Genomic DNA, 72,089 nt, shown 5'->3' with positions numbered 1-72,089 from the left:
AAAGTGACATCATTGAGTTAATTTCTTGTTGTTGTTCGAAATATTAACTAATAATTGTCTTTGCTACTCTTATTCTATTTATCTCATCCGAAATTATTATTTGATTTGATTAATTTCATCCCCATTATAACATGCAAAATGAGAACGTTTTCATGGATTTAGTAAAAAAAAAGTAACCAACAAATGTTTTTGGTTGGTTAACTCTTGTAAATATTACGATAGTATTTACCTTACGTTTTACATGTCGTCACCTCAGAGCAACAGTAAGACATCCAAACCCAGAATTAGCAATAAAATATCTTACTGTTGCTTTGAGGCGACGATGTGAGTTCTTAAAGCATTCAAGTTGTCTTTCAATGTTTAATTTTACAATAGAAGGTCGAGTTTAAATAATTGTTTTATTTATGTAACACTCATTGACCTGTGAAAGTAGTTGTTTATATCATTTTGTAGTTATTTTTATTTACCAAATAGCATAAGCAAGATCATTTAGTTAATTTCTTGTTTTTTGTTGTAAATCTTAATGCATCATTTTTCTGATGCTATTTGTTCCATTCATCCAGAAAAGGATTATTGATCAGTGTAAATAAATATTGCGTGATAATCATGTGATTATTATTACATTTAGTTGATTCTTTTAGTGTTTGTTATAAAATCATGAAAGGTAAACATTCATTGGCTTAACGCAGCACTTTTATAAAACAATAATAATAATAATTTAAAAATAAATAAACATGAATGGGAAAAAAATTTAAAAAAAAGAGGGTGCCGGGGGATTTTGCGCCATTGAGCTTGGGGGGGATGGCACCCCTGTATATTCCCAGTAGGGCTGCGCAACGTAGGAATTTTTACATTGTGATGCATCGCCAACCTTACATTGCGAGCAGTTCCAGCAGTTTAAATTATTCTTCCCACTACAGGCAGCACCCCCCCCCCCCCCATTAGGCGTTCTTTTTCTTGCAAAAAATCCAAGCTCTTGTCAGATATTTCCCAAATTTGGCACGAAAACTAACCTATGGGAATTCAAACATCAAAGGATAAATGTACTAAATTTGTAATAGATCCGACAAATACAGGACTATGCAGGGGGATTCCCCTTGCATAGCGGGGCTAAACCGGGGAAATTCTCGAGCATCAAAGGAATTCTGTGGCGAATTTGGAAAAGATCTTATAAAAACTGGTTTTTGAAAAAAAAAAACTCAGACCCTTAATAGCTGGACGAAAACTACCCAATGAGAATTAAAGAGCATCAAAGAACGAAACTCTGTGCCAAATTTGGAAAAGATCCGACAAAAACTAGATTTTTTACAGGAAAACCCCTCTTATGGGGGTTTAGTTAGATACCATGGGGAGTTTATGAGGCCGGATTAACGTGCGCGGATATTCGTTCTTTTTTTTTTTGCTTTGATAACAAAAAAAGTTTGGATGTAAGCAAACTGGTGGAGCACACTGATCTATCGGTTTACAGGTTTTTATTCTAAACCGGTGTAATGATGTAACGTGTACTGTACATCGGTGTTTTTTGCGACGTATCGATGCATCGCCCAGCCTTAATTCCCAGAGATCATTTCACATTGTTTTTTAACTTGAATCAGCAATAATTAGTTTTACATTTTAAAGAAATTGTCTGCCTGTATTTTTACGTTAATGAAAATTTGTTTAACATCTTTTATGTGCCTCTTTTTTCAACAAAAACTTGCCTTCTTCTTTTTTTTGGTTGGGGGGGGGGGTGCATGCCCGTTATTTCGATTTTTTTTCCTATTGTGGAAGAAGGTGTGTACTCTTCAAAAATTTTATAGAAAACCAACTAAAACCACGGCCTTTCGTACGTAAAGACATAAATATTCAAAAATCAAGGAGGTCAACCCCCATGAATGCCCCTCGTAAATGACAGGCCTGTGAGCGTGACTATACGCATCAAAGTGGGAAATTATGGTGGTAAGATTCTGAAGTAAAGATTTGACTAAATCTTATAAAATACAGTCGAACCTCATTAAAACCAACTGACACAGATCATTAAAATTGATTATTTTTAACAGAATTCGTCTTATCCGAAAAACAATAAACAAAGGGACAGGGATTACAAAAAAGTCTGTTTTAGAAGTAATTCTTTTTAAGCGTGTTCAAATTAACGACGTTCATCTGTATTCTCAAAAAAAAAAAAAAAAAAAGAAAGAAAACTAATTAGCTCAAAAAAGAAAAAAGAGAGAGGAAATAAACTCAAAAAATTACTAAATTAACATGCTCAAATATGATGAAAATAATTTGACGGAACTAATACTTTCGAAACTACAAAAATGATTGTCGATTTGACGAAATGTTCGCTCGGAGCATATCCCTGGAAGCGATTTCGTAAGAAACGAAGAAAATTTCGTCAAATTTGAAAGTCCATTTCTGAGAGTATACTGAAGCGCTAAAAGAGATGATCCCGCAGGTTGCTCCTGGCAAAGAAAACTTTTTTCTACTCAACAGTTCTATTGATATAGCAGGGATCTGGTCAGAAGATATTTGGGTCCATTTACAGACCCTTCACAAAAATCTGATCAATCAAAACGGTCCATTCACAAAAATCTGATTAACTGGAACGGACCTTTCAAACTGTTTATTGAAAGAGCAAATCTGAAAACAAAATAATGCATATTTCCCGTGACAATTTTTGGAACCTTTTTAAAAGCCAAATTAAAAGGATCAGCTTATTCAAAATGTGCAAATTTTGCAAAGAAAAAAAATCGGTTGTGATGTTCCTGCAAGCGATAAGTAATTGCTACTGCCAAATAAATAGAATGCTTGTTGTTTGTATCTTGGAAAGAATTTAACAGCTGAAAATAGGTTTGGTTTTAAATAATTTTGTTTGTTTGTTTTATGACAGCTAATGAGCAGCGGTGTTGTTGTAAACGTTTCTGAAAAGGCGTTGGTAAGCACTTTTCTCCACCCCCCCCCCCGCTCATGATTTAATAAAACAATAATATTAATATATATCAGCAAACTGAACTTAGAACTGCCAAGAGATAGTAAGGTGGGGGAAAAATATGATCGGATTTCCAACTTCAAAATTATCGCCACTTAGCGTCTGGCGCTTAACCTTTACAATGACTTGATTAGAAAATATTCTCACCATTTAACCAGCTTGCAATATCTGCTTTAACTGTTATTTTGGTAGAAAATTATATGGGTTTGATTTTTCGATGCCAACAAGGATGATTAACTTTAAATAAACTCTTTTACTTATCTTTTTTTTTTCTTTAGACGTCTTTGAGAAATGCAATCTTTTAACATCCGATATAAGAATCAAATTCTGTTCTTTTTTCAAGCTAACTTTGCTTTATTAGAATGCAAATAAATGAAAAGTCTCATTATTTTTAATAGAACGCTCATTTCAAGTTTTTAAATCAAAATTTCATTTTCTTTTATGAGTCAAAAATTAAAATGCTAAATCGATATTTTTTTGTTTTTTTTTGCTTCAACTGTGTCCACAGATATTAATTATATGTTTATCACAGGACTCTAAAATGCAATTCGAAAATAATTTTATCAAAAATATTTCCTTTATAAGCCGTTTTTATACTTTTTGTGCCTTCACTTTGAGAATTGTGATCTCTTTTCATCCGCTATGGGAATCCGATTTTTCGAATTTTTGATGTTTAGTACACTTTGTTAAGAGGTAAACAAATAAAATCATGGAATTTATAAGTTTTAAATGAAATTTAAATGAAAGTGTCTTGGGTCAAAAAGTTAAATGCTGAACTCTTGTCAGAATTTTATTTATTTATTTATTTTTTGTTACAATTATTTTAAATATGGTCGTACAGAAATATTTTTATTATAATTTTTCATAATGTAGAATAGTAGATAAATATTGATACTTGAGAGAGTGATGCCACCCCCCCCCCCTCGCCAAATACTAGAAAAACATCCCAGAATGATATTCTTAACATAGAAGAGGGAAACACTCAACTTTAAGTTTAAATGATGCCGTTTGTGCCATCTCTAAATTCTAAAATTTCGTTTAACATTTTTTTTTTCTTTTTTGCAAAATTATTTGATTTTTCACAAAATTAATTTTTTACAAAAAATGGACCTTGTGAAAAATTCTGGACCGAACCCTGCATAGTATTTCAAGGGCTCTAACTGCGGAGGGGGGGGGGGGGGGGGGCTTCCCCAACGTACTAGATTAGACTACGAAAAAGCATTCTGAATTCAATTAACTGTTACTGTGAACAGAATTAGGGATGCACCGGATAGTGTTTTTGCCGGATACCGGATATCCTGCACCTCCTCATTAGCCGGATTCGGATATTACAGTTGCTTTTAGAATCATTGCTTGTTCACTTTTTTTTACATGCTGCTTCAAAAGAATAAATCAAACTTCTTTCACACATCATTTCTTTAAAAACATATGATTATTGAACAGTTTTATTATTCAGATTTATCTGAACAATAAGTCATAATTGTATTTAGACTTGCAGGATGCAGGAAAAAAAACTTTGTAATAAAATTAAATACAGTGAAGCACCGTTCATACGTTTTTGAAGGAACTGTATGAAAAAAGCGTACAAACGAAAAAATGTATAATAGGTATTGGTTAATGTGTATTAGACTTTGCAGGGACCAATTTTAAAAACGAAAAATTGATAAAAACGCATAAAAGAGAAACGTATAAACGGTGCTCCACTGTACATTTTCTTGTTTCCGGGTCATTTCACGGTATTTTTGACATTTATGTAGAGTCCGTAAAGTGAACTTTTTTTGCCATAACTTTTTAATTTACTGTTTGATTTGCAAATTATTTTAATTTGAGTTGGTGTGGTGGTAGGAAAAGCCCAAAATAAAATAATATGCCAATCAAACAGTAAATTAAAAAGTTATGGTAAAAAAAGGTCACGTTACGGAATCTACATAAATGTCTAAATTACCGTGAATGACCCTTCGGGGGGGGGGATGACCCCCCCCCCCCCAGTTTTGTAAAAACATCAAACAAAATTTTGCTTTGAAATTCTTTTCACGAAGAACAATACACATGTAAAAATTTTCTAACACACAAGTAGAAAAAGAAAGTATTAAAACAGGCTATGTTCACTTTTTTTAAAAACAAATCAATGAACTTAAAACTTAAAATTTTATTTTAATCCTAAAAAAAAAAAAGTTTTTTAAAGTTTCAAACTAACATCTTAAATTTATTATTTAGATTTATGCTAAGCCCGATCGTATTCTTAAAAGAAGATTGATGAATTTATGCTTCAATTCTTTTTTCTGGGTTAGAGAAAACGGGAAAACCCTGGTTAGGCTCACCCCAGTCAGTAAATTTTTAAGATGAAGAAAATGCCCACACTTGTATGATTAAGTGGCATGTAAAAGATCCCTTATCTGGCTTGGATGCTCTCGCAAGGGTCGGAGTGCGGCATTAAAAAATTAGGACACAATTTTGAAAAAAATGTTGAACATTTGTAGGAAAAGAAATATTATACTTCAACAAAACCTAACTGAGCATACAGTCAACTCTCGTTTATCGCGGTTACTTCGTTCCAGACTTGACCGCGATATCTGAATTTATTCTGTATATATTTTTCTAATTAGAGCGCATAAAACTTACTTACGGCGATCTAAATAGGTTTTTAATCATAGTTCGAGACCCCTAGACATGAAACAGCACCCTTAGCCACCATTACATCTCTATTACTCAATATATTGCACAAAATATGAGAAAATGAGATATTTTAGAAATAATAGATATTACATTGTTAGTTATTGGGATATAAACTACACACACACAGTTCTTATACACTACTACTAATCTATGAAAAAGCCTCAACTTGTTCGATGATGAATCAATTGCCCGTTAGTGACCGTAGGTGCCCCCATCTTCCTCTACATTTACGTGTACAACTTAAAAAGCAAGTACATTGTTGAACATAATTTACAGATGTATTTAGCTCCTTGTAATAATACAGTGATTTATACTTTCCAGTGAGTGCTTAACGGTTTAAAATGGGATTCCCTACACTTTCTTCAGCGATTTTATACCTCCACATAGTACAACTAGCCCCTCAGACCTTACTTAAAAGACATATACTATGTTATTGCTTTGTAGAAAATGTTTACACGAGCGCATAAAAAAGGCTATTTACTATATTTGAAAAAAAAATAGGAAAAACCGCGATGTAGTGAAGTTGCGAAAGTTGAAGCGCGAAGTAGCGAGGGACGACTGTATTCGTTTTTTTTTCGGGGGGGGGGGGGGGGTCATTAGATTGCCCTTCCCTTTCTGAAAAAAAAAGAGAAAAAAATGTGCACAAGGTCTTTTTCTTTCTTAAATGAAAATCAGCAGCAATTCCCATAATCGCTCTATCATAAAATATTTGTATACTGTGCATTGCTTCTTTTTTTCTTCTTATCAAAAGACCAGAAGAAATGTGTCACACAGAAAAATAAAATTCTTGATTTGCGAAACAGAAATTCTTGGCCATAAATTAAGACTAATTACTAAGCGTTTATAACTAACACTCTTCAATTCAACGTTGATGAAATATTTTTCTTGAGCTGGAATACATTCCGTAATTTTTTAATTGAGGGGGGGGGGGCAAGAGGGGTTTTGGGGAAAAATCTGTTTCTGAATCTCAGAAATTTTCCTTTTTTGCCCTTAGAAAGGGCTAAAATTAACCACCTCCTCCTCTGATTTTTTTCATTGGTCCTGCAACTCTTCATAGTAAAATTTATGAATGGAAAGAAATGGATTTCCTTACCTTTATATATTGTGATGAATGAAATGAACTCGTACATTCCTCAAGAAAGTTAAGATGAAGTAGCTCCGGCAAATGAAGCAGCAGCTCGTAGCTTTATATTGCAGCTAATTCTAAGTTGAACAAACATCCGTGAAAAGAAAAGGAAAGCACAAATAATTTCTCGTTGGAAACTTTGAATAAATTTAAAGGACAAGTAAGTTTAAAAGATTAAATATTTGAATAAACAGTCTAAACGGAACTGATGTGATATACCCCACCCTTGGTGACTTTTTCCTCTTGGCGCCAAAGAAGTGTCGCCAAGAGAACGATGTATGACAATATATGTCCTACATGGTTTTTGGCGCTGCTTTTTTGGCACCAACAGCTAATAATTTACGATCAACAAATACTTTAAGAAGACAATCATTAAAACAACATAAAACAACAATAAACATCGCGAATATATGTAAGAAAGATATCAAAAACTAACTATCTAACAACACAATACTTAAAAATAAGTTCATTTACCTTTTTTAGATTCTTTTCCCTCTATCCCCCGCATCAGGCTGTGCACGTATGTCCCGCTCTTATGAAAATTATCCTCTTTTTTATTATTATTATTAGGGTAAAATTATTAAACTGTGTTAGTTTTGACAAAAACCCCTTAAAAACTTAGAATTACTTCAAATTAAAATCCTTCTAAGAGCAGAATATATGTGCAGCTACCTCCACGGACACACATGCAAAAAGAATTAGTTCACATTTCTGCTTCCCAGGTGTGTTCTGCAGGGTTACTAGGGGGCTACCGGAAAATGTTTTATTGCCAGCGCTGGCGATTTTCGAAATGAACTAAAAATTCAATCCTCGCCGGGGGGGGGGGGGGGGGGGGGGGGTATATCACATCTGTACCGTCTAAATTTTTAGTTAAACAATACTTATTATCATTATGTTTATAAGCTGAAAAGATAGTAATATACATATACCATACCATAATATACCATAATATACCATACCATAACAATATACCATAAGTTTAAGTTACTTTAAAGTTGTGAGTTTCTAAACTCCGAGTTCTTTATGGACTTACCTCCTTATTGATAAAATATTGAACATATGAATCTTATTTTACACAAAATAAACAAAACACTGAAAATTTAATAATACTGTCCGACCGTCACGAGAAAAGCCCCTGCCGAAATGTCTCGGCCTGTGTGTTGCTATAATAACGAGGCGTGTCTCATTTTCCCAAGGGGAGCTTTATGTTGGGAAAATCTGTACGGCTACACAAAGGCGAGAGAACGAGTGGAGAAATGGCTCCAAAAATCCTTGCAGAAAATAAAAGAAGTCTGTTTCTATGGCAGTAGACGGGCTCAGACTTAACGGCGGGAACTTTTCTCGTGATTGAAAGAGAGTATCAATTGCGTTTTTAAAATTTTACAAAACACGAATTTGGAGGAGGCGCCTGTAAAAGGATCAGGGTTTCCGCTACGGTCGCATTTTTTGCAGAATGCGAAAACACCATCTCAATTGCGAAAACAAAGCAACGCATTTTTGATGAAATAAAAAATTCATTCAAAAAAAAAAAAAAGAAAAAATGTATGATCCTAGAGAGAGGAAGCATGCATGGCCATGATCAACTTAATCTTTGTAAACCTTGGCTCAGATGATTAAACAGCTATTAAGTTCAATGAGACGTCGTCTTATCCGGCATTATGTCCCCCAGTAACTGCTTTATTAGGAGGAGAGACTGCAACGTTCTAAAGACCAATCATGTTGTTTTCTTTTTTTATTTTGCATTTAAAAAATAGCTGCTGTACTTATTTCTTCAAAGTTGTCACAGATAAAATATGAGTTTTATTTTCAACTGAAGACGAAACACACTGAGTCATATGTAAATATATGAGAATGTGTAACATTTTAGCATTCTGATAAAAATTTCCCCTCAATTTTAGCTTTTATGCTAATGAACTTTTGAACCCAGCATTAACCCTGAAAATGATTAGGCATGAGCAGTGCAGAACTTAAAAATAAATCTAACTAATACGTATAGCAGAAAATAAATTATTGTTTCATAAAATTTTTGCACTTGATACGGATTAAACATACTGCAGCTAAATTTTGAAAGACGAAACAATTTTGAAAGGAGAAACTGCAAATGATCAAAAGGTAATTTTTCTGCTGCAGTAGAAATAGTAATTTCACTGTGATTGGCTTAAAATTATGTGGGGCAACGTGAATTAGAGGGGCTAAGTAAAATGGTGAAATATTTACTCTGCTTGAAGTTCAACTTATTGAAGTATGTATATGTTTTATGTATGTATAATGTATTCAGAAATTTATAATATTTACATTCTGATGTTTTTACTTTCTTCTATATTTAATATGTAGAAGGAAGCATTAGATTCGTGCAAATTTTCGACGGATTCGAATGTTTTGAGGCGTGCTGAGTTTCGATCATTTTTGGAAAGGGTCTGTCTGTGTGTGTGTCATGTCTGTGTGTGACCAGTTTTTTGTGGCCACTCTACAGAAAAAACTACCGCATGAAATCGAACGAAATTTGGTACACATATGTACCGTTATGTGAACTTGTGCCCAGTGGTTTTTGGCACGAATTCCTCCAAGGGGGTGGAGCAATGGGACGTTTTTTGAGTTATAAGTGTCTGCTATTCCCCAGGAAGTAACTGGCGGAATCAAACAAAATTTGATCCATATGTTGTCCCTAACAGACACAGATGCTGATTCAATTTTGGTGTCAATAGCTCAAACGGGGGTTGAGCTATAGAAAATTTTTTGTTGTCAATTGTGACTGATGCATCTCAAGAAATAATGAATGGAATCAAATAAAAATTTAAAAATTATTAACCCCTAGAGGGTGTAAGAGCTGATTCTACTTTGGTGTCAATAGCTGAAAAAGGGGTGGTGCAATTGAACGTTCTTTTTTTCATTATGAGTGCCATATCTCAAAAAATAATGCTACGTTCTGGATGAAATTTGGAATAAATGTGAATCCATTTGTAAACAGGCCTTGGTTCTATTTTGGCACCAATCACTCCATGGGGGCTGATTTTTTTTTTTTTTTTTTGTGTGAATAAAAATAGTTTTGTAACTGCAACAATAAGAAAGATAAATCGTAATAGATTGTCGTCTGCGTTTTTCGCATGATTTTAACTGTTTTAAAATAAACAGAAAATCGCGTTGATTAAAAAAAATTTAACTGTTGCCATCTTGTGTTTCTTAACAAATAAATGTTTGTAATTATTTTAAGCAAGGCATTTAAAATAATTTTCAATTTTCATTGTTTGCTTTGCTTTTGAGATAAATTGGGAATTGGGATGGTCGTCAAGTTTTGGCATGTGTAATTTTGTTTTTGTAGGGAATAATGCTTTCTCGTCAAGCATGGGGAGGGATCAGAATTATAAAAAAGATATAGCAGAAAGTTTCGTGATGGCCACAACATACTAGTTTGTTTTTGTTTTAAAAATAACTTTTTTAAGCTCAGTATCCAATAAAAAAACATTAACTTTGAAAATAAAGCTGTAAGATGATATAAATTCCTTGTGCACATCATAGTCTATGCTTCTGTTCTCTCGTAGAACTGTAAAAGTACCCACAGGACACAATTATACGAAGAACATCAATTAGTAAAAGTACTTTGATTTAGCAATTTATAAAGACCACTCTCCTCAAAATTAACTGCCAAATGATGACTGGATTAATTTCAATAATTTTCATTTTGGGTGTTTTGAAAACTAAGACTACAAATTCTTTGGTGTGCCCTGTCACCCACAACTGCAGCGCTACCTACAGGGTTGGCAAAAACCCGGGTTTTTAAAAAAAGCCCATGGACCCAGGGTTTTTTTAAATAAAACCTAAAAAAAAAAAAAACTAAAGCTGGTTTTTTTAAAAAGAAATCTGGGTTTTTTTTTGTCTTTTTTTAGGGAAAATGCGGGGTGCTTGTAGCATATTGCAGCATAAGTATACGGACAAAGCACAAATATTGTCTTGGGGTAAAAAAAGCTTGAAAATTCAGCATTTTCTGAAAAAAAGTAAAAAAGACGACAAAACCCAAAAATGGTGAAGTTTCAGATTTCTTAGTTCTCATGATTACCAACAGTTAGGTCAAAGTTTGATAAAATCTATTGTTCATTTGTTTGTTTTTAATTATATTTTTTTTTTTTTTTTTTTTTGCATTTTTGCATTTTACTTTATTGCATTTCATTTTGTTATGCAAAACTACTTTAGAACCTCAAGTAGCTTAAATCCCCTTTTTACTGAATTCCAGCTTAATCAAGACATTTCTTTGAATTTTATGTTGCCTGTTTCCCTATTTCTGTGTTTAGAGTGAGAAATATTAAATTTTTTTGTCGTAAGATAATGAAAATTCTGTACATCCTATTCTGTTTTCTGTCCGACCATTTGTAAAACCTGTTAATTTCTAAAAAATATACCTTGTTTATTTGAGATTTGTGACTTGTTGGTTTGCAGAAAATAATTCACATGAAAGCCTTTTAGCTAGAGTAGTTTCCTCTGTACAATCTACAAATATTGAGAAAATCAGATGTGACAAGACTTAGTCAAGACAATTTGGGCTATTTATTGACCAGTTTAAAAAAAAGTTAAATATATTTATTTAAAATCATTGAAATATTTTTTTAATGCCGTTTAGAGTTAAGAAATACTATTATAGTTCAAAATTAATTTTTATGTCCATTGTCTGTGGCAATTTTTATGTCCAACAAATAAAAAAGGAGTTTAAATTGTGAAAGTGTTTGAATTAATTAGCTTTTAAAAACTTCTCAGAAAATTTAAAAAAAAAACAAAAGTGAGATCCCCCCCCCCCCCCCTTGGTGAATGAAACGTTTTCTCTCTGCTAACACAATGTTACGTTTACTTCAGCAAAACTTGGTTGATGAGCATGGAAATTTAATCCAAAACGATAGGGATATTGCAAATGTTCTAAATAACTTTTTTTCCAGTGTGTTTAACGATAACTGTATCTCAACAGTTGACACTAACAAGACACAAGCTATTATACAGCTTGAGGATTTTGTATTTTCCAGGGAGGAGGTTTTATTTCATTTGAAAAAGATTAAAGCAACTAAAGCTCCGGGACCAGATAATATTTATCCAAAAATTTTAGTAGAATGTGCAGAGGAATTAGTGGATGTTATTTTGATTATTTTCAATGCTTCTTATAACTCGGGGATGGTGCCAGAGGACTGGAAGCTGGCTAACATAACGCCACTCTTCAAGAAGGGGTCTAAAGGTATTGCTGGGAATTATAGACCTGTAAGTTTGACTTCGGTGATTTGTAAGATTTTCGAAACTTTGATCAAAATTAAGATCATGATGTTCTTAGAGACTAATAGTCTGTTGACTAGTTTGCAGTATGGTTTCAGGAAAGGTAAATCCTGTACTACTAATCTATTGCATTTCTACGACAAGGTTACCTCAGCTTTAGATAACAAAAAATGTGTGGATGTTGTTTATATTGATTTTCAAAAAGCTTTTGACAAGGTACCGCATATTGCTCTTCTCAGCAAGTTAGCTGACATTGGAATAGGAGGAAAAACTTTACTTTGGGTAAGAAATTGGCTTACTGGTAGGAAGCAAAGAGTACTAGTTGTGAGAGGAAATCACTCTAATTGGAGTGATGTTTTAAGTGGGGTTCCTCAGGGATCAGTTTTAGGGCCTCTTTTGTTTATTATATTTATGAATGACATCAATGAAAATATTTCTGGAAGCATGAATTGTTTTGCTGACGATGTAAAAGTTATGGGGATTGTCGAAAATGAAGAACAGGTAAAACAGCTGCAAGAGGATTTAGATCATATTACTAAGTGGGCAGATAAATGGGGTATGGCAGTTAATGTAGGGAAATGTCAAGTGCTACACTTAGGTCATGGAAATAAGCATATGAGATATCGTTTACAGGGTTCAGTCATAAATCAGGCAGAAAATGTTATGGATCTGGGTGTCTTTATAAATCAGGACTTCAAGTTTAGTCAACAGTGCAGTATTGCTAGTAACAAAGCCAACAAAATGCTTGGGTTCATCAATAGATCTATTTCAAACAAATCTAAGAAAGTTCTTCTGCCTTTATATAGGAGTTTAGTAAGACCTCATTTGGAGTATGCTGTTCAGTTTTGGTCGCCTTATCTGAAGAAAGATATTTTTGTATTGGAAAGGGTTCAAAGAAGGGTAACTAAATTAGTAAGGGGACTCTCAGATTTAGATTATGATACCAGACTTAATAGGCTTAACATGTATAGCCTGGAGCAAAGGAGAGTCAGAGGGGACATGATTCAGTTATTTAAATTTATCAAAATGAAAGATGTAAATGGATTAAATTTTTGCGGGGAAAGCAGGACAAGGGGTCATTGTTTTAAGCTATTTAAATCTCAGGCTAACTTGGAAATCAGGAAAAACTACTACTTTAGCAGGGTCGTGGGCACTTGGAATAGCTTACCGGAAGAGGCGGTAATGAGCAAGGGAGTGGATAGCTTTAAGAGGGCCATTGATCTTCATTGGGGACTAATTAATTGACTAGGACCAGCCTAGCTGGGCCCAGAGCCTGTTGCTGGTCGTCACATTTGTATTTGCATATTTGTATTTGTATCATAACGCACGAGTTGTGCACTCATGTGGGATCCAACAATAATGAAATTTGTATATAAAATTATCAACAGAGTAAACGTGATCATAAAGTTTTAAAGAACCAAAAGAATTCTTTCATTTTTGGCAAAGTAGCTTTCATACCTATTGAACCAAAATAATCGTTTCTTCGCTTAGAGTAGGAGATTGCTTGGTGTGATGATAGATGCTGTACATTTCAAAGCTCTGACAACAGTTGCTTTAAAAATAGTAAAAAAGCGTTGTAAAAGAGGGGCCTCTCAAATCTATAAAGAGGAAAACGAAAAAAGAAAAACAACACGCAAAACACAAAGGATTCCGCGCCAGAGGCAACCGCGCAAACAACTGTTCACAGTTGCAGTTAACTTCCCTAGAACTACTTTCTATTCTATTCAAGAGTCACAACTGACTTCAACTGTATTTATGTCGAGGACTGCATACTAAGTGCCTTGCCTCCATTATTTTTTTTATATACCGATAGATGGCAGCACCATCACCGGATCGAACAGTTAATGAGAATTTAGAACTAGTCAAGCTAATAGCTACCTGGTACTAGCACCCCCAGAGGTATCGTTTCACTTGGAGGACATTGAGACCACGAGCATATTTAACGTCGCCCAGTCCCCTTTAATGACGACGGTGGGTCTTCGACCAGCGAGGATCGAACCCGAGTCCCTCCGGCCCCGAGTCCAATGCCTTACCGATCAGGCTACCACGGCCCCCTAGAACTACTTGCAGACTGCTTGATTACGGTCGTGTTCGAACTGAATTACTAACACTCCCCTACTTATCTGATGTCGCGGCGGATATCCATTATTTAATAAATTTCTTAGTCCTCTACTTCGAATTGGAGCAGGCAGCCATGTTGGAATTGCCCGTGCACTCAGATACTTTCCTCAGATTTGGTCGGAAGACCAATTCCCCTATGGGCCTATGTTTACCTCAACAGACAGGTGGAACGTTATGTTTTTCTTTTTTCTGTAATTTTGCAAATCACCGCAAGGTAGCGTAGTCGAACGCTAGAGTTTCGAATTGTGATAACTAGCGAAAATATTGTTTAAATAAAGCGTTATCCATCATCTTTCGGCCAACGTTGAATCCTTGGATGTCTGCCAACGCTCGAAATTCGAAGTCATGTCCCTCCAGTGACGTCACGAACACTTGCATTGTATGATGCCGATTGAAGAGGAGAAACAGTTGGACAGCATGTCGTCGGAGCAAATAAAACTGAAGTAAAATAATACGTAACTGTGACCGATTCTCTCTTTGGAGATTGTTGACTTGACGCGCCTTTTTTGTCGTGAGCGTTTTTGTCCTGTTTTTAATTTCATCAAAGCTTCCTATTTAGCTACATTGCTAACTCTTTAAGTCGCTATCATTCGTGTTTAGTGTTCTAAGTTCCGGCTTTTATCCTTCGAATGTTGGCAGAAGATAATGGATCAGTAATCTACCGAACATTTCTCAACAGCATCGGCATTTTGATACCAATGAGGAAGTCATCGTGAGTATCTAATTAATCTTCTCGGGAAATAAAAGTACCAAATTTTTATGTGCATACCTTCTAAAGTGTTTGAGATGACACTTTTTTAAAACGTATTTGAACTCTTTTTTTCTTTACCGAACCGTGCCCTTCTGCCATGGGATGGGAAAAGGCCGTATCTGCAGAAATGAGTTTTTTAGGTGTTTAAAGAAACTTGTTTTGGATCTCCTACCAAGGAAAGTGTTGAAATTCGGGGGAGATTCCGATAATTGGGAATCTGGCGATCTTTCTTCAATGGCGTCAATTTTTGGCTCCAGGGCCTGCGCGAGAGGTATTTTTCTTTGCAAATAAAAAAAAGAGATCGGAAACATCGGGTTACTATAAATCAGCAGGGTTGCCAAAAATAAAATTATTTACGCCAAAACATGAGACGACCGCGCCAGATTCCCAATTATCGAAATATCCCCGAAATTTGACTTTTTTTGCACTCTTAACATAAACTGCAACAGATGACCAAAATGCAAAAGAATTAAAAAAAAAAAAAAACGAAATATGCAGCATAGACTGTATTTTATTTCCCCCACCGCAGTTCGCTTCACCCTTCCCTCTCCTTGTCACATGAGGCTATTTGGTTATAAAAAAATTAATTTGAATTTTTGGCATTTTGAATTCAAATTATGTTTTTCGCAATCACGAGCGTGTGTGTGTATGTATGCGCGTGTGTGTTTGTGTAGGCGCATGTGTGTGGGTGCATGCGTGTGTATGTAAGCATGTGTGTGCATGTTGTGTATGCAGTGCTGTGTGTGTAGGCGTTCGTGTGTATAGTATGTGTATGTGCACATACGTGTGTGTGTGTATGTGTGTGAGTTTGTATGCGTGTTTGTGTGTGTAGGGTATAGATGCAACCTGGAGACGGTTTTCGCTATAGGAGCAGCATCGTGAGGAGCCGGTCGACGGGGATGCTGCAGAGGGTGCTGGCGGGAAAATAAAAAGATAGCACGCCAAAACAGTCAAATGAGAACAATAAGCAATCGTGATTGCTCAAAAAAAAAAAAAAAACATATATCTATTTCAACCAAATGTAGGATCAATCTTCTTGTTTTCGCCTCCTTCGCTTTTGTCCAGAGTTCGATTTTTGAGTTTCAAAACCTGTTTTAGACATGACATGTCTAAAACCTGACAAAAAAAAACTCAAATGCCTGTGATAACTCAAAAAGTGATTTTCCTCAAGTGCAGTGACTAAATTGATCATTTTTAAGATAGCATTTTGTTTCTTAACCGCATCAATAAAAATAATTAGCTATTAAATTAATTAATTCGATAAAAAAATATATGGAGTAAAATAAATTTTAATTGATGCAAAAAGGTCTAAATAGTGTGTTCAACTAAGTTTGGTGAAAATTGGTTTAAAAATAAATTTTCTAAAAATCATTATCTAAAAAGTATTCCAAGGTGCCCCACCTTCTCTATATTTTGTTTTGATTTTCCTTTTAATTCATATCTTATGCCATAAACAGGGCCAAGGAGAGGTTTTGTCAGTCCAGTCAGAAGCAACCAAATTTACTAGGGGCAGGCCTTGACTCTCGTCCCGTTTCCCTTTACAATCTGTTATACTTCTTTGTCAAAACATTTATTCAAACTTTTATTGTTTGTTTTGAAGCAATTGATTTTTATTCCACTTTTTAAGGAAATTGTTAAAAGCACGGTTGGGTTTTGAAATGTCCAAAACTGGTTTAGGACAGGACAGATGGTTTTTACCTTCCAAAACTCTTAAACTGTCTAAAAGTATGCTAAAGCTTAAGGGGTGTAATCTAATCAATTCTTATTTACTGCAAAATTCGTAATGCATAAATATAGATATTAATAAGATTTAATTAATGAGTATTTCATATTATTCTTCTAAAATTTTTATTTAAAAAATATTTTACTTAAAAAAAATTGCCAATGTAACTCTGTTACATAAAAGCATCCTTATGTAACAGTTGCAGAGCCGTATACAAAGAAGGGGCTCTTAGGGTTCAACCCCCCCCCCCCCTGAAAAGTTCGGTTTGACATTTAATGTTCGTTTATCTTTATGTTTAAAAATTTCTAAAAAATATTGTCCCAATGCTCAAATTTCTTTAATATGCATATTAATTTCATAAATCGCTTTCATAAAAGACAAGACTTGAGCATTGGCACAACTTTCTTTATATTTCGTAAGCTCCGCATGAAAGTTTACAAACCCTCCCCAAAATTATTTTCTGGTTATATATATATATATATATATATATATATATATATATATATATATTATATATATATATATATATATATATATATATATATATATATATATATATATATATATATATATATATATATATATATATATATATATATATATATATATATACGGCCCTGAACAGTTGGTAGAGTTATGAAAGGAAATTCGAGACAGCTAATTTCAGTTCCATTTGTTATTAAATGCACAATATTTAGGTCCAAAAAAAAAAAAAAAACCTTAATTTTTTTAATGGTTTTTGCAAATAAGTTTTACATGATGTTTTAACAAAAAATATTTTTAAAATCATAGTTTGAAGACTAAGGAATTGATGATTTAATACTAATGTTATAAAACTTTAGGGTTCGTACACCCTTGAAAAACCTTGAAAAGTGCTTGAAAAAAAAAGTTTGTTTTCAAGTGCTTAAAAACCTTGAAAAAGCTTAAATTCTTTCAAAAATCATCAGATTGTGCTTAATTTTTTTTAAGTATTTGACCAATGCAATTTTCAGAACATGTATTCGATTTGCAACATCGTGAAAAATTGCTTTCGTGTTTGGGATTTCAATCCTTTTGCATCTTGTTGATATTTTGAAGTTTTTTGAGATTGGAAGTTATTTTGACATGTGGTGCCTCACATTAGTTTATTTTTTGTTCAATTTCAATATTTAACAAAGGGTTTATTTCGGACAACATTAAACTTGCTCGGATTTCGCCGAAAATTGCTCATGTGTTTGAAATTTCAATCTTTTTGCATCCTGCAAATATTTAAAAATTTTGGGTATTCGATTGTTATTTTCGCATATGCTACCTCAGATTAGCATATTTTATGTTTAATTTTAGTAAAAAATAAATGAGTTTATTTTATGGGAAACTTGCCGCATTTGAACTTAATTTGTGAAAGTTTGCTTCCCTTTATTGAGGTTTCAACCCTTTGCATCTTTTAAATATTTTTATATTTTTGGCAATTAGAAATTATTTTGTCACATGCTACATCAGATTACCGTTTTATATTATTTTAAATAACTAAAAAGTAATTACTTTTGTTTTGTTTAAATACAATTAATTAAAGTCAAAATTACAAAATTAAATAGCATTATCTGACTTTCAGTTATTACAGATTTTTTGAATAAAATTTAAATCCAAACAATCGAGCACCTAAACCCTGTAACTTAAAGTTTGTATTTTATGTAAAAAGCTGAATTATATAATTTTATAAAGTTAAATTTATAATTACATCACATTTTCTTTGTCTACCAAACAGGGCTAGAAAAATCTTTCAAATTTTACATACCCTGCCGGGCATGTTTGTCTAAAAGTTACATGCCCAGGTTTCCTTATTGTATATCAATAAAAGCATTTGAATTTGTCGTACTGCATTGATCAAATGAATTATTTTTATATCAATCATTAAAAAAAAATAGTTTGAAGAAATAGTACATAATAAGCCGTCATTGAATTAAAAAAAAATTAAATTATATAACGGGAAGGATGGCTTCCACGCAAACCGGAAACAGCAAACAATCTTAGCAGAAGGGCTTGAAATAAATTCGAGCTGCAAGTAAGGATATGGTAATTTTTCGATAAAATACGAAATAATTATATTTTAAGAAAAAATATTTGATTAAAAAATTACATGCCCGGCCGGGCATGTCAGGGTAAAAGATTCATGCCCTATAGAAATTTTTACATGCCTCGGGCAGGTTGAGCAGAATAATTTTCGAGCCCTGCTACCAAAATAATTAAGGTATGTAACAGGGGTGATTGTGTTTTGTTTATTCACTGGAAATCCAGTAGTGTGTTCACTTTCATCTCCCTACCTCCGATTTCCCTCCTTTACTTCAAATTTTCAACTTTTGTTGGGTTGTATTCTCTTGGTGTTTTAATTATTTTTCCTAAGTCATTTTTACTTTCTTTTATATCTGATACGCTTAAAAGGATCTTTGGTGCGATAAAATTCTCGAGTTCTGATTTTCGATGTGTGATGAATAGCTGAATTCATTTTTGAGGATTTCTGGAAAAAAAAACGGTCACAAGGTATCTGTGTGTGATCCATCTTTTTTGGCTATGAAACTTCCAGGTGTGCGCTCCCACTGTAATGCTCGAATAACACCCTCTTTATCATCAAGAGTCACCTAAAAGTGCAGTTCCAGAACTGCAATTTTGAAAAAAATGTAGGAGAGAGCCCCTGATTCCCCCTTCTCTCCTTAAAACAATCAGAGACAATCCTAAAATTGCGTTTTTGGAGTGTCAATTTCGTAAAACTGCCGGGGGAATGACACCAAAATTTACCTTCCACTAACATTATCAAGATCTATCAAAACTGTGTTTTTAAAGCTACAAGTTTGAAAAATTAAGTGAAGCACCCTTCTCCCTTCCCCCACTCTCGTCAACAGTATTAACGTCTTAAATTTGATTTTCAGGGCTTCAATTACAAGAAAATGCCGGGAGAGCTTCGGAAAACTTTTTCTTAACGTCACAAAGGTCGACTACAATTGCAATTTCAGAGGATCAGTTTCTGAAACCTGCCTGTCCCCCAACCATAGATAGCCTAAAACAGCGTTTTTAAGACTTTAATTGCGAAAATTTTCCGGGGGCGAGCTGCCGAATCTTCTTTTCCCCTAACATTACCATAGATAGTCTAAAACTGCGTTTTTAGAACTACAATTTTGAAAACCTATCGGAGGAGAGCCCCCGATCCCTCCCCTCTTCCTAACACAACAGTAGACTATCTACAATTGTGTTTTTGAAGTTTCAATATTGAAAAATTACCGGGAAGGGGCCACCAAACCTTTTATCCCCCTAACATCACCAGAGATTGTCTAAAACTGGTTTTAAAACTACAATTTTGAAAATTTTATGGGGGAAAAAACCCCGGACCCCCTAGCTAAGTGGCTATTACATTTCTGTTTCAAGGTTAATATTGTATACATCTAGTAATAAACTCCATCCCAATCCCCAGAAAGTTGAACCCATTCTCCCTGTAATTACTCATATGTTTGAAAAAAAATAATAATAAATAAGGTGTAGCAAAACTCAGGGTCTCCAAAACTTGTTTACTCAAAGTCCATGTCGTAAATTTTGGGAAAACAAGGCGAATCAAATACTCACACATTAATTAAACTTCATTAATATGTATATTTATGCATTACGAATATTTCAGTAAATATGAATTGATTGGGTTGCGCCCCTTTAGCTTTAGCATACTTTTGGACAGTTTGAGACGGTTTTGGACGGTAAAAACCAACTGTCCTGTGCTAAACCAGTTTTGGACAGTCCAAAACAAAACACTGCTCAGTTTCCAAATCGATTAACTCCACTTTTTAAAAAAATCCTTATTTCTGCTTCAATTGTGCTTAATCAATGCTTAAAATGTGAATTTATGTGAAACTTTTGGTTCATTTCTGATCCTGAAATGGCAGAAAATGTAACACGAGGGCCCATTCACTCTTATGGATAATAGTATCTTCTTCATCACTTTTCTCGACTTATTGCTTTATGGAGTTCATCGATTTGGCAAGTGAAGCATCCATATATCAGTTCATATATTTATCATGATATGTATCACAATATGTATTCAATGTTTATTCTGAAAATACCTTGATATTTTTTATCTTTATTATCTGAGCTACTATTCAACACGGTTCGTACGCTCCTTCAAAACTCCTCCAATACTCCTTCATTTGGGAAATTTTTTCGAAGAGCCCTTCAAACTCCTTCATTTTGGTTTGCACTCCTACAAAACTACTTCTTTTTTAGTTGAAGACTACTACATAGTCTTCCTCTATGATAGTAACTTAAAATACATACTTTGATCGACAACTTAACTTTGTCACAAGGGCGAAGGTATAAGGGTGATGAAGGGGTGAAAAAATTATTAGATGACTAAGACATTTCATAATTGAAGTAAACCATGCTTAAATGGGGGCTTGACTATTTTTCAAGTTTTATGATTATTGCATTTCCTTCCACCACACTCTCAGCTGCAAAAGTCGGTTTCTCTAATCATTACTTAAAGATACATAAGCAGATGTACTATGGTATATTCAGTGGTGTATTTCATGCAGATGTACTATATTCAGTGATTGTGATAAAAACATAATTGTTTAGCAAATGGCAGTTATAATATTGTAAAATGGGTCATCCACAAGTGATGTCATGCCTTGAGGAGGAGGGAGACTGGTTCACGAAATTGTGACGAGGGAAGAGATAGGGTGACAAGAAGTGACAACACACAGTTATTATAACAATATGTTTATATAAAAATGACATGTGACAAGAGGAGGAGTAGGATGAAGTGTGACACTTTGTGAAAAGGGGGTAGGGGGTCAGAGATGTTGAAAAAAAAATGCGACTACATTTAAGGACAGCACATTAGTATGTTTTCCTTCAAATCCTCATTTTACTCCTCCAAAACTCCATCATTTAATTTCTGGAATTGAGTACGAACCCTGCCAAGCAACATAAAAAAACATTTGGGTTAACCAAATTAATGTTATTTATTTCTTTTTAAAAATAACAGAAAAGGTAATATACTAAATTTATGTTTTGTATTGATATTTTATTATCATAGTAATAGTATTATATGCCCCATTACTCAACAAATAAATAGTAATTATGATTATATGTAACATTTTTATTAAAAAATTTTTTTTTTTGATTGTGTTTACAATTTAATTCTTTAAGATGCTTTCTTTTTTGTGTGTAGGTGCTTCTTCGTGCCAAGTTCGGCTCTTTAAACCGGACATCGCATCATAGACATCGGGAGATTCTGCTCCGATACAAGTGATTTTCAAACATTGAAGAGTTTTCGGTATAGCTATGCTGTCTGAGCATTCTTTTGAAAGAGGACATTCATCGTTACACTTCTTTGCACTGTGAAATGATATTTTATTATTTTATACCAGAATTTTTTAAAATTTTGAATTTAAGAATACAAGTTGAACATGGCCTGTGTATAAACACCTCTCACATAAGGCCCCTTAAATTGAAGAACACAAAAGTCTATTTTATTTGTTTTTATGGAAATTTACAAATTAGGAAATGAATTTTGAGTCATCAAGAAAGAGGTGGCTTTTGACAATAGATTGTTGATAAATATCCATAACCTTGATAATATTCTCTAATGTGCAGCAAAAGATATCTATTCCATTTTTTTTTTACTAGTAACATTTACTGTACGCAAGTAAAATTTAGAGGTTTTTTAGATGAACTAAACCAAAATTAGAAGCACATAGCATTTATGTAATGAAATTAAACATACCTTAGGATGGCTTTTAGGCTGCTGCTTTATGTAAATCTTTATCTTCAAATTAACTGAGAAAAATAAGAAGATGCATTTAGTGTTTGTGTAATGAAGCAGCATATTATTGAACTTGCCTTAAAATCTGCCTTTGAGCTACTGCTTCATGTGAAAGATAATCTTCAAATTATGTGGACATGTCTGTTCCTATAAAAACAAACTCAAATATGCATGAAACATTGTGCACTGAAAGGAAACCATATGCTTGTGATTATTGTAAAAAATCATTTTTGCAAAATTCAGAATTAATAACTCACTTGAGAATACACACGAATGAGAAACCATATGCTTGTGAGTATTGTAAAATGACATTTTCTCAGGGTTCCAGTTTAAAAACACATTTAAGGGTACACACTAATGAAAAACCGTATTCTTGTGTGCACTGTAAAAAGACATTTTCTCAGGGTTCTAGTTTGAAAATACATTTGAGGGTGCACACTAAAGAAAAACCATATTCTTGTGAGTATTGTAAAATGACATTTTCTCAGGGTTCCAGTTTAAAAACACATTTAAGGGTACACACTAATGAAAAACCGTATTCTTGTGGTCAGTGTAATAAGACTTTCTCTCAGAGTTCACATTTAAAAGCTCATTTGAGGATACACACTAATGAAAAACCATATTCTTGTGAGTATTGTAAAATGACATTTTCTCAGGGTTCCAGTTTAAAAACACATTTAAGGGTACACACTAATGAAAAACCATATTCTTGTGTGCACTGTAAAAAGACATTTTCTCAGGGTTCTAGTTTGAAAATGCATTTGAGGGTGCACACTAAAGAAAAACCATATTCTTGTAAGCATTGCAGAAAGACATTTTCTGTTAGTTCAAGTTTAAAAACACATTTGAGGACACACACTAACGAAAAACCATATTCTTGTGACTGTTGTAAAAAGGCATTTTCTCAGTTTGTTTATTTAAAATCACATTTGAGGATACACACTAACGAAAAACCATATTCTTGCGAGCATTGCAAAAAGACATTTTCTCAGGGTTCTAGTTTGAAAATACATTTGAGGGTGCACACTAAAGAAAAACCATATTCTTGTAAGTATTGTGAAACAAAGTTTTCTAATAATTCTAGCTTGAATCTACATTTGAGAATACACACTAATGAAAAACCATATTCTTGTGCGCATTGTAAAAAGACATTTTCTCAGAGTTCCAGTTTGAAATCACATTTGAGGACACACACTAACGAAAAACCATATTCTTGTGAGTATTGTAAAACAACATTTGCTCATAGTTCAAGTTTAAAAAATCATTTGAGGATACACACTAATGAAAAACCTTATTCTTGTGAGTATTGTAAAAAGGCATTTTCTCAGATCGGAAATTTGAAAACACATTTGAGGAGACACACTAATGAAAAACCATATTCTTGCGAGCATTGTAAAAAGCCATTTACTGATAGTTATGCTTTGAAAACACATTTGAGGACTCACACAAAGGAACAACCCTATTCTTGTGAGCATTGTAGTAAGAAATTTTCTGTTAATTCAAGTTTAAAAATACATTTGAGGACACACAATAATGAAAAACCATATTCTTGTGATTATTGTAAAAAGAAATTTTCTCAGATTGGTCATTTGAAAACGCATTTGAGGGTACACACTAGGGAAAAACCATATTCTTGTGACCATTGCAAAAAGGCATTTTCTGTTAATTCAAGCTTGAAATTACATTTGAGGACACACACTAACGAAAAACCATATTCTTGTGAGTATTGTCAGATGACATTTTCTTTTAGTGCAAATTTAAAAACACATTTAAGGACGCACACAAACGAGAAACCATATTCTTGTGAGCATTGTAAGAAGGCATTTTCTAATACTTCAAGTTTGAAATCACACTTGAGGATACACACTAATGAAAAACCATATTCCTGTGAGTATTGTAAAAAGACATTTTCTCATAGTTTTTCTTTCAAAAAGCATTTAAGGATGCACACTAATGAAAAACCATATTCTTGTAATCATTGTAAAAAGGCATTTTCTGTTAGTTCAGTTTTGAAAACACATTTGAGGATACACACTCATGAAAAACCGTATTCCTGTGAATGTTGTAAAAAGACTTTTTCTTCTAATTCAGGTTTGAAATCTCATATGAAGACACACACTAATGAAAAACCATATTCTTGTGATCAGTGTAATAAGACATTCTCTCAGAGTTCAAGTTTAAAATCACATTTGAGGACGCACACTAATGAAAAACCATACTCCTGTGAGTTTTGTAAAAAGGCATTTTCTTTTAATTCAAATTTTAAAACACATTTGAGAACACACACTAATGAAAAACCATATTCTTGTCAGTATTGTAAAAAGGCATTTTCTGATCATTCTACTTTGAAAAGACATTTGAGGACTCACACAAAGGAAAAACCATATTCCTGTGAGTATTGTAAAAAGACTTTTTCTCGGATGTCAGATATGAAAATACATTTGAGGATACACACTAATGAGAAACCATATTCTTGTGCTCAGTGTAACAAGACATTCTCTCAGAGTTCACATTTGAAAATTCATTTGAGGACTCACACAAAGGAAAAACCATATTCTTGTGAGTATTGTAAAATGATATTTGCTCATAGTTCAAGTTTGAAAAAACATTTGAGGATACACGCTGAAGAAAAACCATATTCTTCTCATTAGTGCTGGGCGATGTTGCAGATTTGAACATTGCGATACATTGGCAGTGAAATATCGCGATATTCCAATGCATTGCAATGTTTTGGTATATTTTCTCTTCCTTTAATTAGGTGTGTCCTTGGCAGGTGAGGGAAAGGTCATGGTTCATGCTGCTCTATTGAACTTTTTTAGAGGTTTTTTTAAATTATTTGGTTTCAGTTGGGGGGGGGGGGGTTACCCTCCTGAATAAATATAAATTGAAGACATTGTCGCTGAAAATCATTCCTCTAGCACCAGTAATAATTTATTTCATATGTTTTTTTGTAGAAGTTGCCCCCCCCCCCCCATCTTCCCTCCGTTATTATGAAATAATTGGTGTACGAGATGATTATGGACTGAACATCATATTTTTGGTTGTATGATTTAAGTTTGAATGTAACTGCAAAAAAAAATGAAAATACAATTTTTTTAAACAATAAAATGGTTGGGATTGTTAATTTACATTAGCCTGATGAAATCATGACTTCAATAAAGTGGTTAAAAATGATTAAAGTCTGTTGATTGTTTTGTTTTATTATTTTGCAGTTTTAGGGAATGTGATTCTAACTATTAAATACATTGTACATTCAGCATCATCTTCAATTAGAAAAGGTACAATTTTTGTTGTGTGATAACAGATTTCACTACTCCAGAACTTATCTTTTTTTTGTGTGTGAATCTTACAATATTACCCTGATAGCGAGACGAAAACGTGAATTTCAGAGCAAAAAAGGACATCTGTGCCCTGCCAGCGAATTTGTGTGAGGACCCCCCCCCCCCCCCCCCCTTCAGGCTGCCGCTAGGCATCTGAGCGCACTTGTACATACAAGGGTAGGAGTTGTCCTAAACTGTAAAATTTCAAATTTTGTCCTAAATTTTCGAGCTTTGTCCTAAAATTCCTTAACTTTTCATCTATACCATACTTAGACAAATAAAGAATACTTATCCAAACAAAACACAATGTTAAAAAATTAAATGTACTTAAACATTTAGTATTTGAGACACTTGTTCAATTAAACAAGTTATTAAGCAACATAAACTCACATCAGGTGTTCGACATGCCATTCGGTGAGAATTCACATGTTGTGAACCTTAAAGTATATTAAAATGAAAATTAATATTAAAAAATTGTTGGCAAGTTTAAATAGATATATTTTTGTTGAAATTTAAAAGCATTGTTAAAGGAATCGTTCCTTAAAGTTTTTACTGTAAAAGGCGTATGACAAAAAAGTTACTTTTTTAAGATTGACCCATATGCAAATGTCTCAGACATCTTTAGTATCTTTGAAGCTTAGTTTCTTTACCATTTGAATGCAACGGTGAGCTATTGCACTTCTTTTGCGGTTTGCCGAAAGTGTGATTGCGCTGCTACTACAATTAATTTCGAGCTTTGTTGTGTTAAAAGAATGGCTAGCAAGTCAAAAATACCACAGGAAATATGGTAAAATAAATGACTACGGAAAATTTTCATTTGGTGAAGCTTGACAGTGTGAGGTATACGCAGTAAAAAGAAATAACAGAATGCGACCACTTAATTTAATTTGCACTGGGTTTTGTGTTAGGTTTTAACCTGCAAAAAGTCTATTTTCACAACCGCTAGTCCTAGATGCATACTTTCAATTGCAAGAGTGGTCAAAATCACATGCAGAGCTTATATATAGAACGTTTAAACGCAAAAGTAAAAATAAGCCAAAAAAAATACAAATTTTATATTTTAAAACTGGTCCTAGGTCCGCTAACTTATATTTTGGGAAATAATCTCCATTGGAAAATATTACTAGAACTAAAAACTTGGTATTTGTGGGACCGAAACTGATGGAGATATTAGAGTTCAAAGTTTTAAGGGACCATACAGAAGATGAAATTAGAACTTATCGCCCTTTCAGAGAAATGACAGGTTGTGGAAGTAAAAAAACTTAAGTATTTATATTTTTCATTGCTGTTCCAAACTAAATGCAAATGTTATGCCATGATATGCAAAAACAAACTGCAAAACCTCAAATAATTTGGAAAACCACTCTTTACTCACATATAACTTTAAATTCTTGTTAGTCGCTATATTTTCCCCAAAAAGGTGTTATTGGTGGCGAATATAAAGTGGTGTAAGTCACAAAACGCTGTGTTTCATACTCTGTGAATATTAGTCGTGCTAATGCAAACTTTTTGTGTTGGAATTATTTTTCAATTGAGATAATTTTCCTAAATATAAGTTGGGGGTCCTGGGGCCAGTATAAAAAGTTATACTTTGTATTTGATTCATTTTTATTTTTGCTTCAAACTTTCCACATCTTAACTCTGCATCTGATTATAACAATTTTGCAATTGGAAGTATGGATCTAGGACTAACAATTGCGAAAGTAGAGGTCGTGCAGGGTAAAACGGAACACCCTGTATGTAAAGATGTAAGAAATTCATTACATTTGTTCAAATTTCCTGTTGTAGTAAGTGAGCTTTAAATATTTGTTAAAGTAAAAACTATTGTGTAATAATTAGAATTAATTTTAAGTGTTTCTATCATTCCTCAATATACGAATTTTATTCCTCACTTATAGCATAGGAAAAGAAAATTCTTCAGCAATCAAACAATTAATGTTGGCGGTATTCTCATACATATATATCAGCAAATTCACCGATTGAGTAATGCTGCCGACATCATCAACAATGAAATATATATAATGAAAAATATATGAAAAGCAAAACTTAAATGGGCTGTCACCAGATGTGAAGTAATATTTATTTTTATAGTAGGGGTACATGAACTCGCTTGATGGAATAGCCATTTTGCCACGAAAAAATATTTTACCAAGCGGGATATTCCATTAACCGGGATCAAAATAACACATTACATTGGATTGGTACATTGAAAATGTATTATATTAAGCGGTTGAAATGTATCGCCGTTTTATCGGTTAAACTGGTTTTTAACCGATATTCTTATAAGCTGGATTGACTGGATGTAGTATCATATGTTGTCTATTCCAGTCAGGTAAAAATTACTACCAAAAATTAAAGCATTTGGTGATATAGGCAATTTTTTTAAAATGATACTCGTATCGTAATATTTTGTTGTAAGTCAAATTATTTTTGTTACTATAAAATGATTAAGTTATTGTTATTAACATTTTAAATATTAATTGAGACCTCCTAATATTCAATGCAGTAATAATTTCATTAATATTTAAGCTTATTTTATTTTAAATTAATTGTACAATTAGTCAAATATATATGGGGCAAAGTTAAATAGTTTGTTTCATTTACTCACTCAACCATTTAATATAAATCACGTACGCTTTCATTTATTAGTTAATTCATTCATTCCTTCATTTAGTAATTCACTTATTTATTGATTTGTTCACTTATTTTCTTATTTGTTCATTCTTTTACTCGCTCATTTATTTTTCTTCATATATTATTTGATTTATTCATTATATTAGTCATTTATTCATTCAAAATTTTATTTACTAATTCTTTTGATCAAAAATATGTTTCATAATCGAATAGAAAATATTCCATTAGAAAAATATTTTATTTTTCACTTTGCCCCATGAAAAAGAAAAAGTGAAAATTTTCCACTTTTAGTTTTAAGATTCAAATTTACTGCCAAAAATGAAAAGTACTGTTTCGATATACAATAGAACGTTCTTTCTTTATGTGCTGTAATTTTCAAAACGAACTTCCGATTTGTTCTCTTTGAAAAAGATCAGTTGTTTTAACCATTTCACTTTGCCCCCAAAGCAGAATTATCTTTCTTTTTTTTTTTTTTGTACTGCCAGCAGGAGATAATCGAGTTTGGATTTTTGTTGTATTTATGGAAGGTTGTATTAAATGTATTCGGGAGTTTTTGGTTTGGCGGTTTTTTTTTCTCTTTCTGTAGGAATGGTTATTTTTTGAGGGGAAATTTTACAGTGTTTTTTTTTTTTTTTCCCTCTAATTGAAGCCTGAGTTGAAGGTCGACCGTGCAAAACCGGGCAATGCAGCTAGTACACAGTAAAAGTAAGATAAAAGCAATCAATAGCAAAAGAATTTCTGAAATTCCTGCATTCGGGAATAAATAAATAGCAAGATGTAAAAAATAAGAGTTACAAGATTTGATGGCAATTAATATGTTACAGAAACATGAGAACTATGATTTTTTACATTTTTGATACAGGGTGTAGCAAGGAGCTGAATTTGATATATTTTTACATTCCTCCTCCTACCATTTCTATTTGAAATGTAGCTACAATTTTTCAAGGTTTTCAAGCACTTGAAAATAAAATTTACTTTTTCAAGTTCTTTTCTTTCTTTCTTTCTTTCTTTTTTTTTTCTTTTTTTTTTAAGGAGCTAAGTGGGGCCCCATGCTACAGCTTTCTTATTTTACACGAAAGTCTGGCCCTGCATGGGGCTATTCATTTTTTCACATAAGACTTTCTTGTAAGCAACATGTTGCTTCAGTGTCTAAAATGAAATCTCTCAAGAAAAAAAGTTAAAGTCGTATTTTCGATTTAATTTTTCTCTGGGGAGGGAGCTTGAGTGTAAGATCGTAAATGTAACTAACAATTCGAGATTCACTGTTGAATGTTTTATTTGCATGAAATGTAATAAAATTGTTTCTCTTTCGTAAAATTTTAAATAGTTTTTTTTTTTTTTTTTGAAATAATAAAAACTTAAATACGAGCTTCTTCAACTCGAATTTTTTAAACTTTAAGCTAGAATTGCTACCCCCCCCCCCCCCCCCCGCAAATGCGATGGCACTCTCAATTTTATTGCGCCACCCGCTTTCTGTTGAAGAGACTAAACTCCTTTTAAAATAACTTCTCTGATTATTTCAATGGTATACTGAGCGTCATGACCCGCACCCCCCCCCCCTCCCTCAAATGGGTACGCTTGCTTAAGCTATAGTTATTCGAATAAATCGATAGAATATTTTACTTGTCAAATATGTCCGATGGCGTTCCTCTGTTGCAGATCTTGATATACAGATGTAACTAGAGGTACCCATTCCCCACAACTGCTTCTCACCCCTCCTTTTAACTCAAGAATTGCGGCCCACTAAAGAAAAGAAAAGACTGAAATTCTTTTAAGTAACTTCTCCAAAGGTTTAATGGTATAATCTGCCTCATGATACACTCCCCCCCCCCCCCCCCCCGTATGCGCACATGCGCATCCTTGCTGTAGCTATTATTATTAGAATAAATTGCTGAAATATTTATTCAGCGAGATGGCCGATGGCTTTTCTCTATTGCAGATGCTTACTTATATATGATAGACATTGCATGTATATTCTTTGCTACACCCCTCCCCATAAAATATGGAATTTAACCACGTAAATCTATCGATGTAGGATGTAGTGTCGTTTGGAACAGCTTACAGGAGGAGGCGGTGATAGCTTTAGGAGGACCATTGATCATCTTTGGTTTTTATTTGTATTTGATATATCGAAAACATCGATATTCGACTGGCGATGTGCCGCCGAATTAAAATTCTGATATCGCCCAGCCCTACAACAGACATTAATCGTAATGAGTTTACACCTATACGGCTCTGAAACATTGACATTGAACAGTCAAGAAACTAGTAGAATTCAAGCAGCAGAGATGAAGTATTTGCGATCACTGAAGAACTGCACTATCCTAGACAAAATAAGGAATAAATCTATTCGTAGGGAATGACAGACATTCAGCCTCAATGAAAAAATCACGGAATATCGTAACGATTGGAAAAACCATGTTCGACGCATGGCACGAGGGAGACTTCCAAGAGCTGCCTTTTATTACAGACCAAAGGGCAAACGAGACCGTGGTAGGCCCTAGGAAGCGGTGGGGCGATCAAGAAGCCGGAACAGGCTATATGCCTAATCCTTGAGGAAGAAGAAGAAGAGTTTACACCTCCCGTTATAATGGGTAGCACTATTCGAGCATGACCATTATGATGAGGGTTGAAGAGGAGGAGCTGTTGCTTGTCCTACTTGTCGAGCATGGAGGCGGGAGCCAGATATGGAAATGAGTTAAAACTTAACTGTGACCGATTGCTATTGTTGACGCGCCGTCCCAGAGTTACCGTCGGCATTGTAGTTGTGTTTTTAATTTCACTAAAGCTTCCTATTTAGCTATATTGATAATCCTTTGTGTCGCTTCTATTCGTTTTTATTATTCGTCCAAGTGCCGGACCATCTTTTGTATTGAATGCAAATCTCCGGTTCGCTAGTGGGTTGAAGTTTATCCTTCGATTTTCGCAGAAGATAAAGGAACAGGAAGCCACAGAACTTTTCTCAACTATATCGGTATTTTGATGCCGATGAACAAGTGATCGTGAGTATCTTATCTTTTCTGGAAACAAAAGTACCCAATTTTTATGTGTTTACCTTCTAGAGTGTTTTGTGGCTGTCATTAAAAGATATCTCTTTTTTAAAACGCATTTGAACCCTTTCCTCCCTTTATCACGCAGTGTCATTCTGCCGTGGGATGGAAAAAGGCCGTATCTACAGAAATGAGTTTATTTAGGTATTAGAAAAAACATGTTTTGGATCTCATACCAGGGGAAATGTTGAAAGACCGTGGCCAGGTTTCTAGGTTAAATCTGCCCTTGCCTCCGTTTCGACTCGCACTTGGGGGATCATTTTGGTGTCGAATAAAAATAATTTAGCGAAATTTTCAGCTCTTTATCTCAAACCGCATTCTAATTTTTCAAAAAATCCTGTTTTTTTCGATTTTATTTTTTTTCATAGTAAAATTCAAAATTGATGAATGGTAATTTTTCTCCTTATTCTTAGGAATAAAACACATAAAAAAGTTTTATAGTCAATTTTTAAACGAAAAGCCGGTTTTTGGCACCGGAAATGAATTTAAATATTTTTTTTCAATGCTTTTCCTGAAAGAGTCACTCACCAAATTTTGTCAGAAAATGTCTTTTATACTCCTCTAAACTCAGGAATTTTTTCAAATTTTTTGAAGTGGTGGAACATTACGAAAAAAATTAAAAAATAATTTTTTTCATGACTTTCTGTTTAAACAAGTTTAAATATTTTTTATTGCCAAAAAAGAAAAAAATTATTTGATTTTGACATCTTTAATTCAAATTATGTTTTTTGCAATCACGAGTGTGTATATGTAGGTGTGTGTGTTTTTGTGTGTGGGGAGTTTGTGTGTAGGGGGTATGTGTATGTGTGTTTGTGTCTTAAAAATATATAAATAAATAAAAAAATAATTTGAATTTTGACCTCTTGATTTCAAATTATGTTTTTCGCAATCACGAGTGTGTGTATGTAGGCGTGTGTTTGTGTGTGGGGTTATGTATGTCTGTGTGTAGGGGATATGTGTATATAGTGTGCAGGCACATGTGTTTGTGTCTGTGTGCAGGCATGAATGTGTGGGTAGTTGTGTGTATCTTTTTGTCTGTGTGTATGTGTAGGTGTCTGTATGTATGCGTGTGTGTATGTGTTTGTGTATGTGTAGGTGTATGTGTGTGTAGTTGTGTATGTGTGCGCGTGTGTGTGTGTAGGACATGGATGCAACCTGGAGATGGCTTTCGCTATAGAAACAGCATCGTGAGGAGCCGGTCGACAGTGATGCTGCAGAGGGTGGCACTGGGAAAATAAAATGATAGCACACTAAAAAAACAGTCAAATAAAAGCAATAAGCAATCGTGATTGCTCCAAAAAAAAAAAAAAAAAAAAAAATCATTTGAACTAAGTCAGTAAAAAGTGTCTGCTCAAAGAAAAAGAAATGAGCATATTTCTTTTTTTTTTTTAATTTTGAAAATGGTGTCTTACCAGAGAAAAAACATAAAGAAAAATATAAAAAAACTAAGACGTATCCTTCGTGAAGTTATTAGGAATGTAAAAAAAAAAAAAAATGATTAGAGAGCTTTTAAATAAATATAATTCAATGCTAAATTGTACATAAGATAGTTATATAATTTGTCCATGCTATTGGGAATATTTCTTCAGTCTTGATCTAATAAGGACAAAAATTTCGAGCATTAAAGGATCTTTATTACAATTTAGACACTGTTTAGCATAATTATCTTAAATAACTGACTGTTGATATAATAATTTATGATGATTTTTTAAGTGAGGTTAGTCTTCGCCTCTGTCTTCATTAACAACGGCATTTAATTTTTCATCAATGAACATATGACTCAATATTTCAGCAGGCTTTACTATTTTTGCCAAACGTGGGTCATGAGACTGAAAATATATGTCAAAATCAAATGTCTCAAGCCGTATCATAGAGATGATGAATAAAAATGGAACGATTGAACTCCATTATGTCAAAATCACACCTAATTAGAGACATACCGAGTACTCGGTACTCGGCCAAATTCTGATCAGATACTCGGTCAATACCGAGTAGTTGCAAAAAATTGAATATTGTCCAAGACAGATACTAAAATTTATAAAAAAAGATCAAGCATTATATTCTGTAATCATTTACAATTAAAATTTATAAATCAAATTTAAATTTTGAGAATAATGAAGTTTGTAATGCTTCAATGGAATAAATCTTTATTTTAACATCCCCAAAGTTAATAAAACTTATTTATTAAAAATTGTACAAAAAAGGTAAGTATAGAAAATATGGAATTTTTAAATTAAAAATGGATTTTTGCTACAAAAATTAGTTATAAAAATATAAAAATTCCTTTGCTTAAAAAATAAAAGGAAATAAAACAACGTTAAAAGCACAGTGCAGGAACACTGCAGACACGTGTTTTGGCGTTACAAGGAATTCCTTTTTCAAGGCACAAAATGGGAGCTCGTGGAGTTAAAGGCATCCGACGGAAGTCGGATTTTTTTGTCGAATGTCTTTACATTCTTTAGCTCACATGTTATGCACTGAAAAAGACTATAATTGATTGGTATACATAATTTGTTTTAATTACAACTGAATTAAGCATACCTTTTATTTATTTTTAATTTTAAAAATGATTGTTTTGTAAAATTTTTGACATAAACAAAATTGTTTATGTAATGCGTAATTAAATTTCATTAGGAATTTAGTTTTAAAAACTATCATATGGATAAGGAGGTCTATACTACTATTCTGATAAGTTCAAAATTCATCACATGTGTGTCGGTGGTTCTTCTTAAAACATAACTGGTACTCGGTAACTCGAATACTCGGCCGAATAGTGAAAGGCCGAGTACTCGGTATTTGGCCAAAGTGCTACTCGGTACGTTTCTACACCTAATATTTAAAACTTGAAGTAAGACCGCGACATATTGATTCAGAAACATATTGTTACTTTTTTGATTATCAGTCGGATAAGAATGACCTCCATGGGATTACTCGACATTGTTGTGACTGTGCTAATTGTACACACTGTCGCATATTGGTCACACATTGCTACGAGCATATAATTTCTGTCTCATGTGCAATATTTGGCAAAAACGGAAAAGCCTGCCGAAATATTGAGTTCATTGATGAAAAAGTCAACGTCGTTGTGAATGAAGACAGTGACTAAGACTAACCTCGCCTAAAAAATCATCATAAATTATTATATCAACAGTCAGTTATTTAAGATAATTATGTTAAACAGTGTCTAAATTGTAATAAAGATCCTTTAATGCTCGAAATTTTTGTCCTTATTGGATCAAGGCTGAAGAATTATTCCCAAACAGGGGTGATTGTGACTCCATGAAAAAATACCTGAACTTCTTTTTCCGAAAAGAAAAAGTGTTTTGATGGGCATATATATACACATTGCGTGTATGTACACATTATATTATGTATATAAATAATTTATAAACAAATATTTGTTGGGGCTAAAACTCGAAGTTTTAATTGGACATAATACGTCCATGTGCATGGTGGGAATTAAATTCTTTTAATTTTGCTCATTTCTTAAAATTTTTCAAAGAATGTTTTCCTCCTTTGTGTCTGAATCCTTAACCATTAATTACATTCATTTACTAATACACTAAAGCCTAATACACCAGCATTTTTTAATGATTCCCGGTTTCTTTTATGAGTATTTGTAGAAGAATGTTGCAATAATGCCTTCACACTATTATTAGCATATGTAAAGGGCTTGTTGCAAGAAACACAAAAACAAAATCCAGCCCTATCAATTTTTTTATCCCATATTTCCATCTTTTCATTGTAGGAATCCACTCTGTTTAACCATTCCCAATTAAACTTGTTCTTCTTTCCTGCATCGATGGAGCCAATATCTTCAGATTTATCCAGATACCTCATTTTTTAAATGAGAACATGCAAAGTTCAAATGAATAAATTTATCAAACAAAAAAAAAGTAGCGAAATGAAAAGTAAGAGTTAACAATTAAAATTTAATCAAACAAATTTATATTTCAAGAAGCATATTAATGAGGTAGGCATTCAAGTTCACTAGGCACTTTTCGATGGTTGCCACCATTTCCTTCAGAATGCCAAATGTATTGGCGATAACCTAATTTGGACATTTGGCTGTTCATTAAACATCGCCCTAAATTTGGGACAAATTATATAATCGTCTTATGTACAATTTAACATTGAATAATACTTATTTAAAAACTCTCTAATCATTTTTTTTACATTCCTAATAACGTCATGAAGGATATTTTTTAGTTTTTTTACATTTTTTCTTTATGTTTTTTCTCTGGTAAGATACTATTTTCAAAATTAAAAAAAAAATTATTTTCATTTCTTCTTCTTTCAGCAGACAATTTTTTATTGACTTTGTTCAAATTTTTTATTTTTTTTTTTTTTCCGGCAATAAAAAATATTTAAACTTGTTTAAACGTAAAGTCATGAAAAAAAAATCACTTTTTATTTTTTTCTTATTGTTCCACCACTTTAAAAAATTTGAAAAAATTCTTGAGTTTAGAGGAGTATAAAAGAAATTTTCTGACAAAATTTGGTGAGTGATACCTTCAGGAAAAGCATTGAAAAAAAATATTTAAGTTTAATTTCCGGCGCCAAAAACCGGCTTTTCGTTTAAAAATTAACTATAATTTTTTTTTATGTGTTTTATTCCTAAGAATAAAGAAAAAAAAACATTCATTAATCACTCTCTGCCTGAAATGATGTACTTTGGCTCATCTGTGTACCGTGTTTCCACGTTATAATAATCAAGAAGCGAATTAAATATTGTGCTCTCTGAATGGCATTTCATCATTTGTGATATCATCAGCAGAAACGTAAAGGATGAAAGTGCACCAACCAAAATTTTTTTTTAAATATTAAACTTAGTCAAATAATTTAATAAATGATCAGATCCTATGCTCTTGCCCTTTATGTAATTATATATATTTTTTAATTTTAAGGACTGCTTAGTTTTTAAAGTATTTCTTTAAATTATTTTTTTATGGTTTATAAGTTGTTCTTAGTTCAGATATAAAGCTGTCTGATTAGTGATACATAAAAATTTTATTCGGTACGTAAAAATTTCGGTGCAGATAAAAATTTCATTCGGGCATGTAAGTTTTAGACAAACATGCTCGGTGGGGCATGTAAAGTTTTAAACATTTTTTTAGCACTGAATAGCATTATACCCTCAAAATTATATAACATCCAACCCCTGGCATTCATTTGAATTTTGACGTGAATTCAAATGATGGTTGCGTTAAAAGCGATTAGTAGAAACAATAAGCCTAACGAGTAGGGTCCCATTGGAATTCGTGATTGGGAAAAAAATATAATTTGAGAATGCAAGATCTCAAAATTCATCATTTTACATTTTATTGCCTCTTGTGACTCATTTAATGACTTATACCCTAGTACAGTGCTTCTCAACCTTTTTCACTTTGCGGCACACTTAAAAAAATTTCTAGATCAACGGGGCACACTGCACTTAATTTCGCAATGGTAATATAGAAAATTTTTATCATTCACAAATAAAAAAACGGGGGGAGGGACTTTTTTCATATGAATAAAACAATTATAACTAACGTAGTGTATTTAAATTAATTTAGAAAGAAGAAATATTTCGAATGTATTGAGGTTGATAATGAACAACAAAACTACTTATATCAGACTAAACAGAAAATTATGCTTCATATGTTTCAAAGCATTTCTGTCAAACATGTCATCAAAGTGCACAGTGCGGTTAAACAATTTATCAAATAATGTTTCAAGAAAGAAGCAAGCAAGAAATTAAAACCAAGCACCTAACTTCCGTTTGACACTAATGAGACACTTGAGCCTACCTTGAGGAGCAAAGACGTTCGATGTTCGGCTCTATGCTGGAAAAAGCTACACGAAGTTCTTTATACAGGCTCTTTAGAGATGGTCTCTTGCTGTTTTTTATAAGTGTGAGGGTTATGAAGCTGAGTTCCAAAAGATATGTCGTTGAAAATGGTATCAGCACGTCAATAGCAAGACAAGAGATGGTGGGATACTTATTCTTAACTAGCAACCAAAATTCGTCCAGAGACACTTCGCTCAACCCAAGTTTAAGAGTACGGTCGCTCTTGAGGTTCATAAATTCTTCTCGCGCCTTCAAAGAAAGGTCTTTAACTGATGCAACCGCAGATGAAGAGAATGAATCGCGAATCCAGTCATATTATTCTATGTCAGTATTCTTGAAATAGTGCTTGAACTTGTCCCGAAATATGGCTAAATTCTGCCACCACATTCAGCAGCTTTACTTCCATGCCATTTCCTTCACATGCCATGTTGACGGTCCATTTGAACATATCCAATGAGCCACGATCTCCTTCTTCTCTCCACAGCTGAATTTTTGATTTGAACCCATTTTGCTTGTCCATACATGTAACCCAAATTCTCTCCTTGTCCTTGCATTTTCCGATTAAATTTGTTAAGGTGTTCAAAAATGTCAGCCATGTACTCTAGTTTTCCCAGTCAATATTTGTCTTGCAACAAACTGGTTTACTGCATTTCGTTTTTTAAAATCAAAAACTGTCGTACCTCGTCCCTTAATTCGAAAATTATTGATAGTACCTTACCACATGAAAGCCAGCGAATCTTTGTATGAAGAAGTAGGGAGTGGTGATCTGCACTCAATTCTTCACAAAGTATACGGAGAAAAGAAGAGAATTAAGCGGCCTCGATTTTATAAAATTCACGATTTTCACGATTTCAGCTAAAGCTGACTTCACCTCATCTGGTAAGATCTTTGCCATGAGAGCTTCACGATGTTGGAAACAATATATGGTTTTATTTCCTAGTTTGCTAAGTCTCAGAACCGAGCTTTGAGAAATTACGATAAAATTAAATTAGTATCGGAACCGGAAAAGAGGAAAACAAAAGTTAAAGCTGTGGCTAAAATTCTGGGTGGGAGAGGGCACGATTCCTACCTGGGGGAGGGGGCGATAATCCCGTTTGAGAAATATTTAGAAAAAATTCTGTATAATTAGTTGATTTCGTGGAAATTAGAATCCGTTTTGAAAAACTGAAAGTAATTGGATCACAAGAAGTTAAAAGAGGTGAGGCAGCAAATCCCGCCTCTCCCCTCCTTGGGTATGTCTTATTGCACAAGATCGACTGGGTGAATTGAGAAGTTACAGAACGATGCAAACGCTATTCGGTCATAACTTTAAAACAATATACATCAAGTCCTTTTCTTTTTACCCAACTGCGCGTGCGCGACGCAAAGGAGGGTAATGTGTTTATCAGTCTATGTATGTCTGTTCCTATGTAGCGTTCTACAGGCTAAACGCCTTGGCCAATTTCGGTAATTCTTAAGTCAATCGATTTGTCTTAACCTTGAGAGTGTCACTAAACACATGACAGTAATCAAAAGTACCATTTCAAAAATCAGTTGCCATTTTGTCAGTTTGGAATCGGCGCAAGCTGGGTGTCGCACATTGTGTCGTACGCTACCTGCGTGCGACAAATGCAGGTAGTTTTCACTGCCTGAATTTTTTGTTTACTAAGTCTACTAATTGGGACCTCAGTGGCCGAATGGTCTAAGCGATTGCTCCTCCCACTTGAGGCGGTGGGTCAAGACACCTTTGTTCCGGATGCACTTTCCCCCTCTTTCTGATGTAAATTCTTTCATGTGTTCTTTATAAGAATTCAGTACTGTAATAAAAAATATATGATGCGTAACGAAGGCAAGACACTCAGATTGTAGTCTCATCAAAATAAAACAGTGCAATAAGCACCAAAAGAAAGAAAGTCTACTAATTCGATTTTCATCTCTAACTAATTGAATGTTTTTGCCTTGATTCAAGGGACTGAGTTTCGCGAGAAAGATTTGACTCGACAGTGGCCAAACGGTCTGAGTTACTGCTTGACATCGGCACACCTGAGGCGGTGGGTTCGACTCCCACCCTCGCTCTGGTTGTACTGTCTCATCTTTGTGATGTAAATTCTTTCATGTGTTTTATTATATATGTAATAAAAATACATCTCATGCCTAAGGGAGGCAAGGCACACAGGTTGTAGTCCTCATCAAAACATACCTGTGCAATTAAGCACCAAAAGAAAGAAAAGATCTAACTGACGACGCTTCCGATTTCGCGTCATCATGAGTTATACAGGCTGTTTATATAGCTGTGCTGTGGTTGACTGAAGTTCGCTCATTTTTGACGAAGGTGAAGCACATGTAGCTTTAAGCCGAGTTAGGTTCCTAAAGGGACTAATTATCAGCAGTTTAGACCATCGCAAGTTACTTAATAAACCTCACGATACAAACAAACGCTCTCAATGAAATGGCAAGATTGCGAAATATATCGTCTCCTAATCATAATAACAAAGTAATGAAAATGAAAATTAGCTAAAAAGTGTAAAATAAAAATTATTAAATAAAATCAAAAAACCCCAACTGGTAAAAACCAAAAAAACTGAAAAGAAAAATGTATAAGCTCAGTAATTTAGAATGTTATTAAGTACAACTGAATAACTACACTGTTGAAATCGTTTTATAATCGTACACAGATAAGACAAATCATATATTCAAAAGCAAAATAGAAGGATCAACAGTCGGGGGCCCATTCAAATTTTACGGGATTCCTTGAATCACAAAGGAATGGGTCCCCACTGCTGATCCTTCTATTCTGCTTTTGAATATATGATTTGTCTTATCTGTGTACTGTTATAAAACTATTTCAACAGTGTAGTTATTCAGTAGTACTTAATAACATTCTAAATTACTGGGCTTATACATTTTTCTCTTTAGTTTTTTTTTTTTTTTTTTTGGTTTTTACGCAGTCGGATTTCTTGTTTTTATTTAATAATTTTTTATTATATAACTTCGAAAATACCGCGGCACACCAGGTTCCTTGTCACGGCGCACCAGTGTGCCGCGGCACACCGGTTGCGAAGCCCTGCCCTAGTAAACCAGCCCTGTTACTCGGCAAAATAATGAGTGTGTCTTGATTATGAATGGTATTTGACAATTTTATAAGAATTTGTCTTTCTTTTGTTAATTACTATTTAATAATTACTACTATTTGTTAATTACTATTTAATAGTAATAACTATTAAATAGTTATTATAATAATGTTTTGGTGTAAATTTGTTTATAATAAAACATTACTATTTAATAATTTCAGTTGGTTTCTTTTCTGTGTGTAGGTACTGGTATACCCCGATTCCAGCTCTTTGAAACTGGACGTCGCATCGCAGACATCGGGAGATTCCGTTTTGATGCAAGTGATTTTCAAACTTGTAAAATAATACTTTGTAATAGCACTCGAGAACTTTTAGAAATTTGGATTCAAAGAGTACATGTTAAGCACAGCCCATGTATAAACACCTTTCACACGGGGTACTTAAAAATGCAGGCTACAAAAGTCTTATTTGTATGCTTTTATGAAAACTTGCCACTGAGAATGTAAATTTAGAGGCATTGAGAGACACATACCTTTGACAATCAATGCTTTTTTATAATATTGTTAACACTGCTTAGCAAAGAAATTTAATGACCTTATCCTGAATACATTTAGTGAATTATAAAACTGCTCTGGTAAATGTAAAATTTGACGATATACATGCTGAACTGAGCAAAAGAAGAAGCAGTGCTGAAGTTTTGTGCTTATTTTAGAGAGGTGGTCGACTTATAGAAGTCGATATATATGATAAAGAAGTATTTCTGTTCTTGATGATTACAACAGGTGGTCAATTTTGCAAGTTTTACTGTGTTAAGTTTATGTAATAAAATATCATACAATTTAACTTGCCTAAACCTGCATTTAAGCTACTACTTCACCTGGAAAAATAATCTTCAAATTATTTTGCCATGTCAGTTCCTGTAAATAACTCAAATACGCATGAAACATTGTGCGCTGAAAAGAAACCATATGCTTGTTGCAAGTATTGTAAAAAGACGTTTTCTATGAGTTCTGAACTGATAAATCACTTGAGAATGCACACAAATGAAAATCAGTTTTCTTGTGAGTACTGTCTAAAAGCCTTTTCTTTGAGTTCAAATTTGAAAAGACATTTATTGATACACACTAATGAAAAACCATATTCTTGCGAGTATTGTAAAAAGATATTTACTCTTAATTCAAGTTTGAAAAGACATTTAATGATACACACTAATGAAAAACCATATTCTTGTGAGTTTTGTAAAAAGACATTTTCTCGTAGTTCAAGTTTGAAATCACATTTGAGGATTCACACTAATGAAAAACCATATTCTTGTGAGTTTTGTAAAAAGACATTTTCTCGTAGTTCAAGTTTTAAAACACATTTGAGGACGCACACTAAAGAGAAACCATATTCTTGTGAGTATTGTCAAAAGACATTTTCCACAAGTTCATGTTTGAAAATTCATTTGAGGATGCACACTAATGAGAAACCATATTCTTGTGAGTATTGTAAAAAGACATTTTCTCAAAGTACAAATTTGAAATCACATTTGAGGATTCACACTAATGAAAAACCATATTCTTGTGAGTTTTGTAAAAAGGCATTTTCTTTTAAATCAGGTTTGAAAAACCATTTGAGGATACACACTAATGAAAAACCATATTCTTGCGATTATTGTAACAAAGCTTTTTCTGATAGTTCTATTTTGAAACAACACCTGAGGATACACACTAATGAAAAACCATATTCTTGTGTGTATTGTAAAAAGACATTTTCTTTAAATTCAGGTTTGAAAATCCATTTGAGGATTCACACTAATGAAAAACCGTATTCTTGTGAGTATTGTAAAAAGACATTTTCTCAAAGTACAAATTTGAAAAAGCATTTGAGGACGCACACTAATGAAAAACCGTATTCTTCTGAGTTCTGTAACAAGACATTTTCTCACGGTCATACTTTGGATATACATCTGAAAACGCACACCAAACTTGAACCATAATCTTGCGACTCTTGTTCCTTCATCTTTTAAAGTACATTTGGGGAAACACGCTAAAGTGACCACTTTGAGTACTCTTGTAACCTTGTGAGTATTGTTAAGGAAAAAAAAAATTTTTGGAAATTGTCTTTCAATCGGCGTTTAAGAATACATCGAGAAGACATAACACCCAACCTGCAATTTTTGTGAAATGACATTTCTCTGAAATTTACATTAACTAACTCATTGAAAGATAGGTTGGAGAATATGGGGCAAAGTGAAAGGGTGAATATTTACTCTGTGTTTAGCGCCACCTATATGGTAGTTTTTTAACTATGTAGTACCAGGGGTGTTTGGTATAAAGCATGTTGGTTTAAACCAAGTGGTTTTGTAAGAAAACCATGAGGTTTTTTCCAAAAATGTTTTTTTTTCTGAAACATTTCAGTTTTCCCCGAATATTTTCATAAATTTTATATATTAGTGTGAAGAGTAAAATCTATTTTATGCAAAGTAACTAGCAAAGCTTTATAGATAAATTACAGGTTTAATAAATTTATTGTATTTTTGAAGGTAATGCAAGTTTGCTAAATAGTCTTTATTTTTTTTTTTTTTTTTTTCTTTTTTTTAAATCTATGCAGCTTTTTCGTTAGGTACATGAATATACAAGGCAGGCTAACTGAGTTTTTCTAAAATCTCATTTAAAAAATCCAAGTAGCTCTCTTTTTTAATTTTTTAATTGTCATTATTTTTCAGTCTTTTGCATTTCAAAATTGTCCGAAAAGCATATTTGAACCAAAACTTTATGTGCTACCTAATTCGCTTGATTACTTAAAATTTATTGAGGTAGATTATGTACCATTGAAGCGATGCAAAGTGTATATAAATTTTAACACTAGAATATTTAAATGACAAGAGGAAAAAATAACTGAAGTCCAAGAGCACTTGAGTAGGCAAAAAATTGCACTTATACCTGCACACTTTTTGCATCTCCCCCGATAGACGATTCAGTAAGTGCAAGAAATGGAAATGTGCATAATTATGAGAGCCAAAAATATTCATGTAACTCTGCTCTTAATGTCAAATTGTCACCTTTTAAAGAAATTTTATAATCCCAATATACTAAAGGAAGTTTCATGTATGAATGATGAAAGAATCAACAGACATTAATTTATATAACACTCTTCATTATGAAAATTATCTTAAAAGAGTTTTCATTTAAGTTTACTGAGACTTTAATTGATATGATTTTTATTTTCTTTGATTAAAAAAAATCGTGTTTCTAAATGCATTAAACCAGGAGAAATAATGTCTACAATTTAAAACATGATGGTTTTCGTAAATCCTACTTGTCCTGTTTCTATAATTGTTGTCACGTATATATTAGGTAAATAAATTACATGATTTTGTAACTTTTTTTAAAGTTGTGTAACATACATCAGACCTTTGATTCATTTGTAGATTCTGAAAAATACTTTCCATGTTTAAGAATTGCATGAATTCAATTTTTATTTTTTTATTTATAGTAGATAGTTATGATGACGAGGAAATTAGTTTGCATGAATGTATTATTGGTTATTCATTATTAATAATGTCTGAGAACCATCACAGTAAATTATTCATTTGATTATTTATACCAAGACCCAATTACTTATTGTATTTTTTTTAATAGTTAAAACAATATTCCCCAAAAGAAATCTCTAATTATGAGGAAATGAAATTACAAGATTTTACTCTTCGTTATTTAATTAATTACAAAGCAATTGTAGTTACACATATAAATATTAAACATACATTAACATTTAATTCATAAAATCTTCATGGTTTTCCTGAAATAAAATTGTTTTTCTTATAAATAGTGTTTTAACTAAGTTAACCCGGTTTAAACCAAAGAAACTTGGTTTAAACCAAAAAAAAAAAAAAAAAAAAGCGGGATTTTTGGGTTTTTTGAAAAAAAAAAAAAAAAAAACAACCCTGGTAGCCTTTATACCAACCCTGGTAGTTGCTTATGTTGTCTATTCCAATCAGGAAAAAAATATCGCCGAAGATTAAAGCTCATGAAAGTACAGGCAATTTTAAAATGTTTATTCTCGTATTTCAATTGTTTGTTGTAAGTCAGAAAATATTTTTATTAGTATAAAATGAGGAAGTTCTTATTTTCAACATTTGAAATATAAATTGGGACCTTCTAATGTATGATGCTTTCTTAATTTAGTTAATATTAAATTTGTTTGTATTTTAAACATTTTGCACAATTAGTCAAGTACATTCGGGCGCGGCAGAGTGAAATAGTTTATTTTGTTTACCCACTCAATCCTTTACAGAATCACTTGTGTTTTCATTTATTAATTGATTCATTTATGTTCCTTCATTTCGCTATTCTACTAATTCATTCTCTGATTTTCTTGTCCATTCACTCTTTTACTCACTCATGTATTTTTCTTCATTTATTAATTAATGTATTTATTTTCATCTAGTTCTGCCTTAGCCTTAGCTTAGAGGCGATAACTTGCTGCTAAATATTAATTAATTGTCCATTATCTTTTCATTTATTCATTCAACCTTTTATTAACTAATTCATTTTAATCAACCTTTTTTTTTTTTTTTTTTTTTTGTTTTTTTGCACTTTGCCCTGTAAAAAAAAAGAAGCGAAAAATTTCTAATTTTCATTGACGGCACAAAAAAAAAAAAAAAAAAAATACAGTTTCAGTATAAGTTTAATTATAAATTACAATGTTCTCTCTTTGTGTACAATAATTTTCAAAACAAATTTCCAATTTGTTCATTTTAGAAGAGTTCAGTCATCTTAATTATTTCACTTTACCCCACATTCCCCTACTAATGAAACTCTGTGAACCCAAAATTGTATTGCAGAACCTGTAAAATCGCACTAGATGAAATTTACGCAGAAACTGCGTTTGAGAGCTTTATGCAAATGTGCATGAGCCCTAACGCAAAACCATATTCTTGTGCGCGTTGTAAAGTTACACATTCTGATTGTTTAAATTGTAATTGGCATTCAAGGGCGTGCGGTACACAAAAGCATTCATACTCCTGTGGTGTCAGAAGACTTTTGTTCATGATTCTCATTTAGTGACGCATTTAAACAGGTTGGCAAGGTTTTGGACACCAGGGTAATAACTCTGGTCCAAAACCCATGTATCCAAAAGTGTTTAAAAGTATTTTTTAATAGATATTGTATTTTATGAGAAAATATCAAAAACAGAATAAAATGTATCAAAATAATGTTTTGTATTGAACATTTATTCCGTGTTGAGCATTCAACTTATTTATGCAGCTGATTTTAATCTAGTTACATTGAAGCTGAATTCTTGATTAAAATTTTCAATTTGTATGAATGCGTTTATTTTTTAATTTTGTCTGTTTGCTTGTTTTTGATAATTGCATCGAAATTTCCCTATATTTAATGCTTTTGTGCAAATGAAATCAGGGTTGACAAGGTTTTTACCGTCCTGTTTGTAATCCTTTGTCCAAAACTACATTTTTTGAGTAACTACATTTTGTGAGAAGATATAAAAAAAAGATCGATTAAAATTATGTTTTCCTTTCTTGAATGTTTATTCAATGCGAACATTCAAGTTTTAATTTATATGTAACAACTTATTTACATAGCTGATTTTAATGGTTGGGTAGAAGTGAATTCTTCATTAAAATTTTCAATTTATAGGCATGAGGGGTTTTTAACCGACTTCAAAAAGGAGCCGGTTATCAGTTCATACCGTATGTATGTTTTTTTTCTTTGTCCACTCACAGCGTCTCACCTAGTGAACCGATTTTGATGATTCTTTTTTTAATGGATAGGGAATGGCTCAACTTAGGTCCCATTACTTTGTTTGACCATATTTGTTCTTTAGAAAAAGTTATGGGCAAAAGACGGTAAATCTTATGCAATATCCCTATTAAATGAAAATGATATGAAAACCATTGTTATAAAAGTTTGGTGCCACATAACAGTAACATTAATAGTAATTGTAATGGTAATTTTTAATAAAGGCTTCTCTGAAGCAAGCATCAAGTTTCTTCAGTGTCATTGCTCCATAGTGGTGGTAAAGCTAACCTGGAAGGGAGGTGATGCAGTGATCAGGATCTGCTTAGCCTTCACAATACTACCGGGTTATGCTTGCCTCAACTATACAGGATTGCATCACAAGCAACTGGTAAGCTGTGAAATGCAAATTAGTTGGGGGATATTTAAATGGTTATAATTAAATTAGCACACAAATGAATTCCAGAGAGGAACAAAGATAAATGTTTAGTGCCAGTCGCTTAAAGTTTGATGCGTGCTTATAATAGTTTTTTTTAGTATGGAGCATTTTTATGAAAAAAATAAGGTAAAGTTTTGTGATGGTAACTTCTTACTTTTACTGAAATATCTACATTTACACTAAAAAGAATGAAATAAAAAAATTTTGAAAAATAAAAAAGAACCGACTTCAAAATTGCTCTAAAAAGTGAAAAATAATGTTATTGTTTAAACACCATCGATAACACTTTTAAACATAATTTTTGAAGTTGGCGCAAAAACGATAGATAATATCATTCACAGCTGTAGCTCAACTACAACTATAAATTTTACCAGGCATAGTTTCTTCACTACCACATACATTATACATTGATAACAGCATATTTGAGTAACAATATAAATGTTTCGTTCCTAATTTTGGATGATTTTCTAAAAAAAAATATGAACAAAGCATGGTTACACTGGATTTTACTTTTTGTTTTTGCGCCAACTTCAAAAATTATGTTTAAAAGTATTATCGATAATGTTAAATGAAAAAAATTAAATTAACTTTTTAGAGCAATTTTGAAGTTGGTTCTATTTTTTTTTACAAAATTTTTTTTATTTGCTTCCTTTTACAAAAAAGGAAGTATTGTGTTTGCGAAAAAAATGTCGCTCAAAAATGGACCTTAATTTCCATTTTGCTCACCCCCGAATGAATGTTGAGTTTTTTTTCGACCCGACCACACGTGCATATATACCTAAGAACATATAGACGCCCGAAATATCCATTTTGACGATTCTCGAGTAAATTACAGAGAGTTATCGCGTGACGTCTGTCTGTCTGTATGTATGTCGCATAACTCAAGAACGGTATCTCCTAGAAAGTTGAAATTTGGTAGTGGGGTGTAGTTGTGCACCTCCCCATTTGGTTGTATTAGTGAGTTTCTAAAAGGGTCTTTTGCCCCTTTTTAGGGGGAAGTCATTGTTAATTTCAATGCAAACTCAAGTGGAGGTATAATTTGGCGGATACTTGGCGATATATCGCCAAGTTTTGTCGACAACATGGCGACAAATTTGGTGATTTTTTTTTCTTCTTTAAAAAAAAAATCTGGTTTTAATTTGGCACTGTTGGTGATAGTTAGAGAGTTAACTATTAAATCACATAAAAAATGTTAATCATGGAAAAAGAACATTAAATTGGCGTGAAAAGCTCGTTTTCTTTCCATAACAATAACCAAATCTTTTAACTTTTATGCATGTGTGCAAAAGAAAGAGTTCAAAATATAGTGCAATAATTAACTTTAATTCAATATATTGCAATTTTTTTTTTGTTTTTTGTTAGTTATGTTAAAAATATAAACTAAAAAACGAAGCTGCTCAAGTTTTAAAATATAAGTGCATATATTGAATCATCAATTTATTGTTCTATAATCTATTCTTTAAAAAATAGTTTTCGTCAAGGCATCATGTAAAACTTAGTTGCAAAAACATTAAAAACTAAGCTTTTTTTTTTTTTTTTTTTTTTTTTGCACTTTAATACTGCACATTTAACAATATTCCTTTGGTTATAAATGGAACTGAAATTAGTTGTCTAGGTAGTGCTGCGAATTTACTTTCATAACTCTACCAACTGTTACATAAGGAAGTTTTCATGTAATAGAGTTATTGGCAATTTTTTTAAGTAAAATATTTTTAAATGAACATTTTGGAGAAAAATATTATCAAATACTCATTAATTAAACCTCATTAATATTTATATTGATACATTTCGAAAATTGCCGTAAGTACCAACAAATTGGTCAGAACACCCCTTTAGCTTTTGCATACTAATGAATGGTAAAAACCACCTGTCCTGTCCTAAACCATCCTGCATTTGACGATACGTACGAACGAAAAACTATATTCTTGGGAGGGTCGCAAAAAGACATTATATCACAGTTCAAGTGTGAGTACACTTTTGGGTCATTCCATGTCCAAGTGTCCTACATTCTGACGAGGTCCTCACTCGACCATCCCCATTAATAGGAGGAATCAAGGACTCTTGACCCGAAAGTTTTCCAAAATTAAGGGTCTGAAAACGCAATTTTAGGCTCTTTTTGGTCTTGTCAAAAGGTTTGAAACTTTCTTTTGGATCTGTTGTGTTTTCATCCCACATAGCAATTCCGAGCTCAAAAAAGTAAGGAGATGTATCAAATCAAATCAAAGGCTTAGATTTTTTCCCCATCACATGCGTTTGAAATACGCTCCTCCCCCAGAAAGTTTAATGATTTGTGGTTTTATAAACGCATTCTTGACGATCTATCGTAATGCTGGGGAAGAAGAGGTTTAAGGGTGCTCCCCCGTCAATTTTTAAAAATTGCAATTTTAAAACTGCAATTGTTATATCCCCTAATTATGTTAATAGAAGGACGATTTAGGAGCTCACTAACGATTTTTTTTTTTTATAGTAGCTCTAAAAGTGCAGTTTCAGAAAAGTTTTGGTGATGCGAGGATAAAATTCAAAGGCTCAACCCCAGAAATTTTCTTAATTTGTAATTTTAAAAATGAATTTTAGACAGTTTTTGATAATGTAAAGGGAGAGGGGCGTTCAGCGGCGTCCCCCTGGACATTTTATGGAATTGAATCTCATAAAATTCAATGGTTGATTATTAGCTGTTATGCTATGAAAACGGGGTTTCGGGGGCACTCTCCCGAAAATTTTCAAAATTATAGTTGCAAAAAGGTAGTTGTAGACGATCTTTAGAAATGTTAAAGAGAAGAGAGATTCAGAGTTAATCCCCGTAAATTTTTTGAAATTGAAATCTTTAAAACCCGATTGCTCCCCCGAAAATTTTTCGGGATTGAAGCCCTCAAAACGAAAGTTTAAATGATCTTTGGTATTTTTTTTTGGGGGGGGGGGGACAACTTGACTTTTGGCGAATTTTTTCCAGCACTTTTTGGCAATTTTAGGCAGTTTTTGATAATGTAAAGGGAGAGGGGCGTTCAGCGGCGTCCCCCCTGGACATTTTATGGAATTGAATCTCATAAAATTCAATGGTTGATTATTAGCTGTTATGCTATGAAAACGGGGGTTCGGGAGCACTCCCCCGAAAATTTTCAAAATTATAGTTGCAAAAAGGTAGTTTTAAACAATCTTTAGAAATGTTAAAGAGAAGAGAGATTCAGAGTTAATCCCCGAAAAGGCTGGCTAAGGCCTTGTTGCGAATCATATTTTCAAGTACTGTTATTAACGATTACATGGCGTGAAAATTTGCAATGTTTCAAAATATATGTTCATTTCTCTCTTAAAGTTTCATTATTAGTTTCTTGAAAAGAACCCTTTACAATCCCATTCTGATATTTTACACTACTTTTGCCCCCCCCCCCCTTTTTTTTGGAAAATGTAAAAAAAAATGCTTCATGTGACCTTGACCCCTTTATTAGTATTACTTAAACTTGCAAAGTAATGCATCATTTTAAATCTTATTCCAAGAGCTTTAAAATCATACCTGGTAAAAAAAATTTAGCTCTTATATGAATTGAGATTTTTTTTTAGTATCAGAACTTCACTTTTTACCATTTCTTAAGTTTTTGGAGAGACGCTCGCACAGAAGCCAAAGATAAAAAATATCCAAAAAAAAAAATTTTTTTTCCCTATCAAAACCCAGGTGCAGTAGATCCCATCAATTTCATTAGAATTGCTTGACATGAATTTGTAAGTTTAATATTTTTCCTTGAAATGACACGGAATGACGAACATGTTTTAGGACTACAGTTTCCTATTTTACCAGGTGTGTCTCAAAAATGAAACGATTTTTAATTAATAAAAGTATGCTCTTTCAATGATATAAAGAAATATTAAATAAAAGTGGATATTGCTTTTGTGATATTGTTTTTTAAAATTGGGACAAAATTGACAAAAAAAAAATTTTTTTTTTGACTGGATTTGCAACTGGGATAATTCAGCAACTACTCTAGCTATTAAGATGCCACCTGCCTGCCTTTCGAACATAACAACAGGCTGCAAACGAGGAAAAAAATTAACTTCCAGAAATAAATTCTCTCAGTGGACACAAGCCGATTATGTTAGGTAGGAATTGGTAAAAATGCAATTTTTAACCTACTTTGGCAGCAAATGGGGAGAAATCTACCATGCATAGAGCTTTTGCTGTACATCTAGGTTCTTCTACTCCAAAAAGTTGATCAGGCTCACCAAATACAGAACCTGTTAAGTTCACCACCCTTGTAAATTGACCGCTATTTTCAGGCACAGACATAGATCTATGTTATATAATTCAACCTCTGTAAGTTGATCACCTGTTTAAGTTGACCACAAAAGTAGTGCACCGCCAGTCGAACCAAAAGTGAGGCCCAAGGCTCACATTGCTTTGGAGGCCACCGTATCTATTCTGTCACTTTTTGTGAACACAAAAATTTTTAAAACATTTCTTTAAAAGAAGAATTTTAATTATTTAAAAAAAAAAAAACAGGATATTTTAATGCTACGCATGAGGTAATATACATAATATATATATATATATATATATATATATATATATATATATATATATATATATATATATATATATATATATATATATATATATATATATATATATATATATATATATATATATATGGCCCCTTAAAAATGGGGGGCTCAGGCCTAGTCGGCCTGTGCGGTAATCAGGTCCTGTTTATTTTAAGTTTTAATGGAACTTTTCTGGAGATCATCTTATCTTTGGAACATGACAAACTGGCGATGAAGGGGCCATCCATAATTTACAGTAACTAAATGCAAAAAAAAGAAAATCGACCAACCTTTTGATATAAAGTTTTGGCGGTCATATTTGTGTTCAGGCAGTTATTTTCCATAAGAATCAGCAAGAATGCAACTAAAGGTACTTTTTCTGCCGCACAGAAAAGAGAAAATACCGCAGACGAAAAGTTATAAAAGGTCCGTTGCGAAACCGAGAATGGACCTTATTCACGGTTTGGCAACGCTCCCATCAGCTGTCCGTCTGCGGGTATTTTGACCAATTACGTAGTGTCAGTAGTGCTAAAGAAACTCGTTTTATTTAAGGATTACTGGATTTCATGCGCATAATGAACATGTTAAGGGCTTAAAAAGACTTACGAATGCATGAAAAATGGCGAGAAACGGGGAAAATAAAAATAGAATTCGAGTTTTCACCATGTTTCTGATAAGGAACCAAAGAGGCTTAAACCCATGAAAATACGATAATGAAGAGAGTATTTCGTATCAAATGAATCGTTCATCATTCTTTTACAACGTTTCTTAGTTAAAAACGTAAAAACCTGCCATTTTTAAATAGAAAGAATAGTTTATAAGCCACACAAAAGCAAGTGTTATTATACGCTGTAGTGCCGGATTTTCGTCTGCTACAGTTCCCACAATGCCACAATGCACTGCAGTGAGGGGTTTTTACCCGCAGTGACGTCAGGTGAATACTGTCCATAGGGCAAGTGGTGATTGAAGAGGAGAAACTATTTGATGATCATCTGCATAGCGAGCGTGGAGGCGGTCGTCAGATATTGAACTGGAAAGAAACTTAACTGTCACCAATTGCCATTGTTGACATCGCGATTCATGCTTGCTGGCGTCTTATCTCGTTAAGCATCCTATTTTTGCTAATGTGCTTAATTTTGCGCTCTTTTGAGTCAAACCTTTCTTTTTTAGTATCCTAAGTGTCGGACCCCCTTTGTATTCAGTACGAAATATCCATTAGTTTGTGCACTGAAGTTTACCCTACGAATATTGGCAGAGAACAGTAGTCCACTGAACTTTTTTGAACTGTTTCCTTGCTTCGTGAGTATTTCATCTGTTCGGAAATAATTATTGCAAAAGTTTTATGTGTGTCTTCTTCTTTGGGTTGAGTATAAATGATGTCACCAGGTTCGGATATTTTGGGCCCTTCACTGCCTACTGGATTGCTGACCCTCCTTCCCCGAATAATGAACAATTTTTTAAAACGAGTGACAGCTGTTTGTTATCAGCTGCTTTAATATTTTTACCTACCATATCTTGAACTCATTTGTTTTTTTCTTTATATTCATTATTATTGTTATTATTATTTTTTTAAAATTAAGTTACTTTGTATAAAGGCTTCTAGGTGTTTATGAATTTTTAATTCCGATTTTCGAAAACTCGCTTTATTTATAAGTTGTGTCAGCAATAAAACAAGACTCCATAGCTTGATGTTGTTTGAGATTAAGCCAATCTTTTAATTTCAGTTCAAGTTTTAAAAAATTTCAAAACTGTTTTCGCCTGTAGACTGAAGATCTTGGTTTTGAAAGGATTTTCACATAAAATGGAAGAATTGGAAAAATTCAATGATTCTGCTTTCATTCTGTATTTCTTACAAGCTAGGCTTATGTTTTTCCGATTTTCAGGTTTTCTTTTAAATATTTACTTGATAGTTCCCTGCTTTTAAACTTCATGAATTTTTCTGCAAATTTTTTTTTTGCCTCTTTAATTAATTTTTGTTCATTTGTTTTAATGTATAATGTCTTTCTGAGCTGAGCTGAAATTCTCAGGATTTTTCTTGTTCTAAACTGGTCAAAACATTTATTTTGAAAAATGTTTCAACCTGTTTCCTAATCATTTCTGGGGAATGTTGAATTTTTTGAATCCTTTTTTTTAAAGTTTATATTCTTTTATTTACTGTGGTTAATTTTAGGCACTGTGAGGTGTTTTACTTGACGATAATTATAGTACGTTAGAAGAGAGCTTTCCGAACTGGGTGCCGCTGGAAGAGGTGAGGGGTGCCGCGAAGTGCCCATGGTAATAATACTATGTATGAAATACTAGACTAGGATGCCGTGAGAAAATTCTAATTCTTCAAAGAGTGCCGCAAAACGTTAAAATTTCGGAACCCTGTATCTGAGGGCGCCAGGCAGCGGTGTTCAGAAGGGGTCAGGGGATACCCCGCACCATACCCCTTATTCAAGAAAAAACTGTCTTAGGAAAGCAAAGATATTTTAACAAAAAGAAAAGCAGGTATTGTTGGGGGAATGGGGGGAAACTCAATTCTTTTTAAATAACAAATCTTAAAATTAACAGATGCATATTATTGTTTAGAAAATGAAGTTCTCCTCTTGTTTTTTCTAGTCAAGCTGAAACAAAGAGTCTTCAAAATATTCTCTCCTTTTCCCTCGTCCCCTGCAAAAAATTTAAAATAAGTTTCAGTTGTTCGGTTTGAACAATAATAGAAAATTGATGACCTTCCACTGAAGAACTTTAATTTAGAAAAATTAGGCGGAGGGACGATTGGTTTAACTTCTTTTTTTTTTTAAATCGATCGGCAGCAACTTTAAATAGTCCCATTCCTTTCATTACTCTATAGTGAACAAATGTAGCCTATAATGCAAGTGTGCCCATATAGGGGGTAAGGTGGGGCTCAAGCTCCCCCCTCCCCTTAGAAATTAGAACTTCTTTGTTTTTAGTATTTTTTCCTTTGCAAAAATGTAAAAACTTTTCTTCTCCTGCCATTAATGAATTAAGTTATTAAAAATGCCTCGAATCTGTCCTGAAATTGGTTTTCATGGGGAAAATATCATGCTAAACCATGGTTAAAATATCTGAGCACTCCCCCTTATACAATTTTACATACGGATGCCCATGCTATAATGGCGTTTTTAAGACTTCAATTTCTAAAACTTTCAGTTATTTATCCACGCCCCACCCCTACGATTTTTCCCTCCCCGTAGCATCACCAGAGACCATCTAAAACTGCGTTCTTAGGACTACAATTCCAAAATTTTTCCAGGAAGGAACCCCAAGACACTCCACTCCCCAAGGGAATTTTTTAGGAGTGCTCTCCAAAAACCATTTTTTGGTTGCCCTACTGGGTAACAATATGTCCTTGCCTCACCTCGAAAAAAAATGAGAAGATCAGGGCACTGTTGCTAATCCCCTCCCACAGCTCCACTCCTCCTCTCCGAAATTGAAATTACAAAAAAAAAAAAAAAAAAAAGAAAAAAAGGAGGGATGGGAGCTAAATTGGTTTTTTTCACTCCTTTATCCCCAAATCATTCTGACTCTGACTCCACGATTCAGATTGCTAAAAAGTAGCCGGATGCCTCCACCATGCTGTGAGCTGAATTGAAGATACACACAAATAAACATCCATTGGTCATTCTCATAAATATATATATGGGTCATTTTGAGTTAAGTTCAAAAAATTAAAGTGGGTGGAATGAGATGAAACCTTTTATAGAGATAGATATATGTAAGGGCTTTATGAAAAAAACATTGGTCATGTTAAGCAAAAATATTTTTAATAGGATGTTGGCACCAAAATTATACTGCCCGACATGCCGGGGGCATGTAAAAATTTCGATTGGGCATGAACCTCTTACCCCCACACGCCACGCTGGATATTAATTTTTTAATCAAATATTTCTTCCTAAAACTTTATTATTTCGTACTTTTTTCAAAAATTACCGTCTCCTTACGGGAGCGCAAAATTTATTTCAAGGAGCACTGCTAAAATCATATTTTTACAAACATAAAATCATTCAGAATAATCGCTTATATCACTGAGTGATCTGCCTAAGTAAAGTGTAAAGATAATATCTTTGTTTACCGCAACAGGGATTGCCTTAAGTTGAGTAGGAAAAGAGAGTTTGCTGTTTCTGGTTTGTATGGAAATGATCTTGCCCTTTATATAACTATATATATTTTTTTAATTTTAAGGACTGCTTAGTTTTTAAAGTATTTCTTTAAACTATTTTTTTAATAGTTTATAAACAGTTCTTAGTTCAGATATAAAGCTGTCTGATTAGTGATACAAAAAATTTTTATTCTGTACGTGAAAAATTTCGGTGCACGTAAAAATTTTATTCGGGCATGTAAGTTTTAGACAAACATGCCGGGTGGGGCATGTAAAGTTTTAAACATTTTTCTAGCACTGAATAGCATTTTACCCTCAAAATTAAACAGCATATTAAGCTGCTCCTAAGATCCACGGGCATCCACAATGCATGTCCCTTCCCCTCGGAGGTTATGTCCATGTGTCTCAGAATTGGATTATTTATAAACAACCTTCTCGACTTTACGCACTCCTTTTTTGCGTGAAGGCTGTATCCAGTACATAACATCCAACCCCTGGCATTCATTTGAGTTTTGACGTAAATTCAAATAATGGTGGCGTTAAAAGCAATTAGTAGAAACAATAAACCTAACTAGTAGGGTCTCACCGCAATTTTTGATTGGAAAAAAATATAATTTGAGAATGCAAGATCTCAAAATTCAAATTTTTTTACATTTTATTATCTCTTGTGACTCATTTAATGACTTACATTAGTAAATCAGCCCTGCTACTCGACAAAATAATGAGTCTGTCTTGATTATGAATGGTTTTTGAGAACTTTATAAGAATTTGTCTTTCTTTTGTTAATTACTATTTAATAATTACTATTTGTTAATTACTATTTAATAGTAATAACTATTAAATAGTTATTATAATAATGTTTTATTATGAATTTTTTTATAATAAAACATTTTGTTAATTACTATTTAATAATTTCAGTTGGTTTCTTTTCTGTGTGTAGGTACTGGTATACCCCAATTCCAGCTCTTTGAAACTGGACGTCGCATCGCAAACATCTGGAGATTCCGTTTTGATGCAAGTGATTTTCAAACTTGTAAAATAATACTTTGTAATAGTACTTGAGAATTTTTAAAAATTTGCAATCTAAGAAAACATGTAAAGCACACCCTGTGTATAAACACTTGTTACACAGGGTATTTAAAAATGCAGGCTACGAAAGTCTTCTTTCTATGCTTTTATGAAAACTTGCCACTGGGAATGTAGGAAGAGGCATTGAAAGACACATACCTTTGACAATCAATGCTTTTTTATTAGATTGTTAAGAAAAATCCAAAACCTTGTAATTATTTTCTAAAGGCACTGCTTGAAAAAAGAAATGTGATACACTTTTTCTGAATACATATTGTGGATAATGAAACTGCTCTGGTAAATGTAAAATTTCACGATTTACAGGCTGAACTGAACAAAAGAAAAAGCGTACAGTGTTAACCTGTGTCAGTTGACCACTTGCAGTGCCAAAGTTTTGTGCTCAACTTAGAGAGGTGGTCAACTAATAGAGGTTTATGTATATGATAAAGAAGTATTTCTCTACCTGACAACTTTGACAGGTGGTGTACTTACAAAGGTGGTCAACTTTACAAGTTTTAATATATACCGTTTTTGCAGTGATGTTATTATGTTATATAATTTAACTTAACTAGAATCTGCATTTAAGCTATATTTCACGTGAAGGGATGGTCTTCAAATTATTTTGCCGTGACAGTTCCTGTAAATTAGAACTCAAAAATGCATGAAATATTGTGCGCTAAAAAGAAACCATATGTTTGATGTGAATTTGTGAAAGACATTTTCTAAGAATTCTGAACCAATAACACACTGGAAAATACACACAGATGAAAAACCATTTTCTTGTGAGTACTGTCTAAAAGCCATTTCTCGGAGATCAAATTTGAAAAGGGATTTAAAGATGCACACTCAAAAAAACCTACATTCTTGTGAGCATTGTAAAAAGACATTTTCTGATAGTTGGTCTTTGAAAAAGCATTTGAGGGTACACACTAATGAAAAACCATATTCTTGTGAGCATTGTAAAAAGACATTTTCAAATAATTCAAATTTGAAAAGACATTTAATTATACACACTAATGAAAAACCATATTGTTGCGATTCTTGTAAAAAGACATTTTCTGATAGTTGGTCTTTGAAAAAGCATTTGAGGGTACACACTAATGAAAAACCATATTCTTGTGAGCATTGTAAAAAGACATTTTCAGATAATTCAAATTTGAAAAGACATTTAATTATACACACTAATGAAAAACCATATTGTTGCGATTGTTGTAAAAAGAGATTTTCTCAGAGTACAAGTTTGATGACACATTTGAGGATACACACTAATGAAAAACCTTATTCTTGTGAGCATTGTAAAAAGACATTTTCTGATAGTCGGTCTTTGAAAAAGCATTTGAGGGTACACACTAATGAAAAACCATATTCTTGTGAGCATTGTAAAAAGACATTTTCAGATAGTTCAAATTTGAAAAGACATTTAATTATTCACACTAATGAAAAGCCATATTGTTGCGATTGTTGTAAAAAGAGATTTTCTCATAGTGCAAATTTGATGACACATTTGAGGATACACACTAATGAAAAACCTTATTCTTGTGAGCATTGTAAAAAGACATTTTCTCAGAGTTCAAATTTGAAAACACATTTGAGGATGCACATTAATGAAAAACCGTATTCTTGTGATCTCTGTAGTAGGGCATTTTTTCAAAGTGCAAATTTGAAAACACATTTGAGGATTCACACTAATGAAAAACCATATTCTTGCGAGTATTGTAAAAAGACATTTTCTCACAGTTCAACTTTGATAAGTCATTTGAGGACACACACTAATGAAAAACCGTATTCTTGTGAGTTCTGTAACAAGACATTTTCTCACAGTAAGAGTTTGGATATACATCTGAAAACGCACACCAAAGTGGATCCATAATCTTGCTCCTTAGAGAAATTTAGTATGGTCATTTCAGACCCATACGGCATAGATTAAAGCAATGTCCAGCTTTCCACCAATTACTTCCGTATTCAAATCCCCAACCACTGGGCTACATTCTTGGGTTTCTTCGTCTCTTATACTTTTCTGCAGAAAACACTGAATTTTGACTAGTTTTCCAGCTTTTTTTACCTTAAGACAACTGTTGCGCGTTGTCCATATACTTACGCTACAATATGCTACAAGTATTCCACATATTCCCTAAAAAAAGATTTAAAAAAAAACCACATTTCTTTTAAAAAAAACCCAGCTTTAGTGGAGTTTTATTTCAAAAAAACCTGTGGTCCATGGGCTTTAAAAAAAAAACCTGGGTTTTTCCAACCCTGTGGCTTAGAGGCGGTAACTTACTGCTAAATATTAATTTATTGTTTCATTATCTTTTCATTTATTCATTCTACCTTTTATTTACTAATTCATTTAATCAACCTTTTTTTTTTTGTACTTTGCCCCATAAAAAAAAGGTACGAATTTCATTGAAGGCACAAAAATGAAAAATACTGTTTCGATGCAAGTTTAATTGTAAATTAGAATGTTCTCTCTTCTCGTACTGTAATTTTCAAAATAAATTTCCAATTTGTTCATTTCAGAAGAGCTCAGTCATCTTAATTATTTCACTTTACCCCACATTCCCATACTAATAAAGCTCTGTGAACCCAAAATTGTGTTGCAGAACCTGTAAAATTGCACTAAATTAAATTTACGCAGAAACTGCATTTGAGAGTTTTATGCAAATATGCATTTACCATAACGCAAAACCATATTTTTGTGTGCGTTGTAAAGTTACACATTCTGATTGTTTAAATATGAATTGGCATTCAAAAGCGTGCGGTATACAAAAGCATTCATACTCTTGTGGTGTCAGAAGACTTTTGTTTATGATTCTCATTTAGTGATGCATTTAAACAGGTTGGCAAGGTTTTGGACACTGCGGTAAAAATTCTGGTTCAAAACCCATGTGTCCAAAAGTGTATAATTTATTATTATTATTTTTTTATATAGATGTTGGATATAGCAAAAGTCTGTTGGCAACAGCCGGACTGCTGTGTGAAGTCGAGAAGATGGCGATTGCATCCGTCAGTGTAAAGTAACAGCTCATAATTTATGTCTTGTAAATAAACCCATTTTTCGTATTTGTTGCATCCGTGTTAATTAAACACACTCGGCACACCTCAGGCACGGATATAACAAAAGTGGCGACGAGGATTTTCACGAATTATGGACTATTAAATTGAATAGAATTCTGCAAGCATAAAAAAAATGGCTAACACTGATGAATTACTGAAGCAACTAACACAGCTGGCATTTACAACAAATCAACGGCTGGAACTTTTGGAAGAAGCCTTTCGCCAACATCAAGGCCCATCAGCAACTACAGCGTCCAATGGACCTGATAACGTTGAATTTTTAATGGAAACATTGACGAAAGGTATTAGTGACTTTATTTACGACGCAGATCGCGGACTAACATTCGATAAATGGTACACACGGTACGAAGAAACTTTCAATACCGATGCAGCTAAATTGGATGACGCCGCTAAAGTTAGATTACTTTTAAGGAAATTGGATCTACCGTCGTATAATAAATACGTCAACTACATTCTTCCAAAGAAAGTCAAAGATGTAACATTTGCCGACACAGTGAGTCAATTGAAATCTATTCTTAGTCTTAAACAGTCAGTATTTCACAAAAGATACAACTGTCTTCAAATAAAAAAATCAGACTTCGATGATTTCGCCTCATATGCAGGCATTGTAAATAAAAATTGCGAGGATATTGAATATAATCAACTGGACATCGAACAGTTCAAATGCCTAATTTTCATAATTGGACTAAACGCACCAAAGTATTATGAAATTCGTGCTAGACTGTTACAATTAATGGATAAACAATCCCCTAATTCACCAGTTGATATTCGCAAACTCGTAGAAGAATGCCAAACTTTCACTTCATTAAAAGAAGATGCAGCCATAATACAACAGTGCAGTTCAGCAAAATCATCAATTAATAAAGTTTCGAACGATAAATTAGCAAAATTTGGCGAGGAAAAATTTCAAGAAACCCGCAACAAAAGATCGTCTGCTTCCAAGTTTGATAAAAAGAAAAGCGCAAAGCTTGGTGAATCATCGCCAAATCCACGTAATGATAATCCAATTATGCCAAAATGTCCTTGTTGGTTTTGTGGTGAAATGCATTTTGCAAAGAATTGTAATTATTCAAAACATCATTGCCAAAAATGTCACAGAATCGGGCATAAAGATGGATATTGTAACAGCGGACGCCAAGCTACTGCGGCTGGACGGAAAAAAAAAAGGAAGTATTTTTCGCCTAATACAGAAGCAGTTTTTGCCATAAATGAAATTTCTGTTGAAGATAAAAGAAAATACATTTCCGTGCAAATAAATAATGAAATGGTCAAACTTCAATTCGATACAGCTTCTGACATTACTATTATTTCCGAAGATACGTGGAAACAAATAGGGAAACCAACGGCGAACAAAACAAAATTTTCCGCCAACAGTGCATCTGGAAATCTCGTAAAGTTAACCCATAAATTTGACTGTCAAATAACAATAAATGACACTACGAAGACTGGGACTTGTTTCGTAACAGAAGTACAAAATCTTAATTTATTTGGAATTCAGTGGATCGAACTGTTTGATTTGTGGGACGTTCCGATTTCAAGTATATGTTGCAGTGTTCGCTCAGTTCCGGACATTAATTTTACCCCGCAACTTATGAAGGAATTTCCTGCAGTATTTTCAACAGAATTAGGTCGCTGTACAAAAACAAAGGTGACACTACAATTAAAGAAAAGTGTTCGACCAGTATTCAGAAACAAGAGACCAGTGTCCTATGCCGCACTTCCCAAAATTGAAGAAGAGTTAGATCGATTGGAAAAGTTAGGAATAATTTCACCAATTGATTATTCAGCATGGGCAGCTCCTATCGTAGTCGTCAAGAAGCCAAATGGGAAATTACGAATTTGTGCTGATTATTCAACAGGACTGAATGATACACTGGAAACGAACAAGTACCCATTACCCGTTCCAGATGATATTTTTGCAAACTTAGCTGGAAATTGCATTTTCAGTGTGATAGATCTATCTGAAGCATATTTTCAAATTGAAGTAGATGAAGATTCGGGTAAATTGCTCACTATAAACACTCATAGAGGACTTTATAAGTTTAACAGATTACCCCTAGGAGTGAAACAAGCACCTGGAGAATTTCAGAAAATTATTGATGCAATGATTTCTGGACTTAAAAACACAAGTGCTTATCTTGATGACATAATGGTTGCAAGCAAATCTGTTTCTGAGCATAAAAAGCAATTAAATGAACTTTTTGGAAGGCTTCAAGATTACGGTTTTGTCGTTCGTCCAGAAAAATGTCAACTATTTTTACCGAAAATTGAATTTTTGGGTCACATAATTGATGGCAACGGTCTCCATCCAAATCCAAAGAAAATTCAAGCTATTAAGGAAATGCCTCCCCCAAAGAACATTTCGGAATTGAGATCTGTATTGGGAGCTATAAATTATTATGGAAAATTCGTGCCCAGACTACAGAAAATCAGACAACCATTAGATAATCTGCTTCGAAAAGATGTTGAGTGGAAATGGACAAACAAATGCGAGCGAGTTTTTGAAGACATAAAGAAAATTTTACTAAGTAACCTTCTTTTAACACACTACAACCCAGAATTTCCAATCATTGTTGCAGCTGACGCTTCATACACTGGAATAGGAGCTACTATTTATCATGAATTTCCAAACGGTTCCAGAAAAGCTGTTTTCCACGCTTCAAGAACTTTGTCGGCTACAGAACAAAAATACAGTCAGATAGAAAAAGAAGGACTTGCATTAATATTTGCAGTAACAAAATTCCATAAGATGATATATGGGAGAGAATTTACGCTAGAAACTGACCACCAACCTCTCTTACGCATCTTTGGATCACCAAAAGGCATTCCAACCCATACTGCAAACAGACTTCAAAGATGGGCTTGCACATTATTGGCCTACAATTTCAAAATTAGATATATTTCCACGGATTCTTTCGGCTACGCGGACATTTTATCAAGACTAATTAATTCAAAAATTCAACCCGAGGAAGAAATTGTCATCGCTTCAGTTCATTTGGAAACAACAGTAAATCAAATTTTGGATAACTCAGTTGAAGCAGTGAACATAACACACAAGCTTATTCAAGCTGAAATGAAAAAAGATAAAATAGCTCAACAAGTAATAGAATTTCTTGACCATGGTTGGCCTTCTCAGAAAAATAAAATTCCAGAAGAAATGAAACCATATTTTAACAGAAGAGAGTCCCTCTCAGTGGTAAAAGGATGCCTAATGTTAGGTGAACGCGTCTTTATTCCAGATAAATTCCGATGCAGAATTCTAAAAGAGCTGCATAATGGACATCCTGGAATGGAACGCATGAAATCATACGCTAGAAGTTATGTATTTTGGCCTTCTTTGGATAAAGACATCGAAAATTACGTTAAGAGATGTCATCCATGCCAAATTTCTAGAAAATCACCCACCAAAACATTACTGCATTCTTGGCCATTAGCAAAAGAACCATTTGAAAGAGTACACGTCGATTATGCAGGGCCTATAGAAGGTTATTATTTCCTGCTTATTATCGATGCACATAGCAAATGGCCAGAGATTTTCACGACAAAATCTATTTCTGCACCGGCAACTGTAAAATTTATGGAAGAAACTTGTGCCAGATATGGAGTACCGAAAACAATAGTCTCTGATAACGGTAAACAGTTCACCAGTCATCTTTTTGATCATTTTTGTAAACAGAATGGTATTCAGCAAAGTACAACACCTCCTTATCATCCTCAATCAAACGGACAAGCGGAGAGATTTGTTGACACTTTCAAAAGAGGAATTAAGAAAATTCAACAAGGAGGAGACCTTCAATCCGCTGTAAATACATTTTTGTTCACTTACCGGTATACACCAAATAAATACATTGGAAACAAATCACCGGCCGAGTTGATGCTGGGAAGAAAATTAAGAACTGTCCTGGACTTGGTTCGTCCATCTGAAAATACAGCTGCCAGGATCAATGAAAAGCAAAATTCTCAATTTAACAGGCATCATGGTGCAGAAAATAGAAACTTCAAGGAAGGCGATTTAGTGTATGCTAAAGTGTACCTAAATAACACCTGGAAATGGGAACCAGGGAAAATAATTGAACGTAAAGGGAATGTACTTTACAACGTATTTCTCGAATTAAATGACAGAGTACGACTGATCCGTTCCCATGCTAATCAGCTACGCCTCCGGTATGACGACACAGTAACACGTTCTAACTCCAATGTCTTAACTGAAGAGTTCAGAACCACCGAACGGCCTGATCAGGACACGTGGTTCAATTTCGTTACTGCCGCCCGTTCAGAAATCGATGAATCTCTCCTGAATGAGTTTTCTTCGTCATCTAACACCGGGAGAGTTGATCCATCTGTATCGGCAATACCGAACAGAGTCAGACCACAAAGAGCCAGAAAACTGCCTCAAAAATACAAGGACTTCGTCATGTCCTAAAAGAGGGAGATGTTGGATATAGCAAAAGTCTGTTGGCAACAGCCGGACTGCTGTGTGAAGTCGAGAAGATGGCGATTGCATCCGTCGGTGTAAAGTAACAGCTCATAATTTATGTCTTGTAAATAAACCCATTTTTCGTATTTGTTGCATCCGTGTTAATTAAACACACTCGGCACACCTCAGGCACGGATATAACAATAGAAAATGTATTTTGTAAGAAAATATCAAAAACAGAACAAAATGTATCAAAGTAATGTTGTGTATTGAAGATTTATTCCATGATGAGCATTCAATCTTTTTATGGAGCTGATTTAATCTAGTTACATTGAAGTTGAATTCTTGATTAAAATTTTCAACTTGTATGCATGCGTTTTTCTCATTTTTTTATTTTATCTGTTTGCTTGTTTTTGATAATTGTGACCAAATTTCCCTATATTTAATGCTTTTGTGCAAATGAAATCAGGGTTGGCAAGATTTTTACCATCCTGTTTGTAACAGTTTGTGTCCAAAACTCTCCTAAAACGTTTAAAACTACCATTTTTTAGTAACTATATTTTGTGAGAAGATATAAAAAAAAGATCGATTAAAATTATGTTTTCCTTTCTTGAATGTGTATTCAATGCGAACATTCAAGTTTTAATTTATATGTAACAACATATTTACATAGCCGATTTTAATGCAGTTACGTAGAAGTTGAAATCCTTATTAAAAATTTCATTTTGTAGGCATGAGGATTTTTTCCTTTTTTTCTATAACAGTAACCAAATCTTTTAACATTTATGCATGTGTGCAAAAGAAAGTGTTGAAAATATAGGGCAATAATTGACTTGAGTTCAATAAATTACAATTTTTTATTGTTGCAGTTATGTTAAAAATATGAACTAAAAAAAGAAACTGCTCAAGTTTTAAAATAAAGTGCATGTAATCAATCATCAATTTATTGTTCCTTAAATCTATTATTTAAAAAATAGTTTTCGTCAAGGCATCATGTAAATTTTGTTGCAAAGAACATTAAAAACTAAACATTTTTTTTTTGCACCTAAATACTGCACATTTAATTACATTCCTTTGAATGAACATTTTGGAGAAAAATATTATCAAATACTCATTAATTAAACCTCATTAATATTAATGCATTACGAAAATTGCAGCAAGTACCTACAAAATGGTCAGACACCCCTTTAGCATACTTTTGGACGGTAAATACCACCTGTCCTGTCCGAAACCTTTTTTGAACAGTCCAAAACCCCGACCCTGCATTTGGCGATAGGTACGAACGACCAACCAGAGCCTGATTACCGCACTGGCCTACTAGGCCTGGGCCTGGGACCCCCTCTTCCTAAGGGGCCCCAGATTACTTAAAGAATTATGCATAGCGTAACAAATATACAAAAAATACACACATTTTAAACAAAATAGCCTTCAGGGGGCCTCCAAATTATTGTGGGCCTTGGGCCTCACGTTTAGTTAGTTGGGCCCTGCGACCAACTATATTCTTGGGAGTATTGCAAAAAGACATTATATCACAGTTCAAGTGTGAATACACTTTTGGGTCATTGCATGTCCAAGTGTTTTACATTCTGACAAGGTCCCCACTCGACCATCTCCAAATTTCATGAAATTTTTATGGGTTATACATATAAAACTTACAAGAAGTTATGCCTAATTACATCTCCATAAATCGTATGGTTCTGCCAATATCCATAGACTTTTTTTTTTGTGTCCTGACTAAAGATGAAAACAGTCGGGAAAAAAACCCGGAAAACTTCCAAAAAAACGAAAAAAAAAAACCTTTTTTTTTCCCAAAGGGGTTTATTTATACTTCAGAGAAACTGAAAAAATTAATTTTTTATAAACTTTTCAAGAAGTTTTAATTGAAATTTTCAGCAAAAAGGGAATAGAAATTTCTTATACTTAAATTCTGATGCAATTTCCTCACCCTCCTTGTATGTTAATACTGTCTAACTTTGATAATGCAAGTTGTTGTATGGAAATATAATTTGCATATAAATCAAAAACCATTTAATACTTTTCGCAAAGAAAAAAAAAACAATATCCTTAGTGAAGAATTTATTTTCCTTCTTCATAAAACAAACAAGCATAACTGCATAACTTTAATCAAGAACTATGTTTCTGCTGACTGTGCGAACCAAATGTACAGGGTGCGGCAAAAAAAAAAAAAAAAAAAAAAGCAGGCAAGCAATTTTTCATGTAACTTTATTAAAAATAAATAAATTAACAAAACATTAAAACATAATAATATGAGAAGATCTTTAGCAATGAACAAATTAATTGATTTCAAACTAGCCGCCTTTTGAAGTAAAACAAAGGTGCAACGGATTGAAAATTTTCATTCAAGGGCCGCAAGTCTTTTAATCAATCCTATTCCCTATAAAGCAATTGGTTGAGAGAATCCAAACTTATGTGTAGTTTAAGTTAGACCTTTGATTCTAAAACAGGCCATACAATATAACGAATGTGATTGAGGTCTAGCGAGTAGAGCGTCCCTCTAAAGATGATATCAAGTCTGAAACAATACGCCTTGCACCACTCTTGTCTTTTTGGCCGTATGTACTGGCGTGGTATCAAATTGAAATGTCCAGTCTACATTGCTGTGCTGAAGTGCTCTTAGGTTCACAGAAATACTACAGCTTCTAACATGTCCTTCTAGTACACTTATTTAATTCATTTTATGGCCCTCATCCACGAAAAAAAAATTTGAATTTTTTCATCTTGAATTCAAATTATGTTTTTCGCAATCACGAGTGTGTGTATGTAGGCCTGTGTGTTTGTATGTGGGGGAGGGGTTATGTGTAGGGGGTATGTGTGTAGGCATGTGTGTTTGTGTCTGTGTGCAGGCATGAGTGTTGGTAGTTGTGTGTATGAGTGTTTGTGTGCGTTGGGGCGGGGTATGTGTATGTGTGTAGGGTATGAATGTGTGGGTAGTTGTGTGTATGTGTTTGTGTGTAGGTGTATGTGTTTGTGTGTGTGTGTGTATGTAGGCCTGTGTGTTTGTGCGTGTGGGGGGTTTGTGTGTAGGAGGTATGTGTGTGTGTAGGTATGAGTGTTGGTAGTTGTGTGTATGAATGTTTGTATGCGTGGGAGTAGTGTATGTGTGTTTAGGGCATATGTTTTTGTGTGTATGTATGTGTAGATGTGTGTTTGTGTGTGTGTATATGTTTGTGTGTGTGAATGTGTAGATGTGTGTATGTGTATGTGTGTGTATGTGTTTGTGTGTGTATGTGTGTGTGTGTGTTTAGTTGTGTATGTATGGGTGTAAATGTAGGATATGAACGCAACCTGGAGACGGTTTTCCCTATAGGAGCAGTATCGTGAGGAGCCGGTCGACGGTGATGCTGCAGAGGGTGCTGGGGGGAAAATCAAATGATAGCACATCAAAACAGCCAACCAAAAGCAATAAGCAATCGTGATTGCTCAAAAAAAAAAACAAAAAAAAAACATATTTTTTTGTCGCTTGTGCTGATTCCATCACAGACAACGCCTGACTTCGGATTTTGGCGATGTTTTCCTGAAATGTTCACCGTTCGTTTTTGTCCACTTTCCGGACAACGAGTATAATTTCAAAGCCACTTGAAGCGGCATAACGCATAAAATACTGTTTGCCGAGGCACAACAAGCAAACGAACTGTCATTCTACTTGGTTAAACAAGTTAAAACAGCAGGTCTTTTGCTTTAAGTTGTACGAAAACCAAGGGCGCCCATATGGAGGAGGGGGACAAGTGGGGGTGCAAGCCCCCCTTTTGACATTAGAACTTCCTTGCTTTTAGTACTTTTTCTTTGAGAAAATATAAAAACATTTCTTCTCCGGCAATCAATGAATGAGCTATTAAAAATGTCAATTTGTAATAGCTCTAATCTGTACTGAAATCAGTTTCTATGGAGAAAATATCCTGCTAAACCGTGGGGTAGCTGAGCCCCCCCCCCCCCCCTCAAAATTTTGCATATCGGCGCCCTTGAAGAAAATTGAAAAACAATACATAAATTACGATATGCATTGTAAATTATTTTCTAATAAAGTGAGATACAAAAATAAATAAGACACTCATTAAAATGAAGATACTTTACTTCCATCCGATGATGCAATCTTTGTCCGAAGGTTTTTTTTTTTTTACCGCACCCTGTATACTGCCGTGCTAAGCACAAAAGTGGAGTCTGCATTTGAGTCAAGCTGGGAGATTGTGTTTTAAAGTTCGGTTCTTCCATATAATTGATTAAGATGTCTTTTTTTTTCAGAATTAATTAAAAAATAGTTCCTGATGCAATGACCCAAAAGCATTTTATTTATTGAATAAAATGCGAGACAGAGAAAAACTTCGTTACAATAACACAGTTTTGTTCTAAAGTGTTGGTATGACTTCTTTTACTACTGTGCTTCGCATGACCGTATGAATAAACTGAAACTGCAGTTTAAGTTCTGTTTCAGCTTTAGAAATCATTACGCAGTTTTGCTTTAGGATTTCTGTTGGAAAAGAAAAAAAAAAACAATTTAGTTTTGATTTGGACTTTGACTGGATTGAAAAAATCAAAACTCAATAGCTTTCATTGTCAGACAGTAAAGTTACATTGTAAGGAAGGGAAATAATACTTATTTTTCTTTTAAACAATGTCAATCATGTTTGAAAGTCAAAAATCACAATTTTTATTTCAAGTTTCAAAGGAAATGTAATTGTTATGATTAGACACAAATCTTACTACTATTATATATGCGAAAGTTTGTCTGTATGGATGTATGGATGTATGGATGTTTGTTACTCTTTCACGCAAAAACTACTGAATGGATTTTGATGAAATTTTACAATAATATAGCTTATGCATCAGAATAACACATAGGGTAGTTTTCGTTCCATTATGGGGGCAAAGCCCCCTTAGGGGGGCAATAAAACACAATTTTCGTATAAATTCTCTAATATGGGGATGAAAAAATGCTTGCACATATTAACATTATATGTCCCTCGAAAGCTCTGATTTTTCTGCTGAAGATGGCACCTGTTCGAAATTTCTAAGTAAAATAAAAAACGAGTTATGAGCTTTTTAGTTCCATATTCGAAGGCTTTCCTTACCTCAATACAATATTTAGTGTATCATCTCAACTCCCTGGCGATAACGACTATTGTTGTATTGTTGACTATCTTTGCTTTTCGTGGCTGTTCAAGGCTTTTCTCAAGTCAAATCTTGAAGTAAGATTTTTGCACAAGATTGGCAAATAATACATAGATTTGGCTGATTTTTTTCCATTTTAATGCAACTTTGAGGCAATTAATGTGTTTTTTTATTTATTTGTATTGACTGGGTATTTAATCGATCAGCTGGAATCTAGCCAAAAAATTTTTGTGGAATCATTTCAATAGCTAAGGCATTTGGCATTTTTTTCAACTGTCGCTGTTTTTGAAGCTAAAGACTACGCAATACTGTTTCTCGGTTTTCACCATGTAACCAAATATCGCCATTTCTTTAATATTTCTTTCTTTAAATTTGTTAACACGTAAAACAATTTGCCAACTAATTCGCAAATTCATAAACAGCGCAAAACTTCCATTACTTTGTCTTTGCACACAATTTCAAACAATTGCCAAATTTTTACTGTTTATTGGAAACATTTCGGGTAGCATCATTGTTGACCCTATTTTGGGACGATTTCTACGGTAAGAAGTTACACATTATACAATAATTTAGATTGCCAGTGTAGCGCTGGATATTATGTATTTGATGGAGATCGGGATTATACGGGAACTGTTTCACTTTATTTAAGAATATTTGACCTCACTCGAATTGGATTTTTTTGGAATTACCCAAACTGACTTCTTTACAACTCCTGAACGTTTTCGTGATTTATTTTTTGTGATTTTTGGGTTTCTTCTCAGTTTTGCCCACATTTCATTTACTCCATTTCCCCCTAATTTTCAGTTTTAATCATACCTTTTGATACATTTAAGGGGGCTGGCAATTTGAAATGTCGGCGAAACTAGAGAGAAACAATGTTTTGGTAACTATTTGACCTCTGCCTGTAATAACCATTAACTTGAATCAATTGAAAAAAAAAAAACTACATCAACGTGAGCGAAGCCGCGGGCAAAAGCTAGTTACTCAATATTATTGGTTGAACGACGATTTGACTTATTTCTGGTGTTTGACAAATAAAGCTCTCAGTTATAAAACAAAAAGGTTTTTTTGTTTTTAATTATTTTTTCTAATTAAACTAACTTTTATGTGCAATTCTGGCTAGCAGAAAAAGAAGATGTGTGGATTGCATATATTTTTCAATGCTTAACCCTTTATATGTTCCAAGAAACACAGAGCTATTAAGAAACCCTATTTTTATTCATAAAAAAATCAATTTTTCCATTTTTCCAATTTTTCCCGAAAAAAAAAACCGTTTTTTTTTCCACCACTTCAAAATTTCCGGAAATTTTACATTACTAATCCTGACTGTGCTTTCATTGCTTGCGACCTGAGATGGTTACAATATTGATATTTGGTGATCCTGATCAACTATTTTGATAGAAAAGCCTAGTTGTAGAGCAAAAGCTCTATGAATGGTAGATTTTTCACTATTTGTTGCCAAAACAGGTTAAAAATTGCATTTTTAAATTCCAACCAAACATTATCGGCTTGTATGTGCTGACAGAATGGTTTTCTGGAGCTAATTTTGTCCTCATTTGTAGCCTGTTGTTGTATTCGAAAGGCATGCAAGTGGCGTCTTGATGGCTCAAGTAGTTGCCGAATCATCGTAGTTGAAAATCCAGTCAAAAAAATATTTCTTCAATTTATTTTCGATTTCAAAACGCAATATTCCAAAAGGGTTCCTTTTAAGTTTGATTTTTCTTCATATCATTAAAAGAGCATACTTTTATTAACTAAAAAACGCTTGTTTCATTTTTCAGACACTCCTAAAAAAATAGGAAAATGTAGTTTAAAAACATGTTCATCATTTCATGTGAAATCAATGAAAACTATTAGACCTTGCAAATTCATGTCAAGCAATTCTAATGAAAATTATGGGATCTACTGTACCTGGGTTTTTACAGAAAAAAAACTTTTTTACATATTTTTGACCTTTAGTTTTTTGTGACCACCCCACCAAAAGCTCGAAAAATTGTAAAAAGTGAGGTTCCGATACTTAAAAAAATAATTTTTCCTTAACCCGAATGAAAGCTAATTCTTTTCCTAGGTATTATTTTAAAGCTATTGGAATAAGGTTTAAAATGATATGTCACTTGGCAAGGTTTGCAAAATTAATATTTTAAGGTCATAAAAATCGTTTGATATTTTCACCCCCCCCCCCACACACACAAAACTAATGCGGTGTATTAAGTGGTGCAAGCAGAAAGGAGGCTTAATAAGAATCAAAACTCTCCCTAGAACACTTGGTTTTAGCACATATTTACAATCCTAATATGGTAGTTTATACATATAAAGGTAGTTATGACTCAAAACCCCCATTTCTCATGTAATTTCTGGGTGCGCAACTTTGTGTTTATGCGCTAAAAAGTTCAGAATGGGATTGCGAAAAAGATAATAATTCTAAAAAGTAATAATGAAGCTCTTAGATTCAGCAAAATTGTAAGTACAATGTTTCCAATGGGTTCCAAGGTTTTGTTAATCGATAAACAATAACTGAAAATTAATTCTTTCCATTTATTCCATTTCTAAGTTCAAGACATCGTTTGAATGGAGGAAATCCTTCAAAAAATAGGGATTTTATGTCGAAATCTAACTATCCTAATTAATATTGTTTTTGATTGATATCCCCGCTAATTATTATCGGAGGATTATGTTAAATAGCCAAACATAAAGACGGATCCATCGATACCTGTTCGATGGTCAGTTCACTGGCGTTCGGTAGAAGTAAGTCGGACAGGACTCATAAATACATAGATACATATGCTCAGTTTTCTATTATGTAAGATTTTTAACGCGCTAAGACATACGCTTTGGAATATAAAAGTTATGGAAGTTGGAATATAGAAGTTAGGTTATTAATTTTTATTATTTTCAAAAAAATACATGATATTTTAATGCTACGCATAAGGTTAAAAAAAAAAAAAAGCCCCTTAAAGATGGGGGGGCTCAGGCCTAGTCGGTCTGTGTGGTAATCAGGTCCTGTTTATTTTCAGTTTTAATGGAACTTTTCTAGAGATCATGCTAAACTGGCGATAAAGGTGACATCCATAATTTTATATTAAGTTACACTTAATGCAAAAAAAGAGAATCGACCAACCTTTTACTGTAATGTTTTGGTGGTCATATTTGTGTTCAGGAAGTTATTTTCCATAAGAATCAGCAAGAATGCAATTAAAGGTACTTTTTATGCCGCACAGAAAATACCGCGGACGAAAAGTTAAAACGACCGTTGCGAAACCGAGAATAGGACCAGTGGTGATTGAAGAGGAGAAACTATTTCATCATCAT

General features: G+C 33.4%; 2 protein-coding genes across 2 annotated transcripts; both read left to right on the top strand.

Moving 5' to 3' along the window:
• Positions 1-22,561: 22,561 nt before the first annotated feature.
• Positions 22,562-25,045, top strand: LOC129233348 (zinc finger protein 845-like). The gene is made up of 4 exons (XM_054867387.1): positions 22,562-22,759; positions 22,919-23,051; positions 23,203-23,215; positions 23,347-25,045. The coding sequence occupies exons 1-4, from the start codon at positions 22,562-22,564 to the stop codon at positions 25,043-25,045; spliced, it is 2,043 nt and encodes a 680-aa protein (XP_054723362.1).
• Positions 25,046-41,185: 16,140 nt separating this feature from the next.
• LOC129233347 (gastrula zinc finger protein XlCGF49.1-like) lies at positions 41,186-42,259 on the top strand. Its single transcript, XM_054867386.1, has 2 exons — positions 41,186-41,197; positions 41,693-42,259. Exons 1-2 carry the CDS (start codon positions 41,186-41,188, stop codon positions 42,257-42,259), a joined length of 579 nt encoding a protein of 192 aa, XP_054723361.1.
• The last annotated feature ends 29,830 nt before the right edge of the window (positions 42,260-72,089 follow it).

This window comes from Uloborus diversus, unplaced genomic scaffold, assembly GCF_026930045.1.
Source record: "Uloborus diversus isolate 005 unplaced genomic scaffold, Udiv.v.3.1 scaffold_35, whole genome shotgun sequence".
Classification (NCBI taxonomy): Eukaryota; Metazoa; Arthropoda; class Arachnida; order Araneae; family Uloboridae; genus Uloborus; species Uloborus diversus.
This window is presented reverse-complemented; position numbering and strand designations above follow the sequence as displayed.

What these genes read in the sequence shown, in the direction of transcription:
- LOC129233348 (XM_054867387.1), top strand. Translation starts at nt 22,562, where the DNA reads ATGCATGAAACATTGTGCACTGAAAGGAAACCATATGCTTGTGATTAT. An exon ending in GGGTACACACTAATGAAAAA is followed by an intron (nt 22,760 to 22,918) that starts CCGTATTCTTGT and finishes AGGGTACACACT; the next exon opens with AATGAAAAACCGTATTCTTG.